Consider the following 72,089-nt stretch of genomic DNA (forward strand, 5'->3'; position numbering starts at 1 on the left):
TTTTACGAGGAGCTTGTTGGGGTATCTGTGAGTGATCTGATTGTTGCATTCAATAACTTAAATTGTCATTAAAGGGGTAGTTCACCCAAAAATTAAAATGCTGTCCTTATGTTGTTCCAAACCTGTACGACCTTTGTTCATCTTCGGAACACATAAAAAGGTTTTTTGGTGAAAAATAACAACAGACAATAATGACTTTATTCAACAATTTCTTCTCTTCTGTGTCAGTTTTCGAGGCACGTTCATGACAGTACCACTACGTATGCATGTGCATTCCTCTGCTTGCAAATGAGGCGTGCTTTGTGGTACTGTTGTGAACGTGGCTTGAAGTCTAAAGAGAAGAAATTATTGAATAAATTTGATTATTTTTGTTTTCTTTCCACACAAAATGTATTCTCATAGCTTCATAACATAATGGTTGAACCTGTCACATCGACTATTTTAACGATGTCTTTACTACCTTTCTGGGCCTTGAACATGACAGTTGCATTTCTGTCTATGGAGGATCAGAAAGCTCTTGGATTTCATCAAAAATACCTTAATTTGTGTTCCAAAGTTGAACAAAGGTCTTATGGGTTTGGAATGACATGAGGATGAGTAACTAATTAATGACATAATTTTCATTTTTGGGTGATCTATCCCTTTAAGAAAACATTTGCAACTCCAGAATTAGCAATGAATGGATGTATATACAAACTTGAAAAAGCGCTGACATGTTCAATTTTGAATAAAAAATGTTCTGTGTAAAGTTATGCTGTTTAATGTAAAATGTATCATTCTGTTTAGTTTGCTGGGTAAACGTTAACATGAATGGTTCTGGCTGGTAGTTTATCACACAAGATTTCATCATGGCTGTGGGATTGCAGCTTGTTGCAATCTTTTAAAATGTCATTAACATTGTCACCAAAGTGTCTGGCTTAAGGCTTTTCTTGACTGGTCAGCTGATGTTTATTTTAGTAATTTACGTATTTTGAGCTATAAATGAAAATGCAAGTTGCAACTTCCCTAATGTTAGTCATAATTTAAAGTTTGTGAAAATGGAAGATTATATGAATTTGATTATAATTCTTCCTTACCACTTGGGGTAGCTGTTTGCCATTTTTGTTTGCGATTAACAATGTGGCCAAATGTTAGCATGCTCTAGGCCAGGAGTCACCAAACTAGCTCCAACTTGCCTCAACACACCTGCCTGGAAGTTTCAAGTATACCAAGTAAGACCTTAATTAGCTGGTTCAGGTGTGTTTGATTAGGGCTGGAGCTAAACTCTGCAGGACACCGGCCCTCCAGGACCGAGTTTGGTGACCCCTGCTCTACACTCTTAAAAATAAAGGTGCTTCACAATGCCATAGATTAGAAGAACCTTTTTGTCTAAATGGTTCCATAAAGAACCTATAACATCTGAAGAACCTTTCTGTTTCACAAAAGGTTCTTTGGGGCGAAAGAAGGTTCTTCAGATTATAAAAAGGTAAGAAAGAGATGGCTCTTTAAAGAACCTTTGACTGAATGGTTCTTTGTGGAACCAAAAATGGTTCTTCTATGGCATCGCTTGAAGAACCTTTTGAAGCACCTTTATTTTTAAGAGTGTAGGCCTATTATAAGTTGCAGCACAATACAAACTTTTTTTTTATTCTATTGTATTAATAGAATACAAATAATAATTAATATTTGCTTATGGTCACTGGAATTGCAACTGATGCTTAAACCAAAGTCATTGGTATTGAACCATAAACACTGGTGCTCAACTCCATGACTGGAAAATGAACACATCCATTTGCTGTACAGCTCCGCATTAAAATGTTACAGTACAAACAAAGATAAATGAGAGTGGGTAGCTGTTCAAAAATAAATTTTATATATGTAGATGAGGATTGGTAGTATTTTATTTATTGCAAAACTTGGTCAAAAATGTCATGGAAACCTTTACAGAGTTAAAATTCTTGTGTGTAGGTTTTGTTGTAGACCATGTACGTTTAAAGCACATGACATTGATGTTACACAATATTCTTTTACAAGCCAAACAGAACATACACTGCCATATGTCTTGTGAAATTTAGTGTCTTATAGGCACTAATGAACTTTTTGTCCATATTTGGACAGGCATTGAGTGACTGTTTAGTATAGTGTCAGTTTGTCCACCAACATAGTTAAGTACTTTATACATTGTGTTAAACAAGAAGAATTAATCTTAGCTCAGGTTTCCTTTCATTCTTTCTGCCTGTTACATAACTGACTTGAACAATAACCCGTTTAGTTCACTTCTCCCCTGGAATGCTCTTAATGGTGGGAGTGTATCGTGATCTTCAGTCCTTACAAAGCTGGACATTTAATCTTAGGTATCATGTTGACATCTAGTGTGTGTAGTACAAAATCAAAGAATCTCCCTGTTTAATTAAAAGTAAAATATAAGACATTTCTGTAATTCCCTTAGAATGTTTGCCTGGTTATAGAAAATCATAGTTTCAAAACAGGGTCCAAAGATCTTTGACCGCTATTATCGTGGCATTATTTAACTACCCTGCCTAAATAAACCTGATAGGCTTTTGCTGTGCTCATTCATTTAAAGGAACCTTTCACCTAAATGCACTTAAAAAGCTCGTAATCATTGCATGATAAATGCGCTAAAGGTTTTGGACTCTACACTGTCCCGAGGTGAATTTCGAGGTTGTCAGGTAAGGTTTGAAATATTATCAATATATAATTCTCTCAAAATAGGATTTGATCTGGCAATGTATAAGTTCTTTTATCGTCAGTCCATAGACCAGATTTCAGATTTACATTCTGTTCTTAGTTCATTGTGTAATATCTTGACCTTTTACTGCTTCTATATTATTATAGAAGCAACTTTCCAGAAGTTCTCCAGACTGTACAATTTGTATTAACCTAAGTATCCAGGTATTAGGGTTTCATTTTTTGTCATTTTTGTTTTTGCTCATGAAAATGTGGTTCAAAACCAAATTGCATGTTGTTTATTTCAGAAAATGGCAAACGAAGGTGATGTTTTACTTTGAGAGGTGAATGTACACATTGAAATGGTATTGTTTTAGCATGCACTGTGAGCTTTTTTTTTTTACAGATGTCGCAGCATGTGTAGTGAGGTATTGCTTAACTTTGACATATTTAGGAAGCTCTCAGCACATAACACTACTAAAAAAATAGAAAGCCGATTCAGATACTACTCATGTGCAAGGTGAGAACTTTTTACTTTTTCCTGAAAACATTGTGTACATTGTGCCACCATTTCAGAAAATGGCAAACGAAGGTGATGTTTTACTTTGAGAGGTGAATGTACACATTGAAATGGTATTGTTTTAGCATGCACTGTGAGCTTCTTTTTTTTTACAGATGTCGCAGCATGTGTAGTGAGGTATTGCTTAACTTTGACATATTTAGGAAGCTCTCAGCACATAACACTACTAAAAAAATAGAAAGCCGATTCAGATACTACTCATGTGCAAGGTGAGAACTTTTTACTTTTTCCTGAAAACATTGTGTACATTGTGCCACACATATGTACATTAGCCTGCTTTGTAAATGAAGTGTTGCTGTAAATCAAGTTGTTTTTGGGTAGGTACAGGGTTGATACCATGACTGCTTAATAAGGAACAATTAAATCAAGTCATTGTAAAATATGCAAAATTTAGTTTAAGGCACTTGGTATAGCAAATAAACCAGATACAATCAGAACTGTATATTTAACTGTTTTCTAAGTGAAATATTCAGTACCTACTAGACAAATATATGGACCAGACATTATGCTGCATGTCAAAAGTCTTTCTACACAAGACCATGACAGCTCCATAAAAGCAAATAAGCATAAGCAAGTATCGTAATCATTGCTGTCAGTGGTATCCAATTATAATGTAAAAAAGCTGCCTTTTGTTTTTTATTGACTTTTCTCTTTTGTTTTCCTCAAAGGGGTCATGAACTGCCTTTGTTTTGACCCCCCTCATCAGATTGCTCAGTTTGAATAGGTGTGGCGGATTATAAGTAAACGCCCACTGCTATGATTGGCTAACATCTGTGTATGTTTGACAGCCTACATCATTCACAGATAGACGCTGCTGTGATTTATGTTAAAAACACATTAATACTCAGTACATATCAAATGAGCTATAATAACACACAAAGCAATGGTGACCACATAATAAAAACAGTTACTCACACTTGTGTTGCGATTACTGGCATTACTGTTGAATCCAATACAGTCAGCACAGCATCGTCTTTTAGTTTCAGTCTTTCTGAAGGTCCTGCATCATTAATCCAGCAAGGGACGTGCACAGACATTTTGAGAGGCAGGGGCTCAAGTGGAAAAAAGGGCACTTCTCATATTTATTTATTTATTTAAAAAAAATAATCTAATCAAACCGTTAAATATATTAGGGGTGTGCGATATTGACAAAAATATATCTCAATATTTTCTGGGATTTTATTGATAACGATAATTAGATGATATTTTGCTGAGTGTGTTATTGTGCTGATATCTTAAGGACTGCAGTGGACAGCTGACTCCTAAAATTTTTGATATTCTTCATATTCTGTGTGGTGATCAGTTCACAGCAGTGATGGAAATTAATCTTTTCCAATAAGTTTAAACAGATTTTTACCTTTTAAATGAAATCAGTATTGACAAAATCCATCTTTGCAATGCAGAGAAAACAGAAGCTGCATTAGAAGGGGCATTTAGATGCATTTACACACGGTTTAATGCAGGACATGAATGTATTTAACCTGCAGTTACAAATGCATTCATACTGTTTTGATATTTTAAACATGAAACGTTGAATACTGATATTTGAAATTATTTTTTTTTAAATGAAAAGATACTTTAAATGTGAAATTAAAACTGCCAGTAGGTGGCAGCAAGTCACGGTTAATAAGTGAGTCATTGCGACTGAACCGAATCATTTAAACTGTTGATTCATTCAGGAACGAAACACCATCATGTTGCTCAGAGATGCAAATTGGAGTTATATTGGTTGGCAAAATAGAGCAAAAACAGTCAATATTAAATTCTTGTTTATTGAACTGCTGTATAAAATCAATATCACATTTGTAATCATGCTGCTTTTTGGTGGAAAAAACGTCAGTCTTCGCGTGATACTGATTAACTATATGAAATGATATAAATATATACATTTCTGCCCCCATATCTTGAATTTTGTGATCATTCTAAATGCATTTTAATAAACCAAATCATGCAGTGAACGGAATCATGTAGCTCTCATGAGTCGTGGATGTTAGCAAGACAAATTAATTGCCTTTTGTCTTTTGGGTAATTAGCTGTAAATTCGAGGCACAGGTAGCTTTTAGTCTAAGCTTTAGTCTTTTGTTCATCACCACTCACCTCCACACCAAGACAAACACAACTGGAAAGGGAGGGAGGGCTTCACTTCTGCGGCTCTCTGCCTGATGCGCATGTGCCGATCAATGTGTGCTACATTGCTGTGGCGCGGAGGGGCGTCGGAACTCGACAGTCTCAACATTTCCCGACCCGACCTGATATTTAGATTTTTTTATTAGTTTGACAGGGAAAGCTGTTTTGTTGTTATTGTGAGTGCACACAAATAAATGTAGAGTCCTATGTATTACTCTTATCTGTATGAACAAAAATGACAGAGTAGCCTATTTTAAGAGCAAGTGAGCACTCCGGTGCCTCCATCTGTCGTGCAGTGAGCATGCTTATACACTCAACACAGACACCTGAACAGCACACATTTTTCTAGGTTAACATTAGATTGAGCGGCCATATAAAGTTGTTAATTCTTACACATTTCAGATGATAAGCCATATTTGAGGTTGATGAATGATAGGCGAGCGTTTGGATGTCTGCCCGATGTACTGTATTACCAAAGACAAGCCGTTAACGATCTGTCCATCGTTTTCGGCGCATCTTTATTGTTTGGTTTCTGCGTAGATCTGTGCGTTTGCCTCTCGTTATTTACACTACATGTGCGAGTCGGTGGGCGGGGCTAAACAGGCAGCGATGTAGAAGCGGGCGTTGATTTTCTGCAGAGGCTGTGTTTAGCCATATTATTGCCTCATAGAAGGGCACATTCCACAACCTATCATTTTGGCAGATTGGCTTCAATATAAGCTGTTTTTAGACTAACGAGAAAGTTTGTGTTCTGAAATTTACCAGATGTTATTATAGTACAATGACCTCTTATAAGTCAAAGGATCAAGGGAAAGTTGACTTCTCAGTTCATGACCCCTTTACTTCTTCTATAACCATTCACTGACATATTTTGTTTTGTGTTTAAAGGTTGTGTACGAAGATGCTCCGTTCAGCACCTCTCAGTTTGTTGTCGCTGTTATGCATATTATCTGGAATAGACGGCGGTAAAGTGCTGGTGTTTCCACTAGACGGAAGTCACTGGGTCAACATGAAGGTCCTGATCGAGGAACTGCATAGCAGAGGTCACAATGTGACTGTATGACTGTTTGGAACTGCATTTATGGTTGGTAGCCTCAGTAGAGGTAAATATTGGTGAACTTCTCCGACTTCATGATCGAGTCACTAACTGTGTTTACATGTAGTTTAAAAGTCTGTCCTTAGTCTTTTTAAATTGTCTTTAAACAGAAATTGTACCCGTCTGATTTCTGCAAAGTTGCAGTAAGAAACCTAAATAATGCCATTATTAATTGTAATGTAATGTTAAATTGGCTTCATCTAATATTAATCATATTACAAATGGCATTGGTGTTGAGCACATCCAAAAGACAGAGGCGATCCAATTGTACAACGTTTTAAGAACTGTACAGAACTAACTGAAATATTACAGACTGAATGTGTAATTCCATCATATTTTTAGAAACAAATGGAAATGTTGTGAAATATAATTTACTCTATGCCATATTAATTCAGATTATATTCTTTCTTATTGAAGGTTGTGAATGAAAATGCATTACTCCACCCTTCTTGGTTTGTTCATCCTGTTATCTGCTCTGTCAGGATGTAACGCTGGTAAAGATCTGGTCGTCCCTGCGGATGGAAGCCACTGGATCAATATGAAGGTCCTTATTGTGGCGTTACATTCAAAAGGTCACAATATCACAGTGGTCCGAGGTTCTAGAAGCTGGTACATTGAGGAACAGTCTCCTCTCTACACTTCTATTACTGTAGACACTGGAAAGCATGACGATGACTTTATAGTGAACTTTCTACCCCGTTTACTCCAGATCCAGAGACAAGGAAGATCATTTTGGAATGAAATGGCACTTGCTGAAGAGTTTTATAGCAGATTTAGAGAAATTCAACAGCAAATATGCAATATGACAGCTACAATGTTTGAAAATGAGATCTTAATGAATTCATTAAAAGATGCTACACATGATATTGTACTTATGGATCCTGCTTTTGGAGCTGGAGTGTTACTGGCGCACCGCCTTGGCCTCCCTCTTGTGTTTAATGTGCGCTGGACCATGTACGGTGAAGGTCACTTTGTTGTAGCTCCATCTCCTCTCTCATATATTCCTGTTACAGGGTTACAGCTAACTGACAAGATGACATTCAGTAAGAGAGTAAGAAACGTGTTGACATATTTGGTGTTTTTTTATAAGCATTCCAAGTACTTTGGTTCCCATGACCCACAAAGCCAAATGTTGTCTACATGGGCGGCTTCCAGTGCAAACCAGCTAAGCCACTTCCAGATGAACTTGAGAAGTTTGTGCAGAGCTCAGGAGAGCATGGGGTCATCATCATGTCTTTAGGAACTGTTTTTGGTCAGCTTCTGAGTGAAATCAATGATGAGATTGCTGCAGCTTTTGCCCAACTGCCTCAAAAGGTTATTTGGAGACACACAGGACCGAAACCTGCCAATCTTGGTAACAATACTCTGATTGTGGACTGGCTCCCCCAGAATGACCTGCTCGGACATCCTCAAACTAAACTGTTTGTAGCACATGGAGGCACCAATGGAGTTCAGGAAGCCATCTACCATGGAGTGCCTATTGTGGGCCTTCCTTTAGCTTTTGACCAACCTGACAATCTCTCCAGGATGCAAGCAAAAGGAACAGCAAAAATTTTAGATTTTGCAACTTTAGACAGTACTGTGTTTCTAGAGGCATTATAAAAAAAAGGTTAAACGTGCATGATAGAAATTACTATTGTGGGAATTCATTGTTAAAAAATATTCTTGTTGGATTTGTAAAACAACTTTTCAGTGAAATTAAAATGATAATTCACAGCAAATTAATTATCAGGAATTTACTGAATTTCATAATGACTGTTTGGAACTGCATTTATGGTTGGTAGCCTCAGTAGAGGTAAATATTGGTGAACTTCTCCGACTTCATGATCGAGTCACTAACTGTGTTTACATGTAGTTTAAAAGTCTGTCCTTAGTCTTTTTAAATTGTCTTTAGACATCCTCAAACTAAACTGTTTGTAGCACATGGAGGCACCAATGGAGTTCAGGAAGCCATCTACCATGGAGTGCCTATTGTGGGCCTTCCTTTAGCTTTTGACCAACCTGACAATCTCTCCAGGATGCAAGCAAAAGGAACAGCAAAAATTTTAGATTTTGCAACTTTAGACAGTACTGTGTTTCTAGAGGCATTAAAGGAGGTTTTGCATAACCCATCTTACAAGGAGAACACGCAGAGACTATCCAAGCTGCACCATGACCAGCCAATGAAACCTCTTGATCGTGCTGTCTTCTGGATTGAGTTTGTCATGAGGAATAGAGGAGCTCCTCATTTACGAACACAGTCTTTCAGAATGTCCTGGATTGAGTACCACTCTATAGATGTTATTTTGACTTTAATGGCGACACTTTTCACTTTTGCCTTTGTCATTGTGTATGTAATTAGATATCTTTATAGAGTTTGTATCAAAATAAAATAAAACATGAGTGATGCACAGGCAGGAAATGGCATCTATGTCTTCTGATTGTGATAGCATGTGTTTTTCTGGAAATCTGAAGTTTTTTTTTTATTATTAGTGTCTCTTGATTCTAAATGTAAACATAATAATCATAATAATCCAAAGCATGAGACAGAAAGTGCAATCCAAAGCCAATTCAGTATTCCCTTTGATTTGTTGGTAATTTTGTATCAACTGTTTGAAGCTGCATTTTTGGCTGTTAGTGTTCAATAAATAATTGTATTGTGACCTGATACAATAGAGGCTTCTCTTTATCAGTTTTGGTTAAGCTTTTGTCTGCCCAAGTATGGGTAGATCATTTTGGAATGACATGGCACTTGCTGATGAAGTTTATAGGAAATGTATGGAGTTTCATCAGCAAATATGCAATATGACAGCTGCCATGTTTGAAAATGAAACCTTGATGAATTTTCTGAAAGATACTGCATATGATCTTGTTCTTACGGATCCTGCTTTTGGAGGTGGAGTGTTACTGGCACACCGTCTTGGCCTTCCTCTTGTGTTTAATGTCCGGTGGACTATGTACGGCGAAGCCCATTTTGATATTGCTCCATCTCCTGTCTCATATATACCTGTTACAGGGTTACAGCTTACCGACAAGATGACATTGAGTCAGAGAGTCATGAATGTGTTGACATATATATTGACTCTTTATAAGCATTCCAAGTACTATGGTTCTCCTTACCAAGAGTTCTCCCAGAAGTATTTTGGCCCCAATGTTGATTTCTTCTCCCTCCTCCAGAATGCAGATATCTGGCTCATGAGAAATGATTTTACTTTTGAGTTTCCACGACCCACAATGCCAAATGTTGTCTATATGGGCGGCTTCCAGTGCAAACCAGCTAAGCCACTTCCAGATGAACTTGAGAATTTTGTGCAGAGCTCAGGAGAGCATGGGGTCATCATCATGTCTTTAGGAACTGTTTTTGGTCAGCTTCTGAGTGAAATCAATGATGAGATTGCTGCAGTTTTTGCCCAACTGCCTCAAAAGGTTATTTGGAGACACACAGGACCGAAACCTGCCAATCTTGGTAACAATACTCTGATTGTGGACTGGCTCCCCCAGAATGACCTGCTCGGACATCCTCAAACTAAACTGTTTGTAGCACATGGAGGCACCAATGGAGTTCAGGAAGCCATCTACCATGGAGTGCCTATTGTGGGCCTTCCTTTAGCTTTTGACCAACCTGACAATCTCTCCAGGATGCAAGCAAAAGGAACAGCAAAAATTGTAGATATTACAACTTTAGACAGTACTGTGTTTCTAGAGGCATTAATGGAGGTGTTGCATAACCCATCTTACAAGGAGAACATGCAGAGACTATCCAAGCTGCACCATGACCAGCCAATGAAACCTCTTGATCGTGCTGTCTTCTGGATTGAGTTTGTCATGAGGAACAGAGGAGCTCCTCATTTACGAGCACAGTCTTTCAGAATGTCCTGGATTGAGTACCACTCTATAGATGTTATTATGACTTTATTGGCGACCCTTTTGATATTTGCATTTGTGACTGCTTATATAATGAGATATTTTTGTATGGTTTTATTCAGAAAGAAAGTAAAATGTGAGTGAAGTACTGGCTGGAAATATCAGTTATTTTGTGATGTTTACTTTAGTTTGATTATTTCCTGACAGCATGTGCTTTCGTGAATCTTTAAGTATTTTAAATTCTTTGCTTTTGGTGTAGAACAATCCATAGTATTAGGACTTGCTATAGCCAAATATTAGTCACAGATAGTACAAGGGCTAAAATCCATCTCCTACATTATAATTAATTTCATCTATGTGTTATGATTGAGTCAGCAGAACTGTGAATGACCTCTCTGTATTAGCTATCGCTGAAGCCTTATCTGACAAAGTAATATAAGCACAATACAATAAAGAGACATCTGATCATGTGTACGTTATCACACCTTGACTTTTGTACATAGTGTGACTGTGTAAAATCTGTCAGTGATGCAAACTACAGTGATTTGCAGATATAACAACTAACCTTATTATTGAAGCTGCATTTCTTGATGCCAAGGAATGAGTTAATATTATTTAATATTCCTGAATAACTGTCCAATTTTGCACTGTTTGGCCATAGAGTAGTAGAAAATCGAGGTGAAACATTATATTTAACACTCAATTCCATTATATTTCTAGACAGTAATGCAGATTGTCTTTATCATTGTAATTTCTGAAATACCATTTATTCTACAATACATTAATATAGATATTATTATTTTTCATTTAAGGTAATCAATGAAGATGCATCACTCCACCCTTTTCGGTTTGTGTGTTTGTTCTGTTATCTGCTCTATCAGGATCCTATTGTGGTAAAGTTCTGGTTGTCCCTGCAGATGGAAGCCACTGGATCAATATGAAAGTCCTTATTGTGGAGTTACATTCAAAAGGTCACAATATCACTGTGGTCCGAGGCTTAAATAGCTGGTATATTGAAGAGGAGTCTCCTTACTACATCTCCATTACTGTAGACATTGGCAAATTTGACAATGACTTTTGGATGACGTTGCTTCCCTGGTTATTGCAAATAAAGAGACACGGAAAATCATTTTGGTCTGAAATAGAAGTGAAATACCATTTATTCTACAATACATTAATATAGATATTATTATTTTTCATTTAAGGTAATCAATGAAGATGCATCACTCCACCCTTTTCGGTTTGTGTGTGTGTTCTGTTATCTGCTCTATCAGGATCCTATTGTGGTAAAGTTCTGGTTGTCCCTGCAGATGGAAGCCACTGGATCAATATGAAAGTCCTTATTGTGGAGTTACATTCAAAAGGTCACAATATCACTGTGGTCCGAGGCTTAAATAGCTGGTATATTGAAGAGGAGTCTCCTTACTACATCTCCATTACTGTAGACATTGGCAAATTTGACAATGACTTTTGGATGACGTTGCTTCCCTGGTTATTGCAAATAAAGAGACACGGAAAATCATTTTGGTCTGAAATAGAAATCGGACAAGAGATTTTTAGCAGTTTTTCAGAAGTTCATCAGCAAGTATGCAATATGACAGCCATGTTATTTGAAAATGAGACCTTGATGAATTCACTGGAGGATGGTAAATTTGACCTTGCTCTCACGGATCCTGCTTTTGGAGCTGGAGTGTTACTGGCACACTGTCTTGGCCTCCCTCTTGTGCTAAATGTTCGTTTGGACCATGTATGGAGAAGGTCACTCTTGTGGCTCCATCTCCTCTCTCATATATACCTATACCAGCATTACAACTAACCGACAAAATTACATTCAGTCAAAGAGTCAAGAATGTGATGGTTTAAATTATTTTTATCTATCAAAATCCAAAATTCTTTGGTTATCATTATCACAAGTTCTCCCAGAAATATTTAGGCCCCAATGATGATGTCTTCTCCCTCCTCCAGAATGCAGATATATGGCTCATGAGAAATTATTTCACTTTTGAGTTTCCACGACCCACAATGCCAAATATTGTCTACATGTTGCTTCCAGTGCAAACCAGCTAAACCAGACCAGAGAATCTTATTTCTCACCATCTTGGAGTCCTTCAGGTGTTTTTTAGCAAACTCCATGCGGGCTTTCATGTGTCTTGCACTGAGGAGAGGCTTCCGTCGGGCCACTCTGCCATAAAGCCCCGACTGGTGGAGGGCTGCAGTGATGGTTGACTTTCTACAACTTTCTCCCATCTCCCGACTGCATCTCTGGAGCTCAGCCACAGTGATCTTTGGGTTCTTCTATGCAGCCCTCCACCAGTCAGGGCTTTATGGCAGAGTGGCCCGACGGAAGCCTCTCCTCAGTGCAAGACACATGAAAGCCCGCATGGAGTTTGCTAAAAAACACCTGAAGGACTCCAAGATGGTGAGAAATAAGATTCTCTGGTCTGATGAGACCAAGATAGAACTTTTTGGCCTTAATTCTAAGCGGTATGTGTGGAGAAAACCAGGCACTGCTCATCACCTGTCCAATACAGTCCCAACAGTGAAGTATGGTGGTGGCAGCATCATGCTGTGGGGGGGTTTTTCAGCTGCAGGGACAGGACGACTGGTTGCAATCGAGGGAAAGATGAATGTGGCCAAGTACAGGGATATCCTGGACGAAAACCTTCTCCAGAGTCCATTCTTGAGCATATTATCTCAAGTGTTTGGAGGTAAAGTGTTGGTGTATCCATCGGATGGAAGTCACTGGGTGAACATGAAGGTACTGATTGAGGAATTACATACAAGAGGTCACAACGTGACCTTGCTTAGAGCCTCTAACAGCTGGTATATCAAGGAGGAGTCTCCTTTCTATACCTCCATCACTGTTTATAATAGTGGTGGCATTGAAAAGGAGCTGCTTGATGCATTTACAAAACATATCCTGGTCATCAGAAGAGAGAAACTGTCCTTTTGGACCACCTCTCACTGGCCTCAGAGGTTGGAACGGTATCTGAAGTGATTCATCATTCACAATCAACTTGTATTAATGGGGAAAATCTTTGAAAAAGACAGGACAGCTCTGCTTCACTCCATACAGCAAAATATGACCTGGTTCTGACAGATCCGGCTTTTGGAGGTGGAGTTTTCCTAGCGCGCCATCTTGGTCTCCCTCTTGTGCTAAATGTCCGTTGGACGATGCATGGAGAGGCACATTATGAAATAGCTCTTTCACCACTATCGTTTGTTCCTGTACCATGAGTAGAGCTGACAGATAAGATGACGTTTGCTCAACATGTACAGAACGTAATGGGATACATATTTTCAGTTTATCACAAAACCAGGTTTATCTCCTCATACTACCAGTCCTTCTGCAATAAATACTTTGGATCAGAAATTAATTCTGAATCCCTCCTTCACCTCTCACTGGCCTCAGAGGTTGGAACAGTATTTGAAGAGATTCATCATTCACAATCAACTTGTATTAATGGGGAAAATCTTTGAAAAAGACAGGACAGCTCTGCTTCACTCCATACAGCAAAATATGACCTGGTTCTGACAGATCCGGCTTTTGGAGGTGGAGTTTTCCTAGCGCGCCATCTTGGTCTCCCTCTTGTGCTAAATGTCCGTTGGACGATGCATGGAGAGGCACATTATGAAATAGCTCTTTCACCACTATCGTTTGTTCCTGTACCATGAGTAGAGCTGACAGATAAGATGACGTTTGCTCAACATGTACAGAACGTAATGGGATACATATTTTCAGTTTATCACAAAACCAGGTTTATCTCCTCATACTACCAGTCCTTCTGCAATAAATACTTTGGATCAGAAATTAATTCTGAATCCCTCCTTCGGGATGCAGACATCTGGCTCACGTGGAAATGAGTTTCCAATGACCCACAATGCCCAATATCGTCTATATGGGGGGCTTCCAATGTAAACCCGCCAAGTCGCTTCCAGCTGATCTTGAGGAGTTTGTGCAGAGCTCAGGAGATCATGGACTCATTGTCATGTCCCTAGGGACTCTTTTTAGTCATCTTCCACAAGATATCACAGAAAGAATTGCTGCCGCTTTTGACAGATTGGCCCAAAAAATCATTTGGAGGCACACCGGATCTCGACCTGTCAAAACCTGGCAATAAATTACTCGTTGACTGGTTACCTCAGAATGACCTGCTTGGACATCCTCAGACTAAAGTGTTTATAACACACAGAGGCACTAATGGCATCCAAGAGGCCATCTATCATGGGGTGCCCATTTTGGGTCTACCTATAGTATTTGATCAACCTGACAATCTGTCTAGAATGAAAGTTAGCGGCACAGCTAAACTTGTGGATATTGCAGAATTGAACAGGACGATGTTTCTAGAGGCACTGGAGGAAGTGCTGTATAACCCATCTTACAAGGAGAACATGCAGAGACTGTCCAAGCTGCACCACGACCAGCCAATGAAACCTCTTGATCTGTCTTCTGGATTGAGTTTGTCATGAGGAACAGAGGAGCTCCTCATTTACGGACACAATCTTTCAGAATGTCCTGGATTGAGTACCACTCTATAGATGTTATTTTGACTCTGCTGATGATAGTTGTTTTGTTTTGTTTTGTTTTGTTTCATGATTCATACGATCATAGCATGTGTTTTAAAGTAGTATTTAAGAAGAAAATTAAAGTCAGTGACTGAATATTTGGCCAGAATCCCAGGAATGTATTCCATAACCAATGTTTCTATTTTCATTTTGGGCTGAGAAAATAATGTTCTCCTGGAAAGTTTAAAAATAACACATGAAACATATATAAACCTGAATGAATCCTTTTATTTGTGCTCTCTCTTGTTTTCGAGGAGAATTTACCTAATCACAAATTATATTTTTTCAACAACAAAAAAATGTGCACAACAATATGAGTGGAAAAAGAGTGAAATAAACTTATTGTTGCACTTGATTTACATCTTCTGGTGTAAAGTACACTGCTTGTAGCACATTCAAACTTAATTCTTCTAAGCATCATTTTTATAAGGACAAAAAATATATATTAAAGGCTATTTTTAATTTACTTATCTACACGCCTAAGGGCGGCTGAATTTATCTAAAAAAGTTTAAATCTTTATGTCTGTACAGACTGTATTACGCATACAGAAAATTAAGAAGAATGCTTAATGAAAATACACTGCTACTGTCACTGTACTGCCTACTGTGTAGGAACGAGGAGCGAAGGAGCGAGGAGACGTGGGAGAATTCACAAAATACAGACTTTATTAACTCCTTCTCTGGTTTTGAGTTAAGGAGCGGGCTGCTGAGGGCTTGGGAGGGAATTGGCCAGCCGGCTTGACAATGGAACGGCCAACGGGCTTGAGAGTACAGTGGCCGGCGGCCTTGACTTCTGGATCGGCGGGCTGGACAACCTTAGGACGATTTATTGCACAAACCGGGGAACCACACACATACCTATGCCATGGAGTAGGCATATAACACAGGATGCTAGACACAGGAAACACTGGGCTTATAAACACAGGGAACGTAATCAGGGAGAACTTAAACAGGTGGAGTAATTAATCAAAAACCATGGAAACTAATGAGGGAACACCTGAAATCAAAAGACAAGGGAGAAACTGGATAATGGGGAGCACATAGGGAGCAAAACCATAGGAAAAGACATAGGAACACAGGGGAAGTCCAAGGGCGTGACAGCTACCTTTTAAGCACTGTATTTAAATAAATAAATAAAAAATATTTAACTATTACTATTATATATTAACTATTATTTTGTCAAATTATGTTTTGGGTGGTTATGAGTCATTGAAAAAAATGAAGCGTCATGCATGTGCAAATGATATGCAAATGACACACTGCTGTTTTAATTAGCAACGGGAATAATATGCTGAAAGAACACCAGAGGCAACATCAGACATGACAATCTCCATCAGCCTCACTGAACTTCTATTTTGTTATTTTTATTGTTCATTGACCAATATCCTCTAGATATTATATTATTATCACACACCTGCAGTAGTACAGGTGTGTGATATTATATTATTATCACACACCTGTACTACTGCAGTTAAAGAGTTTAAATACATTTATTTTGCCAGTCCCTAAAATACACAGTTCTATATAGACTGCATTAAAGCATATACTCGAAACATTATTTGCAACATTGCAGTTTCCTTAGTGTGCATTTCTCTGGAACACAACTTGCCTTTCTACTTACATGCAAATTTCATCTGGTGTGGGACAGATGAGAAATGAGAAAGAGAAGAATGTACCAGACAGATTCAGCCCTAGGCTACAGAATGCCGAAGTTGAAACTTCCTTGGTATGTATTGGCATTTCTAACAGAAGATGTTTCCAACATTTGTTTACCATCACCTGAATGAACTGTGTCAGTTTTAGGAAACAGTTTTCATGCATCCATATATAAACTGGCAAAATGTGATATTTATGTATATAGAGATATCACAGTTAGCATCTATTCTGGTCAAAGCCAGTGTGAACAGCTTGCGCATGACATGAAGTGCAATGTTTGCCCGCTCAGTAGGGTACAATTGCAAACAATTGCAAAGTAGAGTGCAATGAGAGAGATTTATTTATATTTTTTCCATGCCATAGTTTAGACCAGGGGTAGGCAAGTTCGGTCCTAGAGAGCCGCAGTCCTGCAGAGTTCAGCTCCAACCCTAATCAAACACACCTGAACAAGCTAATCAATGTCTTCAGGATTACTAAGGCTATAGGCAGGTGAGCTTTTTTTTCAGGGTTGGAGCTGAACTCTGCAGGACTGCGGGGCTCTATAAGACCGAACTTGCCTACCCCTGGTTTAGACCAAGTTTTGTTAACAAAATGCTTTCTCCAAAATCGGTTAATAGAAATAAAATACATTTTAATGTAATAATTGCTCCAAAAACGCAATATTAACATTAAACATGTATGATTAAATATAATTTTTCACCTTTACAAGGTCTTACCGTTAACAAATACACTTTTTTCTATAACATTACTGTCCAGTAGATGGCCGTAGACTGTCATCCTGAGAACTACAGATAAAAGTGTTTGTTTTGGCAGGGAATGGCAATGTTGGCACATTATGGCAGTGATTAATGTGTTGGTTGAATGAATGAATGAATTAACTTACTGTTATAAGAAATAGTTTGTGCTAGGTTCCCTAGAGATAAAGTAGCCTATACAGAAATAATTAAATTCATGTTTTCCTAAAAGATGGTTTAGTGCAGCAAGGCTGTTATGAAACTCAGTTTAGAGCAATATCCCATCAGTATGTTTTGAACATTTTAAAACTTCATCTAGCATGCAAAAATGTCATCTCATGCATCAGATGCGCCACCCAATTCATGGTGTCAACACTGTTGTCTGTAAAATACAGTTCATGTCAATTCATGTCATTAGACTATGACATTCATCTCACATTCACAAACGACTTTATAATGTATAGTGAATTCAGTTTTACTGCATTCAAACGTAAAATACAACTACTACAGTTAAAACTTGTTAACTGTTTAAATGTAGCCTAAGTAACCAAACATAAAATATACTACTTTTTTTTTTTAAAAACGTAAATTCTCAGCAAAATATTGTTGAAATTACATTTTTAATGCGTAATATGGACAAGATGTCATTCCCAGTCTCCTGTTTTCTGATACATTTTGAATGTTTTTTTTTTTTTTTTTTTTTACATTTAAATGATTCAAATAATATTTAGGCTACTGCATTAAGTGGCATGTTTTCTGGGTAGGCCATTACTGAACTTGTTTACAATGAAAGATATTAAAAACTCAGATAGGTTGGTATAGCTATTTAGGCTACTTTATGTGATTTAATGACATACAGGCCTACAGTTAGAAACTAATATATGCAGTCACACTGTGTTTTTACGCAGTTGGTAGCATAAATTCAACACATTTCTTACTAATTGAACAAATTGAGCTTTAAAATTAAAATAGCCTAATGAACAATAAACTAAAGTCCACTTTCTCCACGAAGCCCCTAAATACCTCCAAATAAAGGAATATGATAATCACCTGAGGACTGTGTCCATCTTTCTGGGATGTAAGCAGGACAGGTCTGTTATCGCGGGAATTTAAGAGGACAGCGCCACCGTCTTCACGAGCCTCGTTTTAAACCGGATGTAAGTGTAGCGGCTCGCTATTGCTAGGCGACGGGCTTTTAGCGTGACCCTATTCTAGCTCCAGCAGGGTCGCTTTGTCATTGTAGCAGCTCCCTCTCACTCACATCTTCCTCGACAGCCCTCTTCTCCTCCCGCTCCTCCGCATCCCTCCACACATATCCAGGTAGCCCGACGACCTAGAAAATGTCTTACGCGGGGAATGCGCTGGTGATATTATTCGGAGTCCTGAGGCTGCATTCGGGCTTCGCTCAGAACGGTAAGGACTTTAAAAATGTGTTGCGTTTAAAGAACCGTTTCATCGCAGATTATGAAGGCTTTCTTGATAAGGGAACGGTTGCGGCATGTGCAGGTAGTCTGCCTCGACTGCACGGGATAAACTCTCACCAATCCTCGGCATTGCTTTCGGAAATACTCGGAACTAAATGGACGTCAGGGCTGTGAAGGCTGACACTTATGTGTAGCTTATTCAATATTTAGGTAAATGTGTCCTTGTAGGTTTAAACGTCAAAACGCATTGCAATTCCACTTTAAAAGAGCAGTTTATTTCTTAAAAGCGGCTCGCCATTTATGCTCGCAAATAGGTTACATTTGAACATTTAGTGACTTGTCCCACAGGGAGCGTCTATTTGTGGCTCTTTTATAGAAGATTCCCTTTTTAGAGAATCATTTGGATGTGTTTAGGTGGATCATCTGCTGCCTGTCACAAACCCAAACCTGCTTGATCCAACGCGGACCGTTCTGAATGCAGAATTCTGCTTGATTTGCATGCGGCTAGTGAGTCAGGAATTGTCCCGTTTGTTCCTCCGACGCAAAGCGATCCGTTTGCGCACATCTTCAGATAGAGGCAGGTGCCCGCTTTGAGCACCGGTCCTCTGCAGCGCCGTAAATAGCAGCAGTTCTGCTGCATGTTTCTATTTATAGAGCCGATGCAGCAGCGGAATGCATGGCGTTAATGTCCTCCCCGTGCGCGCGGACCCGTTAAAGTCTTAACGGAGGAGCACCGCGGCGCATTATGATGTAATGAACGCGTCTCAGTTAATGAGCGGTAACACATGAGCCTGGCCGTGATGAATTACTGCCGTTTGACTAATGCGTTCGTTATTATTACCTCTAACATCGTAAATCCGATGGATTATTACAGGACCTGTAGGAAAAAGTAGTTGATATAGATTGTAGTTTGTGTTAAACACCTGATTCAAGGTGACCCATTGATTGGATTTTGGATGGATCATGTTTTTGCGATCCATCACATTATGAAAAAGTATATTTCTGTAATCAAAAAGGTTTAACAATATGCACGTGCATCTGTATTTAAAGAAGTAGTTCACCAAAAAAAGGCCATTCAAGGTCTAGATGAGTTCGTTTTTTTTTTTATCTGAATAGATTTGGTGAAATTTAGCATTACATCAATTGATCACCTATGGATCCTTCCTGCAGTGAATGGGTGCCGTCAGCATTAGAGTTTTAAAGGGTTAGTTCACCCAAAAGTGAAAATGCTGGCATTAATTACTCACCCTCATGTCGTTCCAAACCTGTTAGACCTCCCGTTCATCTTCGGAACACAAATTAAGATATTTTTGATGCAATCTGAAAGCTTTCTGACCCTGCATAGACAGCAAGGGTACCACAATCAAGGCACTGAAATTGTTGAATAAAGTAATTCTTTTTGTTTTCTTTGAGCACAAAAAGTATTCTTGTAGTTTCATAAAATTATGGTTGAACCACTGATGTCACATTGACTATTTTATCGATGTACTTACTACGTTTCTGTACCTTGATTGTGGTACCCTTGCTGTCTATGGGAGGGTCAGAGAGCTCTCTGACTTCATCAAAAATATCTTAATTTGTGTTCTGAAGATGAATGAAGGTATTGCAGGTTTGGAACGACATGAGGGTGAGTAATGAATGACAGAATTTTCATTTTTGGGTGAACTATTCTTTTAAAAGCAATGAAAGCAAATTGTTTAAATTAAAAACATCTTAATGATAGATTTGTTTATTACAAACACCCAGCTTTTTGCTTCACAAGACATTAATTGATGAACTACTAGAGTCTTGAGGATTACTTGTGGATTATAGAGTGCTGCAGCCATGACGGCAAACCCCGGAAGACTACTTCGCCATGGTTCCCTTGAGATTTTCCTATGGGTTTTTATAATGTGGTTTGAGTGAAATAAGGTGTGTCGTAAACAAAACTTAATGATGCGTGAATGTTTTGCGTCCCATAAATTGAAAAACCCGCTTTGACATCATGACTGCAGCACTCTATTGTGATGTTTTTATCTGCTTTTTGGACTCTCATTTTGACGGCACCCATTCACTGAAGAGGATCAATTAGTGAGCAAGTGATGTAGTGCAAAATTTCTTTAAATCTTTTCAGATGAAAAAAACAATTTAACTACTTCTTAGATGGCCAAAGTGTGAGTCAATTTTCAGCTATTTTTCATTTTTATGTGAATTATTCCTTTAATGTAGTCTGGATCATATTTTCTTTCACCTTGTGTAATTTTTGCCTGATTTGACTAGCTTCTAACAAGGGACATATATATGTGTGCCTGCATTGCTTGGATGCATGACCTTGGATGTCAACAACAAAAGATATGGGAAGTGTTTTTTTTTTTTTTCGAATTATATAAGCCTATTTGATTTTACTATCCTATGCATGAGTATATTGTTAGTTGCAATTTATGATTTGCATTTAGCATTGTTGCTGTCAGCGACCTTCTCAGAATAGATCTGGGGTCCATTTTTGGTCACAACCTCGCTGTTTTGCCTATTACCTGTTTGTGAGGGGCCATAAGCTCATATGAAGATCAAACCCAACACTTTTCCTTTCATCTCACTCACACGCTTTTTATCTCTTGCGTACAAATGCATGAGCACACAGGCAGACACATTTGATCAAATGGATCATTTTGGCACAGCTGTGTTTGGTTAGAAGCATAAGAGCACAACAGCGCTTGCTGCCTTTAGGCTAACCAGGTTTTTGCTTCTATCTTTAGCAAGCGACTATGCAATAGCATACAAGCCCTGTCCACATATAAAGTGCATGTCCATTAGTTCCACAAGCTTGTGCTAAGATGCACTTAGATTGAAAGAGACGCCTTTCAAGAAGGGACACACTGTATATTGGTATCATAAAGTTTATCAATGTTTTAGGTTTTTTTAATTTATCAGTATCAGTCCGTCAATATCTTTGCTGTTATCTGATGCTCACTTAAAGTAAAAGTAAAAACATTTTATACTAATGATTAAAATAGTACTTAAGTAAAATATATAACAAATTATAATGCATAATTTTACATTAACATATGCGTAATATAGTAAAATAATATTGAAAAATAATAACACTGTTAAATGGAATTTTTAGCCAATCTTAAAATGAAAAGACATTTTCATATTGTATAAAGTTGTTATGCCTAATTTCACTTGCAGCATTATAAAATGCTGGATTTTAGTTTTTACAAAATATTATAGAACTTGTAGAATATAAATATCTGTGCAATTCTACTTTTAAGTAATAATTTAATTGTACCTTTAATGTCAACGTTTACCCTTTTAACATTTTTTTTTATCATTCCTTAAACGTTTTTTTCTGTTTCACCTGAATGCATCAGATTGTAAATGAAATGGATTGTGATATGCATTAACTTTAATGAATCTGCTGGAAGCTTGTTAGTTTTGAAGGTCAGGCACTATGTTAGTTTCCTTTCATGCACACAGGGATGTGGAACAGGAGCTCCTCATTTAGTTACACCTCCTAATTACTGCGAGCCTCTTTTGCAATCATCGGGTCAAAAGAAAACATATTTCAATTATTGTTTTGATGAATGCAGCATTTGATAAGTTGTATCACCCATTGAGTAGAAAGTCGGTTTAGATGTAAAAATCATATCTGGTCCTGCTTTATTATCATTATGCCCTTATATGATTGTTTTATCATCACATTCATTGTCAGAATAACCAGCAGTAGGCTACTGTGTGTGATTAACATGATAAAACAGTGCAGCCATTACAAATCCTCTCTGCATATTTATGTAACATAACCTCAGAGGAAACATTTTGTATTACATTTTTTTTATTTGTGCTATTGATCTTTTATCTGTTCTTCCTAGCACAAACCCCCCTTTCAAATCTGACTGACTGATCCCATAATACATCCTTTAAACTAAAGAAACGATTAGCGTAGTAGTCACATTTGTTTTGTATTTTTCTCTTCTGTTCGATTTTTTACTTTTAAAGGTTATATGTGATATACAAAATATATGGTGCAAGTGTCAACATTAAAACAAGTATAGATATAAATAGAAATGCAAATAGAACATAAAAAAATCATAAAATAGTTATTTATATATATGCATATTTATAAATTACGTCACACTGCAGTAAATTAAAGTTTTATATGTATACACATTATTATCATTAGTATGACGCTCTGAATGCATAAAATTACATTATTCTGTTGAACAAAACACCTGTCAGTGGCTGTTGTTCAAATATCATGGCTTTCCTTTCAGAAATTATTCTTTATAAAATAAATATTCCTTATGCTTTCTTTTTTTTGTGCTTTTGACATCTTTTAAATGTGCCCTAATGCATTGCCATTGTGTCTCTTTTGTTCTTTTGTTCTTGTTTTATTAGAAAGCACTGTTGATTGATCACTCCTTCAGGTTCTGCTCAAGTTTTGTTCCTATGTTGCTATATGGTGAAATGCACACAACAAACACTTATCGCACTATATGACTGTTGACACTTAGCGGGGCTTCATATCTGTGAATGCAATCAGCTTGCACAGCGGTTAATGAGGGGGCGGCAGACATGCATGCAGATGCAGTGTGGTGGGCAGCCCTCCCTCTTCTTAAAGGCCTACCTGCTCAACTGCTGTAGTATGCTTCTATGGAAACTGTCTGTCTATTAGCACACCCACACATGAATAGTGAGATTGTACTGAGGTGCTCAGATTCAGAGTGCTATATTGACAGCATCGTTCAAGGCTGTGCACTTTGTGTCTTTTCTGTAGAATCAATTGCATTATCTTCAAACCAGTAATGGTCGGAATAGCAGACTGACATACTAGTCTGCATACTGCATAAATATGTAGTATGTATACTGTGCACAGAATTCAAATTTTGCGTGTGCATTGAATATCCAGATGAAGTATTAAACTTGATAAAATGTGCAGTCCAAAATAATTTCCCACAATGCAATGTATTTGAACTGATCTTCCATTTCCAGTGTGACTGATCATTTATAGTTTTTATTTGATATTTAAATGTATATGCTCAATTTATGATTCATTATTTATTTTAGTATTTTCTATTTACATATAGACAAATTTAGCAAGGATATATTTAATTATTCAAAACTGATGTTTCAAATAAATGCAGTTCTTTTGAACTTTCTGGTCATCAAAGAATCCTGAACAAAAAATCAATTAAAAAATTTTAAGCAGCACAACTCTTGTCAACATTAATAATAATCATAATAATGTTATTAGAATGATTTCTGAAGGATCATGTGACACTGAAGGCTGGAGCAATGATGCTGAATATTCAGCTTTGCATCACTGGAATAAATTACATTTAAAAAAAATATTAAAGTAGAAAACATGTATTTAAAATAGATCGTTTTTACCATAGTTTTTTGATGTTTCAAACATTTTTAAACAGTACTGTGCATATTTATATTTAGACAAAATAATATACAATTTTTAAGCCATGTTTTAATTCTTAGCCATAAATTAAAATTATTTATTGGCTTTTCAGTGTTGGACAGAATTTTAAAATCAGTCCTTCAAGATGGAAAAATCATTTATAAAAATATAGGTAATATCAGAGTTTTTACATTACTGCAGTTAGGATGATGCCCCTGACCTCATTTAATTTCCTCTAAATATGCAAGATCTTCTTTTAGCACATGGTAAAGAACACCTAAATTAAGAGTGATGCATATGCATCTAATATCACTAACAAAATGCAATAATCAGTACGCAATCAAACATAGCTAATATAAACAAAATCAGAAAAAAATGTATCAGTGTACTAAATGTAAATGCATGTAATAGAGGCTAAAATAAAACTTTTTTGTTTTCTCATTCATCAACTGTGCAATTATTCATTTCTTGTTTCATTTTTGGTTTGTGATTTGAGTTTAATCTTTTATATTTTCTTTTTTTCCACCCACTGCCCTCTCACTGTCCTTTTTTCCTCCCATGTCTTTATTTGTCATGTTTCCCTGTCTTCCCGCCTCTGTGCCGCCCCTCAGCGGGGTTTGTGAAGTCGCCCCTCTCTGAGACTAAGCTGACGGGCGACACATTTGAGCTGTACTGTGATGTTGTGGGGAAGCCCACACCTGAGATCCAGTGGTGGTTCGCGGAGGTGAACAGAGCCGACAGCTTCTTCCAATTGTGGGATGGAGCGCGCAGGCAACGCGTGTCCATCAACACGGCGTACGGCGTCAATGGTGTAAGCGTGTTAGCCATCACTCGCGTCACCATCGAGGATTCTGGGATTTATGAGTGCAGGGCCAGTAACGACCCACGGCGTAACGATTTGCGCCAGAATCCATCCACTACCTGGATACGAGCCCAGGCAACAGTTACCGTGTTGCAGAGTGAGTTCAACTGTCCCCGCTAGTGGTGTAGCCAAAATAAACCATTCGCCCCTTGATTTTACCTCCATTTAGTGTTGTGCTGTGGCCAGCGTTTGCTGTAGTGGATCTTCCCTTTTCCTCCTCTGTTTGTTTTAGTCTATAACCGGAGTATAAACTGGTCAGAGCACCATCCTATTAGATTACTCTTGCCCTTGTTGCTGCTACATATACAGGCAGTGACCTATTTTTGTAGTCAAAAAGCCCTTATTGAGTGGAAAATGTCCTTGTTCTCCTTATTGAGATATTTCAGGGTTTGACCATGACAGTATTACAGTTTCTGTTTCGAGGAATCCATGGATCTGGTAAGGTACAGTAGTTAGTGGTCAGCCGACATATGTTTTTCAGTGTCCATTGGAAATTCCTATCCTATGGGCCTGTATTATTTATGATATACAGTGGAGTCCAGAAGTGTGAGATCACTATGCTGCCTTATAGAATTCAGTATAAATTATATAATCATAATATAACAATGTTTTGTGAGAAAAGATGAACTGAAGCAGGGTTACGATCACTAAAATTATTTTTTTTAAAATATATAAAAAAATGTTTTATTTACCTGAAATAAAATATACGTTAATTGAAATAAAATTAATTATTTTAGCTACTGTAGTTTCCAAAGCAACATTTTTTTAAAGTTCAACTTTAAATACTTAAATAAAACTAAATTAACTAAAACTAATAAATAAAAAAAATTATAAAAGCTAGTAAAAAACTAATGTAAATGACAAATATGCACAACAAGATGACTAAAACGTCAACTAAAATTAAAGAGAAAACAAAATAGGAAAATAAAACATTCAAAACATTAACAAATCTATTATAGTGTATCAGTGAGACTATAATTATAATCGACTTTACGTTTCGGGATTTAGTATTTGGTTTGTGTTTGTGTGCAGAATCTTAGATGTTTATTATACATTTTATATTTTAAAATTTCTTTATTTAAAAAATTCTAAATTCTAAAAGACTCCAAAAGACCTTTTGTGGTCTTAAGCTTTTGGACCCCACTGGATATAGCATATGAGATTTTCACACACACACACACACACACGTATTTGTATGTGTGTGTGAGTGTGTTTGTGTTCCCTGTCTCCTTCAGTCAGTGTGATGTAGTATTTCTCTGGCCTTGACCGATGCATATGTGTTTCCAGAACCATCAATTGAGTCAACGGATCACATGATTCTACCCACGGGTTACCACAGCCCACCAATCACTCTTCAGTGCAACCTTACAGCTTCCCAAAGCAAACACCATGAGAGCTTCTGGATGAAGAACGGGGAGGAGATCCCTGACACAAGGGGCAATGACAAAAGCACAGAATACAAGTAGGTGCTGTTATATGTGTGTGTATGTGTATGTGTATGTGTGTGTGTGTGTGTGTGTGTGTGTGTGTGTGTGTGTGTGCACATATTATAATTTTTACTCATTCATTTCAATGTCATAATTTATTTTACTTGTTCATTCATAATCATATTTACTTAACTTATTTATTCAAATGAGATTTAAGTTCAACTGAATGGTGCCACATCATATTTTAATAAATTTATTTTATTTTTTTATATTGTAAACATATTTTTCATATGACCAGACTGCTACATCATGCACTTGATATTTTAAACCATTTTTGTTCATAGTGTATAGTATACTGAAATTAATTGACATTAATCAATTAGCAAAATGTGTTAGTTTCAGCCCTACTAGTAATAGTTGTGTATATTGGCTATAAATATCCTTTAAAATGTATGCTTATATATTTATAATATACATACTTATGTATATGTGCATATATACTGACAGTTTGTAACTCAACAGACAGCATACATTTATTTAACAATAGATTAATTACTAATGACTATTGTAAATTGTATTGCAAAAACATTGACCTTAATATCATTCTATGCTACTATCAGATCAAAATATGCCAATATAGGCTTCTAATCATTTGCATCACCTGAGGCCTTTGTTTTGAAAATGAATTGTCTCAGTGACTCTCAGGCTCTGGCTGAGTGTTTGTTAATGCTGCTCTGCTTCACATTGCTCTAAATCGTGAGCAAGGGCTCTGTTTCTACCAACACGTGTTGTTAATCTCTCTGCCTGACTCCTAATCTCATCAGACTAGGCACACTAGTACTGCTAACATTTAACCTGCATTAGATTTCTCTTTACCTTTAGGTGTGTTATTCTGAACCGTTTTATATTATGCCAAGGTACTTCAAAGAATAGCTATGTTACCTTCACTTCATAAGTTTAATGTGTTTTATCTATTATACAGACTTAATAAACCAAGGCCAGATGATTCGGGCGAGTATATGTGTGTGTACACGTTCGATTCGGCCCCTGCAGCAAATACCACTATTGAGGTAAAAGGTAAGATGCCCTCAAAATTCCCAAGTTTCTCAAAATGTAATCTAAAAAAGTATAGGAATGGAATGTTCACTGGAGTCTGATTTTCAGTTGGTTTGGATGAGTGTTGAAGTTTTGAACCTGTCTATGGGGTCAGCTTGTCTTTCCATCTCTTCCACATAGCACATGCTGAGTCAGAGCGGGGCATGGACGCTCACAATGGCCATGACAGCATGAATGTGAGCTTGGTTAGTTGAGTGGAAAAGACATCCAGGTTTGGTTCACCAGGCAGTACAGGATGAATGTGAATGAAATTGTATATAATTATATAAAAGTATAGTTCAGTCATGAAACTCTAGATGGCGCAGGCTGATGGGTATTAACGTAACTGATGATATTCATAGCGTTAAACGACTTGGCACAAGCTGATTGGTTCATGTTGCATACGCAGCCAATGAGCTTGCTACTTTACATTTAAATGGCTGGTTAGCATCCACTTGAGCATTTTGCAGCGTGCTTTCAGAGTTCCTCTGAAACCCTCCACCTTCCCCAGCTCCAACTGTATAGATCTGCTACGAGTTATTTTATATGCTATTTGTGCTGCAGCAGTATGTTTTAAATACTCACAGCACTGTATCGCAGTATGCATTGGCAGTAGCAAGTTCCCGTACTTGCTTGCATCAGCAGCAATAATCTATAACTACAGCAATAACCAACAGCAGCAGCAGCGTATCAGATCTGATCCGCCAAGACCAAATACATTATATATAGTGTGTATATATATATATATATTCAAAAAAAATATCTTCAAGGAACATGATCTTTACTTACTATCCAAATGATTTTTGGCATAAAAGAAAAATCGATAATTTTGACCCATACAATGTATTGTTGGCTATTGGCACATTTGATTCTAACATTGTAACATTGCAATCTAAAAACAAAAACAAGGCTTTTAAAGTGAAAGTTAAATTCACTAAACTAAAAATGAAAATAAATGAGAACAAAAGCACAGAGTTGTGTTAGGCTATTTTGATTAACCCATTACAGTCACTTTACAGTCAGTGCTATCATAAAAATAGACTTACTTGGGTTTAAAATTCTACATGTCACATTTATTGTCCAACTACAAATATTTCAGCGAAATGTATATTTTAGTCAGAATTATTGCTCTCATATTTAATTGAGCTCTGTCTGTTTGGCACACACACGCGTGGCGGCGCTCCTTCACTGAAGTCTGACAGCAAAATGGAAATATTTCCATGGCTTTCGAACATTTACAGATGGAGAATATACCTGTGAAATGAAAGTTATGCATTCAGGAAGACAGCACATCTCAAACACATTAAACAGCGCGAGTAGCCTAGTGTCTCTGTCAGTGGCACATGCAGCCTTTCTGTCCAAGCATCTGACGGGCAGAGCCGCTTAAACTAATATGCGAAACGAAACCATAAACTATGTCTTACCAGTTTTTAAAGGCCTTAATATAAAGCTTGTCACATGTTTAGAACAAACTGGATTATGCACTTTCTCCGCAGCAGCTCAGTCTGTGTCCTCCGCTATATTTTCAGATGCGCTCATATCAAACTACTGTATATCAATATAAACGTTATTGTCTCATATCGTATTGTATCGTATCGCCTATAAAGAAAATCGATATATCGTACAAACTCAATATACCACTCAGCCCTAGTATACATATAGTTAATATATATATATATATATATATAGTAAATGTAAATCATGAATATATACATTTAAAACAGAGTATATATGTGACCCTGGACCACAAAACCAGTCATAAGTAGCACAGATGTATTTGTAGCAATATAGCCAAAATTACATTGTACGGGTCAAAATTATCGATTTTTCTTTATGCCAAAAATCATTTGGATATTAAGTAAAAATCATGTTCCATGAAGATATTTTGTGTGTATATATATATATATATATATGTGTGTGTGTGTGTGTTCCTACTGAAAATATATCAAAACTTAATTTTTGATTAATAATATAGGAACTTCATTTGGACAACTTTAAAGGTGATTTTCTCATTATTTTGAATTTTTTGCACCCTCAGATTCTTGATTTTCAAATATTATTGCCAAATATTGTCCTATCCTAACAAACCATACATAAATGGAAAGCTTATTTATTCAGCTCTTGACCATTATGACTGGTTTTGTGGTCCAGGGTCACATGTGTGTGTGTGTGTAATATATTCCATTTAAAATGTATATATCCGTGATCATGAAACAACAGTACATTTAGTAGTAGTACCTTTTTTAAAGAATATTTGTATTTTACATTTTTAATAAAATGTTTTTATCAAACCTTTGACTTAAATATATATTTCTGAATCCTGAATTATACGTTTCAATATATTATGCATATACATTTTTGTTTTGTTTGTACTGACAATCAATGGGCGTATATTAAAATGTCAGGCAGCCCTGTGATCATGTGTTTAATAATGGCCTTTAAAGCTCCCAGGCTGTTTGGTTTGTGTGTTAGAGATCATCAGCTGGTAAAGTGCCATGCGGTTTAAGCGTGTCCTGGTCACCTCTTTCTAGTTATCCTGCGGTCGGCTCACAAGCACCAGATGGTGGCCTGCATGTCTGAGGGGGTGGGGATGTAAATCTGTCTCTTTTTCTCTCGCTTTTCCAATCTCTTAACTGAGGTATTTGGTGTCGTTTAGACTGAATTAACCTTTAAAAAGTCTCCTGTCATGATTCATTATTTCTTGAATGAATCATGAATCACAAAAAGTGGAGATGATCTACATGTGGATGTTTTGCGTATTTGTGGGGGTATTTGACATATCATGAATAATATGCCTTCTTTTGATGCTAATGCTTCAGTATACTCTGTTGGTTTCACTGACTAAGCCTTAGAGATTTAACTGTGAATCATCTCATTATGGCCCTATATATTCAGTGTATATATTTTACATAGTATATACATATAGTCCTTTAAGATATTACCATATTAGATTTAATATGTCAGGGACAACAGCAAGTATATAGTTATATTATCAAGGTTTAGGGTCAGTAAAATTTGTTAATGTTTTTGACTTTGAAGAAGTACCTTATGCTCACCAAGGCTACATTTATTTGTTTAAAAACAGTATTATTGTGAAATAAATAATATTACAATTTCAAATAACCATTTCTGTTTTAATTTTCAGTTTAAAGAAATTATACCAATATGATGATTTGTTATTATTATTATCAATGTTGAAAACAGCTGAGCTGCTTTATATTTTTCTAAAACGTGATCTTTTCTAAGGATTATTTGATGAATAGACAAGCATTTATTTAAAATAGAAACCATTTTAAACATTATAAATGTCTTTACTGTCACTTTTTATCCAATTAGTGTGTCCTTGCTAAATAAGTATTAAACAAAAATCTTAATGACCCCATGCTTTTAAAATATTGTCTCAATATCAAATAACATTTTATTTTATTATAAAAGTCTTATTTAGGGATTCACAATATATCAATACTTAATCAGTAATCAATAATTTGTCAGATAATTCTGAATAGATAGTGGTCAATATTGGATATTTAAGTGTTACTTCTGTTCTCCGTATTTACATTTAGATCAATTTTGCTGTTGTCTAACACTCACAGAAAGTTCATCTTTAAAAACACTCATTTAAATTAATATCAATTTGGCATACTGTTATAATGTGAGATATTAAAAATGACAGATTTTTATTTGTGCACTTTATTTACAAAAATAGTGTATAGATATACCATTTATTGGTTATCAGCCATAGTAATAATACTAATATAACAATAATATTGGTGCATCCCTAGGCTTATTAGTATGCTTTTTTGGTCTGTTTAAATAACATTAAATTAAATGAGATCTTGAACCAGCACTTCACACTCATTTCACCAATTTCAGAAAAGCCACAGCTTTGAATCCTGAGTAATTCATGGGATAAATTTGAACTTGAATGCACTGTAAATCTCTTTGGGGGAAAAAGGTCAACCAAATAAATAAATGTGAAGGAGAAAACGTCATTGTTTTCACTGCTCTTAGCATTTTCATCCAAATCGGCTTGTTTGACAGCACATCAAATCACTGTGGACTTAAGTTCTTGGTTTATTCCCATGCGTTGGGGCAATCATGGTATATTTTCTTAATATTTCCTGATCTGCCACTAGTTTTAAGCTATGTTTACCACACGAACATGACATTGCAAATGACACATGAAAAAACGTCCATGTAGTGATTGAAGATCAGGCTGCTTAATAAGGTTTATGCAATGAAATCTGTTCTGATAGTGAAGGTCTCACTGTCCTTCTGCTCTCCTCTCATAGCTGCACCAGACATCACGGGGCACAAGCGCAGCGAGAATAAGAATGAGGGTGAAAAAGCTGTCGTCTACTGCAAATCCGTGGGTTATCCTTATCCCATGTGGAGCTGGCGCAAACTTGATAACGGCGTCAGTATGGTATGGTCATTTTGACACATGAGTGAATCTTCAATCTTCTGTTTGGTGAAAATATAGAATATAGCATATCATAAAGCATATGAAGTAAAAGTTCTAAAATCCATTTTTTAATGAAGTTTATTGAACCTTTAGATAAAAATGTTTTTAAAAAGTTTTAAAAGCTTTTTTTTGAGTATCATATTCGATACATCAGGCTTTTATGGCTCATATAGTACGATATAGTGAGTGCTCATACTTGAAAATGAAAAAACCACCTCAGATTTCCCAAAGGAAGCAAAAAATATGCAATTTTGGTGCTGCTATTTATATGGCCAAAAGGTAAGATGTAATTCTGATGGCTTGTAATGTAATTAATGAGATTTTAACACTATTAACAGACTAAAATATCATATATATATATATATATCAGTTGTTAATTTGTATCTCTCAATAATACCTTACATTTTAACATGATTTTCCTAAAAATGTACAGTATGTATGGATAATCAAGTAAACCTAAGTTACTTAAGTCCAGTAAGTGTTCATCTTGAAATATTAATAACAATATCAAATTTATTCTTACATTTACTTTCTAAAACAACAAATTATTTACAGTTACGCAAAAAGGTCTTTAATTATCCATTGTCGTTTCTGTTACTTGAGCTACCTTCAAGCATTTATCATTTAATAAAAAGTTCATATTTTTTAATGAGAAATACTATTTATGCGTATAATCAGTGGCTTTTCTTCCCCTGTCTTTCACCTCGTCTGTCACCGGTTTTCCTCCCACTCCATCAATCACCCAGGATATTGACAACTCCTCTGGCCGCTTCTTCATCAGCAGCAAGGATGGCTACACAGAGCTGTCCATCATCAACCTAGACATGACCTCCGACCCCGGGGAGTACGAGTGCAACGCCACCAACATCATCGGCTCCAACTCCATGCCATCAGTTCTGCGTGTCAGGAGCCGCCTGGCCCCCCTGTGGCCCCTGCTGGGGGTCCTTGCCGAGATCATCATCCTGGTGCTGATCATCGTCATCTACGAGAAGCGCAAGAAGCCTGATGATGTTCCTGACGGTGAGTTTAAAAGGGTGGGTTACAGTTTCAATATAGACTATTGATGTTAGGCTGATATTTATTTTACAAACGTAGAGAAGAGATTGATATTGGAAGAGATTTAAGAGAATTGTTTTTGTTTTTTTTATGTGAAAAGCATTATGGAGACTCCTTGCCAATTCCAAGAAACATGACTGTCCTAAGCACAGTTTGCCTAATGTCAATTAATACACCCACAGTGGGCCCAAAAATTATTAAAATATATTTTTATTAAAAATTTTATTACATAAAGTGTAGGTCTTAACTGTCCAAATAATTTGGGCAGTTCAGATACACTCTTAAGGCAACAAAATGTCAAATCACGTTTTTTTTATTTTATTATTATTTTTTTTTATTAAGACAAAGTATTTGAAAATGTTCTATCCACAAAAATGGCTCAGAAAGTTAGTTCTGAGGATTGTTTTTATTTTTTATATCTAATCTAGAATAGATATTGGGGCCGCTGTACAGTATATATACAATACAATTTAATGTTAGCTAATGTTTATTTAAAAATATATATAATAATAATAATAAATAACATGATGGAACAATACATAATATTCAAAAAATTTCAAATGAGTGTTATTTATTTAGAGGGCCATCAAAAGTGTCTACAACTCATTTTCTTACTATAGGAATCTCACTTTAAATTGATATTGACTGAGAAACATTCCATTTCTGTATTATTTGTATTTTAAAAAAGGACGCCACTGAAGATATACATAGACTACTGTTCAAAAGTCAGTAAGATTTATTTTCTCGAAAGAAATACTTGAATTATTGAGCAAAGATGCATTAACTTGATGAAAAGTGACAGACATAATGTGACAAAAGAATTCTCTTTGAAATAAGTAGTATACCATTGAACCTTCTATTCATCAAATAATCCTGAATATTGGAAAAAATATAAATCAGCACAATTGTTTTCCACATTGATAATAATAATAATAATAATAAATGTTTCTTAAGCACCAAAACATAGAGTAATGGCTGCTGAAAATGTAGCTTTGTTACAGGAATAAATTACATTTTTAAGTATATTCACAATAAAAATTTCACAATATTGCCGTTTTTATTGTAATTTTTTGATTAAACACTGTCTTGGTGAGCATAAGTGACTCTATAAAAACATTTCAAACATCCTAACAATCCCCAACTTTTGAACAGTAGTGCATGTAATATTATATTAGGCCTAAGATAATTGTCCTATACATCTTACACAGCACCTACTTAGTTTTCTCCCACTGCGTCACGAGACCTTTGACTCGTTTATTGGAAAACTGTACACTCTTGTTATCTGATCCTGACCTGGTCTCTTACTTAATAATTCAGTCTGAGGCCATCTAGACCAAACACACACACACACACACACACACACACACACAATGCTCTTTTCCTGTAGGACACCTGCGTTAGGTCATCTGGACTGTAATCTGATATTCGAGAGAAATGTGACTCTGCGGTGAATGGGTAGGTAGCGGTCAGTGAATTATTGATGCGTGTGGAGGTGTAGTCCCACACTACTTACAGCTCACCCACAATGCATTGCGAGGGGAAACGAGACCCTGTCAGTCTTGTACAATGTATTCCTGCATGCCAGTAAATTCACTTCAGCCCCCCTCACTATATATAAAACGAACTCTTTATGTTTAAAGACTATTTAAAGCAATAAGGTTCGCTTTGGGATTCAATTGTGAGTGCTATTTCGTACATTTAATCATTGCCAATCGATATTTTCACAAGAACTGGTTTAACAAACGGTTAACGTCTTGAGCTATAGTGACGTTAAATGGGATGTTGTCTGCCACCCTAGTGCTTTTCCTCGGAATTGATTTCATCATCATAAATAGAAAACAACGAATTTATGGCTTTTTGTTTGATTAAAATGTGTTCAGTATTGTACATTGTTCGTAGATGTGTGCTGAAGTGTAAAAATACAATGTTGGGTGTATAAATTCAGGTTCAGCTTCGTTTGGTTAATCTACACATTTAGTGCAGGCGATTATCGTTAGACTACTTGAGAACTGCACCATTATTTTACCGTTAAATTACACTCTTAGTGGTTAATATCAGTAAGCCATTTATAATTATCAACGTTAACACGTTTCTTTCTCTCTGAATGGCACAACCTAAAACACTGTGGTAAGTGAAAGACCTGCATGCAGCTTGATTGAACCTAACAGTATTGCCAATATTCACTGGTCTCCTGTTAGGCTACTTTAGTGCGTATATAAGTCTTGTGTGATTTAGGCTGAAATGGGATTTTATTTTGCCTTAATTACTGGAATGCTGTCTGTTTTGTTGCTGTTTAACCTTCAAATGACCTTCATTTCTGTACATCTTCTTCCCCTGGAGTCTGTTCAGATGCAATCATGTTGGCATGAGCATGAGATTTTACCTTTTATTTCTTTTCCCCTTTCAGTTTGTATTTTTTTTAAAAAGGCTGAAAATGTGTGTACATGTATTTGTATAGCTATACATAATGTATTTGCAATATTATATATAAAAGTCATGTGATATTTAACATAGGACGCATAGCTATGTAGTTTTTCTGGGCTGCATGTTTGTATTTCTTCTCTGTTCTTGTTCTGTTATAAACTGCAAGCCTTTTAATTACTCACACCAAAGCTGATGGAGCGAAGTCTTTGTTCTGTGTTATTCTACTGCACAACAATATCTTAAATATTGAAAGACAATATGGCATTGAGTTGTTTTTAGCTACTTAATGCAATCAGTTTACGGCATTCATTCAATAATGTGAATATTGTGCCAGCTGGAACCATTACAGCCCCTAACTAAAATTGTCGTTGTTTTGCTTCCCATTCTTCTTAAGATGACGAACCAGCTGGGCCAATGTAAGTATCAGATTTACATTTTAAATGAGACTTAATATGATGCAACTGTCTTAGATAACTGAAGCCAGCGGATGTGTGATTTATACAGAATGTATGGAGAATAAAGAAACAGTGAATGAAGGGAATGTAATTATATATATATATATATATATATAGACGAGTGTAAAATGCTGGATTTGTGTTTTGGATTGTGACACTCACACTGACTCATTTTTATGATCTCACCTTCAAGGAAAACTAATTCCACCAACAACCACAAAGATAAAAACCTACGTCAGAGAAATACAAATTGATTTCATCATTACAAGGTGAGTATTCCGTTAGACTGAGAATATTCATATCAGTTGAACATACAACAAGAAATAGTGCTTACAGAAATTTAGACACTAAGCCACACTTAAAAAATGTATAAATTACCAGAAAGTGTGTAAATGTTTTGGAACAGAATATCATCTTTTGTTTTATATTTTCATTTTTGACTTATGCATTTTAACTGTTAAACACGTATGTATATGATAATGAGAGTACATTATCTTGTTTATTACATGGCTGCTCACCAAATAAATAAATATGTGATTTTATAATCTTAATATTATCTTAAAGCTTCCACTTGGGGAAAAAAAAAGTCCATTACAATGTACAAAACATGCGCAGCACAACAACACAAACACTTCAACAACATTACAATAATAAAAAAAGAAAAGGTTAACTACAGGTGATAACTGAGAGGCAAGATGGCCGTTTACGATGATTGGAGACACATGAAAGTAGTGGCAGGTTACACAAGTTTTAAACGGAGCACTCCGATCAAGATCAAATAAGTTTCACTTTTAAAAAGGGATCTCGAGGCTGCCCTGCATCTCACATTTTTTAAAGGCAAAAACAAGTTCTTTGTGAACCTGGCCGATAAGCTGACTGATACAAAAAGTTGCCATGGACAATATTGGATGAATATTAGGAAATATCTGTTCGCAGAATGCTGCAGTTGACCCAGTCAGAATCAAGTATTCCAGAAATCTAATGAATTTCAAAGAACTAGATACAGGAAGCGATGCGAATTTGTATAAACTAGCACATTTCTCAATCAGTTACTCCTGTGAAACGGCAAAAGCCACATTGTTAACCCACTTTTGTCACTGCTGTTTGCTGTTTACAGATTAAGACATTCACATCATGACCACATGAACGGTACTCATGAACGGTTCAGCGCATTGGTAATCAAATCAAAGGTGGAGGAGTTAAATGGAAGACCGGAAGAAATAAGCACCCGAGGCATGCCTTATAAATCTGGTGTGAGGAGGACGAGTGCACAGAACGGAACCTGATTCTGAACATTTTCCTGCATGATTGTGTTGCTTTTTCTTTAGAATCTCTTTTATTCAAGTCAACTTTTTCCATGTCAGGCAAAAGTGCAAAAATAATAATTGCATGCAAGATAATTACTGTTTGATACAGGCTTTGTGTGTGTGTGTGTGTGTGTGTGTATTTATGATTGACTTCTGTTCAAGCAAGCCTTTAACTTATCGCAAATATGCCACCATGATTCTGGTATGACAGTTTTTGTACAGATTATCATATTACTTTATACCATTTGGTAAGGTGGCATATGATTCTATCAATCAATTAAGGGCTTTGCGAAATGTCCTGCCATGTTTAATTTGTACATGTATTGTACATTGATGTATGAAATCACTTGAAATATCTATAGTTATCTGAATGTTCTTCATACTGATGCACTTATCTCTTCAAATATTCTTGCAAACCAGTGACTTCATTTTATACTTATGTACCTTATCTGTCTCTAAGTCTACATGGCTGATTGCTTTTTATGTATGCATAATATACAGCATGGCTTTTATTCTATGCAATATCTATACATACAGTAGAACAAACCTTTTTTAAATGTAATCTTTTGGTTGTGTATAATTAAGCTTTAATATTATACGTTAGCAAAGTGCACTGTTCAAACCATGAAAAACAATCCACATGGTTTAAAACATCACTGCATGAGCTCCTTACTCAAGGGTCTACTAAGTCAGAATGTGAAGAGAAATTAATATTATCTCAATTGACTAAGGCATATACATGTCATTTTTAACAATTAAAATATCCAAAGTCAAATGCGTTGTCCTTTTTTATGACATGAGGCATTATTTATTTTTTAAGAAAATCGCTAAATATTTACTTCCCTTCAGGGCGCCCAAGATGTAGATGCATTTTTTTCTAGTCATAAATTTAGAGAAATTTAGCATTGCGTCACTTGCTCACCAATGGATCCTCTGCAGTGAATGGGTGCCGTCAGAATGAGAGTCCAAACAGCTGATAAAAACATCACAATAATCCACAATACTCCAATCCATCCATTAATATCTTGTGAAGTGAAAAGCTATTTGTTTGAAACAAATTCATCGAGATGTTTTTAACTTCAAACTCAAAAAGAGTCCTCTATCCATAATATTGCTTTTTCCAGTGAAAAAGATGTTTCGTCTGAATCAGGAGAGAAAAATAAACAGATTAAGCAGTTTGCAAGCGACAACAGTCTAAACAGTTCTAAACAAATAATGTCAGTGGATAACGGATGAATTTTTTCACTGGAGGAAGTGTTATTATGATGGTTTAATGTTAAAATGCCTTATTAAAGGATTTGTTTCTTACAAACATGCAGCGTTTAATTTCACAAGATGTTAACTGATGGACTGGAGTTTTATGGATTACTTGTGGATTATTGTGATGTTTTTATCAGCTGTTTGGACTCATTCTGACGGCACCCATTCACTGCAGAGGATCCATTGGTGAGCAAGTGATGTAATGCTAAATTTCTCCAAATCTGTTCCAATGAAGAAACAAACTCATCTATCTTGGATGACCTGAGGGTGAGTAAAAATTGCAGCAAATTTTAATTTTTTGGCGTACTATTCCTTTAATATGAGTTTACATAATGTATTATCGGTAATTAATCAATGTGCATATGGAAACAATCATATACTAACAAACATGGACACTTACAAAACATTAAAAGCTAAAAATATCCAAGCCTTGTGCAATTTACACAATGTTGCATTTTTTTCGAAAAAAGTACATACCATCTGCTTCAGTATCAACTTCTTTGTGTGGGTGTTTTAAAGGTTAAAAATCCTCCTATTATAGGGTTGGCACTGTCATGCCTGCAGTCCTAAAAGAAATATGTCTGTGCACCAGAGGGGGGCGTTGCTGACCAAGGCTGAAACTTCAGACTCTCCAAACGTTTTATGTCTCTGGACGTTTGTTTCTACTCCCCCACCCTCTCAGGTTTCAGTTATAGACATTGCACCAAAAAGATCTGTGCAACAGTATTTGGATGAGCCATTTACATAAGTATTATCATCTACACTCATTATTAGCTGTTTAATTTAAACCATGGTGTAAATATGTATTTTATTGCATATATGTGGTTTATATAGCGCATTACTATAAAAAAAAGAACATTAATGTTCTGCCAGAAAGATGCAAGAGGAATTTTTAAGACCGAGTTCATTTGACCTGCACACTATAAATCCATACAAATATTACAAGGTGAAATTGGCTGACTAAGTTACAACGGTATTCAGAGAGCAGGTTACCGTACAACAGAAGGAAAGATTATATGTTCATACATACACACTCACAAAAATCACATCCACACAGAATAATCTCACAGTCGTTTCTCCTCCATAGCCATAGGGATGGATGATTCCTAGAAAGGCAGTGTTTGTCACAATGCATTTTCTGCTCAAAAGGCAGAAAGCTGTCTTTGCCCAGGCGCTTACAGATTATAGTGCCATTATTCTCTCAGTATCTAGTTTCATCAGATCACTTGGTGCCCTGACTTCACCATCTGACATGTTATGTTGTATCCGGACCGCACAGTAAAAACCATGACATTAGAAGCACAGTTGTTTTAAAACAAGGCTGTGTGGTTTTTTGAAAATCAAACATGCCATAACATGGGTATATTCGAACTGAGTGGCTTGAACATCATTTTATTACTCTGAAAAATTGTCACATTTTGTGATTACACAAGATAAAAAGTCTCTACTGAAAAGACCATCATAGCTGTTGTCCCCACTAGACCTCTTTATAACTAGCAACGCTAGCAACACTATCTTGGTCAACCAGCTTCACTAACTACCGGTTCACCAGCTAGACCAATGCATATTACTAATCAAAAATTAAGTTTTGATATATTTACGGTAGGAAATTTACAAAATATCTTCATGGAACATGATCTTTACTTAATATCCAAATGATTTTTGGGAAAAAAGAAAAATTAATCATTTTGACCCATACAATGTATTGTTGGCTATTGCTACAAATATACCCGTGCTACTTATGACTGGTTTTGTGGTCCAGGGTCACATATAGTAAGTGCATGTAATTAATTAATATTACTCAGTAGCCTACTTAAATGTATAATTATATTGTAACAAGGACACCTTAAAGCTGCAGTCCGTAACTTTTTTTGGTTAAAAATGATCTGAAATCAATATTTGAGCAAGTACATAACCAGCCAGTGTTCAAAACTATTGCCTTACTTTAGCCCGATTCACAACGGTTAGCTTATAATAATGTTTTCTAATTTGAGTGGTACAGGTAGCATGGCACTGCGTCATTACGTCACGTCTGTAAACATAAAGAAGTTGTCCCGGCTACTAGGCTATCGCATGTGAGGATCCTGCAGGTGGAGGATCGTTTATAGCCTTTTCTCACAGCAGCTGGAGTAATTAAATGTATCATTTTTAATGGCGGATTGTAATCCAGAAAGGATTATGTGAAACACATGTGAATGAAATTAAATTATATTCCAGTTATAAATGTGCTTCTGATTACAGATAGCCTGGGATTACAAAGATTTGTATTTGAAAGAAAACCCGTTCGAAGGGAGCATAATTAGCTTTTGGGTTAAAAGAATGTCTTAATATGAAATTCAAAGAGTATGACAATTAGATTAGACTGTGTAGAAATTGAAATCTACTTGCTAATACACACTACTCATAGTCACCAATGCTGATGTTGTTCACATGAATCATTTGAGAATAAAATATAACAATAATAATAATTTGAACGGTTTGATGTGATATGAGCTAACCGATCTTTAGATTTATTCACCATTGATAGCGAGATTTATTGTAATGCTTTTTTCCTCAGTTGGTCAGAACAAACGTGGCAGACTTGTTACTTGTTCAGATGGCAATATACAGTGAAAATTCTTATTTGGGTCATATTCCAAGATGTAGGCTAGAATCTGTGATTGCGAAGTACAGTAAATATCCACACCAGTGCGGTGACTGACTGCCACACACAGCTCAAAACATTAGATTCATCAGCGCTGGAGCCCTGCCGACTCACAACCCACGCAAGCTAGATAATTCCGCACACAGCTGCAATTCCAGGTGTTCAAACAGAGATGGCGACAAAGAGGCAAAATTTACGGACTGCAGCTTTAAAATAAAGTGTAACCGAATAATAAATGTGTCTACTAAGAAGAAGCAGTGTGCGAATTATTCATTGACCTTCAGAAAGGCTCAAATTAATTGTAATAATTTTTCGGGTATTTCGTTTCAGATCTCACGCGACCCCAAATTCTGGAGTTCCAGATAGCCGTCAACTACCTTAAAAGCATTTTAATTAACATTAAAAGTGAATTTAATTTTTTGTGTGTGTTTTGTGAATAATCCACAGTAAAGTCATGCGTTCTGCCGCTTTGCTGACCCTAAACCGCGTTCCAGCGAACACGATTTCAACTTTACCGTTTACAGAAACATTTGAGAACGCTGTTGAATTGTGTGAATCCTTATGTAGAACGAATAGCCTTCATAGTTTTATTTCTTTTGACTTCCTCGCACCCTGCTAGTCTGATCCATGTCCAGCCAACTGATAGACAATACCCAGCTGTTAGCATGGAGTAATACCAATTCTTTTCCATAAGGCATCATGACGTAATAGAATGAATGACGTAAAAACGCTACTTTTACCGTTCAGGAATGTTTATGTTATTATTGGGCGACATGTTATTATTAGACAAATCATTTGGTGAATACAGGTAATGTAATGTCACGGATTTTTTTTTTTGCTACACCCCTAACAGTCGGTTTAGGTGGTGCGTGCTTATTTGCTGTCTGCGCTTCTATGGCAGCGTAATATATTATCCATCCCCACGCGTGTTACCACAACTGATCTGGACATTTTTTGCACATTGGATTACTAATGTGTCAATGGCCGGGAGCTTCGTAAGTGCTGTTTAAAGAGTAGTTTGGAAATGATTTGTCATTGAGACGCGCGTCAAATTGTTATTTTCCATAAGGCATCATGACGTAATAGAATGAATGACGTAAAAACGCTACTTTTACCGTTCAGGAATGTTTATGTTATTATTGGGCGACATGTTATTATTAGACAAATCATTTGGTGAATACAGGTAATGTCATGTCACGGATTTTTTTTTTTTGCTACACCCCTAACAGTCGGTTTAGGTGGTGCGTGCTTATTTGCTGTCTGCGCTTCTATGGCAGCGTAATATATTATCCATCCCCACGCGTGTTACCACAACTGATCTGGACATTTTTTGCACATTGGATTACTAATGTGTCAATGGCCGGGAGCTTCGTAAGTGCTGTTTAAAGAGTAGTTTGGAAATGATTTGTCATTGAGACGCGCGTCAAATTGTTTCCCATTCAGACACGTCCCTCCGTCTTCCCGCATCCAGTGTGCGCGCTCGGTGTCTAGTATTACAGATGCAGCTGGATGCATTTTTGTGCGTTCATATTTTTGACGACCTATTTTCCTGCCTGCGTCTCCTCTCAGATGATACCGACTGTCATTTGTTCCGTTAAGGTGGTCGATCACAATGGATAGGGTGCATTCTTCCATGCGCAAACGGCTCTATAGCTTGCCACATCAGTTTGGACACAAGGGTGCTATGACTCGAGACGGCGAAGACAGCGACAAGGACACGCGGAGGAAAAGTGTCAAGATGAAGCATCTTCCCTCACCCTCCTCCACGGGGAGCTCTAAAGGTGTCAGCGAGGCCAAGAGCGGAGACGCGGAGACCGATGTAGGGAGACCCTTCAGAACCAACGTGAACGGCGACTGCCGGAGATTCAGAGGCAGCCTCTCTTCCATCACCAGTCGGCATGCTCCAGACGCGGATCTGGCCGAGCAGAGGTGCCTCATCGGGGATGCAAGCCCCGAGGACGACGGTCCCTTGGAGCAACCCGGACCTGGAGAGAGCCAGGGCGCGCAGGGCGGCCGCGGCGACGGGGCACAACAGGCGCCCTCTGAAGAACAGTCGACTTTCGTAAAGTTGGAAGGTATCGATCAAATCATGCCTGACGATGAGCAGCTGTACCAGGCGGGCTTTATGCACAGGCAGTTTGGCGCGATGCTTCAACCGGGGGTCAACAAGTTCTCGCTTCGAATGTTCGGGAGCGAGAAGGCGGTGGAGCGCGAGCAGGAACGGGTCAAATCTGCAGGCTTTTGGATCATTCACCCATACAGTGACTTCAGGTAATCCCATGTCTAATTGTCGGCTATGCAAATGTTCCCACTGCCATCAGGCCTCCAGCAAGGAGCTCTCCGAAATTAAACGATTCTATGCTTTGCTCACATGTCTGAGCAGATTAAATACAGCCCATTTGTCTTTTCATGGTTTTGTTTTTAAAAACGTCTTTCTGTGTCCTTGAGCTTGCTGAGGATAATTAAAAGCAGGCCCATGCTGTTGCATTCCCTAACCTCACCTGGTCATATTCACCTCTTTCCTGTTTGAATGACATTGATACCATCCACATATTGCAAGGGCAAACAGTGTCACCAACGCCAGCTGTCTAGGAGTTTCTGTGATTGTTTTGCATTCATTGCGTGAAAACTTTCACTGCACCAACCACAGAAGTCAAGTGTAATCTCTCACTTTACTGCATAGAAATAAGTCACACAGTCATATTTAGCCGTTGTTCTCATGTTTTCACTCAAACAGAGCTGGCCGGGAAATAGGGTGATCAAAATGGGTTAACATGACGACGGGCATTATTGGGAGCAAACATCAGAGAGGATTACAACAACACAATTTATTTAATGGCACTCTGGTCCGAGTTGGAGGGGGCAGTACTAACAGTCATGTAGCTGAAATGGACCACATGGCCTTCGCACAGTCAGGACGGCGTGTAAGCCGAGCAGTTATGTGCTTCTAATGAGCGATTGGCACATTGTTTTGGATATCAGTCGAAATAAATGATGTGAGATCAGGGTCATACAGTGCAAAGGAGGACAATGTTGAATCAACACCAGAAATGAAAATGCTGTCATCATTTACTCACCCTCAGGTCACCTGTATGACTTTTTTTCTTCACAGAAGAAGATATTTTAAGTAACTGCTTTTGTCCATTCAGTGAAAGACAATGGGGTCCAAATGAAACCATTTTTGTGTTTTGTTTGGACCCCATTGGCTTCCATTGTATTTGGAAAAAAAACAACAAGATCTTTTTTTATGTTCCACATATAAAATAAAGTCATACAGGTTTGAAATGGCATAAGGATGAGTAAATGATGACAGAATGTTCTTTTTGGATTTTTGTTTGAACTACTTTTTTTCCCTATAACACTGTAAAAAAATTTTTTTTGAAATAGTAAATAAAACAAAGATTACTGCAGATTGTTTTACACAAAAAAACATACAATTTCAGTCTTTCTACTTAAAAATTTGAACATTTAATTCAGTGTCACTTGCCAATTGTGTTTAATTATTTGTCAAATTTACTAGCTATTTCTTAGCGATTTATTTTACAGTGCACTTGAAAAAAATAGTGTAGAAAAATTTTTCACTCAGAAATTGCTAGTAAATCACAATTAATTACAAATTAAAGGCAAGTAACACGGAATAAAACATGAACATTTTCTAATAGAAAGAGTAAAATAGTAATTTTTACTCCAATAATATTTGTTTCAAAAATCACTTTTACAGTGTAGAAAAATGGAAAGGTTACTGGTAATTCTACCAGCACATTATATGTTATATTTAATTTACTCCTAATACACAGGACAATGCAATATGTAATTCAAAATACGAGTAAAAGATCATTTAAAAAAAAAAAAAAAGATCATTGGACCCTTTTTTTTTAAATAAATGAATATTTCCCTTTAATTTGTACTGGCAAAACCACCCAAAATGCATCTGTCAACTTAAACTTAAGTTTTGTGACTATATAAGATGAATGTTATTTCAGGCAGCATCTAAACCTGTTGAGTACCAAATGACCACAGCAGCAGGTGATTTGTAAAGTTTCACCTGTCACAAGAGGTACCGTCCTTACTCGTCTGGCATTTTCAAGTGTCATTTTCACATTTGCCCTTGTCTCCTTCCTCTTGCACTTGCTTCATCCCTCTGTCCCCGTGCTCTCTGACCTTCCTCCCCTCAGCACTGTTAGGGAAGGGGATGGGCGATGCGGGGACTTCCATTTGCTGATTGCATCACCTGGTTGATGCAGAAAACGAGAAGAGAGTGTCAGAATGTGGATGGAGGCTGTTGAGATGGGGGTGGAAGGTTAGCATCAGTGTTCAAGGGGTTCTGGAATAAGGGAAGCAAAGAGACGTGCTTTTTTAATGAATCACCACAGAGTAGCTCTGTTCTGCAGCGCATTTGGAAGAGTAGGAAACATCATTTTCTGCTAAACAATGTGGTGCATCACATCATTTCGCCATTAGCTTCAGCTGAAAATGAAAGCAGTGCTCTCTCACAGACCTAAACATTTCCGTCTATCATTTAGAGCAGTGGAGTCGCATAAGCAAACATTTCAGCCTGTTTATTCAATTATAGACTAAACGTATTACTTCAATGGATGTGAATTCCTGTGATTTGCTCAAACAATACATAGGTGTTTCTTCAGTGTTATGCACTGGTTAGGTTTTAGTCAAACTAACATATTTTGTGTTTTAATTTATTTGTAAGGCTTTTTATAGCCATTTTATAACAACTTTTGAAGGATCATGAAACTTAATAGCAGATGTTCTCAGATGTAAATTATTGAAAATAATGATGTAACATATTATTCTGAATATTAGGAGAAAAGTGTTTATAGTTAAATTTTTTGATCCATTTTGTTGTTACAGTTTAAAAGTGTATCAATGTAAAATCTGACTTTTTTAATAATAAAAAACAGCAGTTTTCATAACAGTTACATTAAAGATATCTGAAACTATCATTTAGTTTCAGATAGTTATACTAAAATAAACATAACTTTAACAGACTACTAAGATGTCAGCCAACACACGCAAAAATGTATTCATAGACTAACATATAGACACAAATACACTAGAAAATCGTCTATTTACTGGGATTTGTTTTTAAATATTTCTTCATAATATTATAAATAAATTGTTTTTGTTCTTCATCAAAATCTGAATTGTGACTGGTCGAGTCGCGGAGAAACGTATTACGTCAATAGATTCTCCACACTAGGAACGTGATACGCGAAAAATACTAAAACGCACAGAGTTCAGTATAGCGCTTTCTGTGCACAACACTTCATTTTGTTTGTTTTTTCTGAACATATTTCATCTACTCTAATGCTAAAACATAAACTGACAGCATTTAGGCGCACATGTTCCATCACATATATTTATACCCCTGTTCACACAGTAATACCAGTAAATTGCTGTAAATCACTGGACCGATTTGTGCTTTTGTTGATGTTTTCATTTTTGTGTCAAATGTTCACATTCCTGTAGCACTTTTGGCCCAGACACATTGTATTACACATAGGGGCGGCGTAAGGGGGGGTTAGGACAATTCCAAGAGCCCGGCATGGGAGGGGGCCCCCCGAGGGGGGAGCGCGATTTCTAACGAGGGGGAAAGACCGTAATTTTTTTGTACTGTGGGGAACGTGGAACGCTATTTCTACCGAGGGGGACCCAACCCCCACCCCCGGAACGTGATTTTTACAGAGGGGGCCCGAGTAAATATGCTGTCCAGGCGGCCCCTGATTACACGACTTCAAAGTGACCTACACAGTGCAGAGTTAATGCATCAAATGCATCAGAATGTTATGATTGGCCCAGAGTAGACATCCAACGTTGGCGCATTCTGAACTTGCACGTGCTCATACCGGTAATCGTCATTCCACATTCACGCACAGCATCATTCCGTTAGTTTACAGGTAATGTTACAACTTTGCTTACTGGTAAATTGCCAGAACAAATTTACCGGTATTTTTGAAAAGGTCCTGTTCACACATGATCTCTTAATGGTAATTTACCAGTAATTTACCAATAAAGACTGTATGTGCGAAAGGGGCTTATGTAAATAACTGCACTGATGCAGCGGAACATCAGATAATGAACTCGATGACGCAGTGTTTTGTAAACGGAAAACAGTGATGAAACCCAGAAATTGAAGAATAATGGACTGTAAAGTAACGACACGCTTTTATTCCCCATCCTTTAAACTGAGTGTTAGTCGTTCTAGTAAAAGGGATGAAGATGTTTTAAATGTTCTTCCTCAGTTTTATAATCAGGCTGTAATATTAACATTTTTAAATTAAAAAACTCATTTGATTTGTCCATAATAGTGTTGTGTCTCATGATAAAGCGGATGTTTGAGAGTTTGTGGTCATACGGTGATATTTTTGAAATGCAGCAGAGGGCCCTGTTTCTTTCATCTCTATAGTTGTAGATCTTGGTTGAGTTCACTTTCTAAAGGCCAAAAAGGCCAAAAGTGACAATAGTTAAAGAAACAGCCTTAAGGCTATCTGAATTCAGTTGATTCTTTTGCATGACGGCGGCATGACAGCCACCCAAGTGAATCATGGCAGTAGTCTTGCATAAACCTATTATTATGTACCCAACACATTAGCTTTCTGCAGGGGACTCCAGCGGCCAGAGCGACTGGTTGAGCTGTGGTGCAGAGCTTTCGGATGATGGCTAGATCTGGTGAGTAGAGTTGACACAGATTCCACAGAGAGATCATCACAATTGGAGCGATGGGGATTGAGAAAGACAATTAGCACTCATAATATGCTAAGCAGCAACAGATAGAGAAGGAGAACAGAGAGTGTATTTTTGGCAGATTGTAAGAGAAAGCTGATTATTGCAAAGGCTTTTGTTTGGATGAAATGTGTTCCCTCCGCTGTCATTTAACAGTGGCTCTCGTCTGTTAGTTGATTTTTAGCCTAAATAGGGTTGTTAAAGATCCACACAACTTCAAAATGAAGGTGGAATCAAAACTTACACACAAACCAAATACCTTTTTGCAGAAATGGAAGCGCCAGCGCAAGTTCTACTAGGAAGACTTAATGCCATGTCACATATTACAATTAGATCTAGCCAATCGGCACTCAACACGAGGAATATAAAAGCCCTCTACTCACCCTTCATTGTGTTTGCAGATACTGCCGCTATCATTTCCCTCCATCCTCCCCACCACCACCAGGTTGGCCCCGTCCATGCGGGGGTAGGCTCCACCCTGCCTTCGTCTTCGGCAGGAATAGCTAAATAAATACTTTTGAGTTTTATCTTCACCTCCTGAGTCTTTCTGGTTGAACTATCTTCACTTTTCCAAGCTTTCTCAAGTTCATACCCACTGGTGTCCATTTTATATTGCAAATGATATTGAATAATGCCTCTTGTGGTTTCTAGTGTATGTTCTCATGATATATCAGTTGTTTACACATGTGAATTGAGAAGAGAATAATGTGTATAATGTGGTTACAGTGATACTATGGTCGATGTGATAGATATTGGATATTCCCAATACAATTACTGCTCTAGCAACAGCATGGGTTGACAGTTTCATATCCATATTGCATTTAGAGTATAGACAGGAATATAGATATGATGGAAGCTTACAGGCTATAATATAATCCGGAGATTAAGTGGACCAAGAAAATGCTGTGATGTGATGTGATATGATTAGATTAAATAATTGGTAGGCCCAGACAGAATCAGTTTTTTTTGTTGTTGTTGTTTTTATCCATTGCACTGATTTTAAGGGAAAAGTCTGGTATAAACATGGGGAAATTTTTTTTTTAACAATACTAAATAAAAAAAACCCCACAAAGTTAGTGAATTCTATAAACGACAGCAGTCCCAAATTTGTATTTGCCTGCTACATGGTCTTAAATATAGCACAGTTATATATATATATACTGTATATATGCCACTTTTAGTCCTTGCATATGTGTCCGGTACAAACAGTTCAGCACATGTTGCTATAAAACTTATTCTTTTGCCTGCTTTGACCACTGGAGCATCTGTCCAAGGGTAAATGTCAATGGCAAATCCTTTATAATCTGAAAACTGTCTGGAAATAATCTGTCAGATTTAGTGACACTTCCTATAGATGGTTTGTTCTTGTTTAATCTCCTCCAAAGCTCATTTCAAGCAATGTAAAATAGAGCCCTGCAATGTGGAAGTAGTATTTTTCCATTTGGTTAAACCCAGATTTCATATTACATTTAAAAGTAGGTATTTAACATATATGTGATTAGAGTATTCACTTGCCAGAAAAGAAGCAGACATAATATAATATTAGCATTATTTGGATTCTATTCCTGATGTATTACAGTAAGTTTGAGTGGGACATATCATAAGCCTCATCTTTTATTTATTTAATTTATTTTAAATTAGCTGGTACGTTAAGCTAATATGATGCTAGTTTCTGGTCGTTTGAAGGTGGCTTTGGAGAGGGACATTATCATTTTGAGAATCTAATTAGACAAAGTTAATATTCAGTCATTAATAGTTTGCCCAATTTTTAGTTTTAACAAACACATAGTTGCCTGTAAAACAAAATGTAGCTGGGTCATTCTGTCAAATTAACCAAATTTCAGAAACTTCCCTGACTCAAATTTTTACAACGCAAACATTAATAGTGATGAAAACCAACATTTTAAAATGCCACTGAGGAATATTTACTATTTTGTATTAATTAATAATAATCCAGTAATTGTAATTTTGAAAAAATAGTCAAATGGCAATTTTCACCTGAGATTTGGAGCCAAATTACAGAGGGTAAAAATGACTTTTGAAAGACCATGGCTGCATCATTATTGTATTTTTACACAGAGATTGGCAGGGCTGTTAGTAAAATCAGTTGATGTAATACTGCTTACTTTATTAGCCAGTGGTGGCAGTTCAAAAACGGGAAAAAGCACATGGTTTTTCCAGAGTTTGTGTGCTTTAACTCAAAAAGTATTAGCAGTATGTCAATATTCTTTTAGAGACTGGTTCTTAACAAATGTATCATTTGGTCTCTTCATTTTTAAGGGCCTATATGGTTTAACAGAGATGTGGGAATTTCAATCTGGCTCCATGAGTAAATTAAGTTGTTCACAATTTTAGTGCTCAAAAACCAAATGTGGGTCACTTTGCTTACAGTGAAGTCTTTAATTTTAAAGAGGAATGTCTGATGAACAAATATTGTTTAAACTAGGAATGTATCTTGTTTCTCTCTATCAAAACAACTGCAAAGAACAGATGTTTGAGTGCTATAAATTGTTTCTTCCCAAAGTTTGCGTGTCTGTAATTTAAGAAGTATTAAAGATACTGTATCTCAATATCCTATGAGATTTTACTTCTTAAATTAGATTCTTGGATTCTGGTTCAAAGCCATTTCATATTTTGGCTTTATTGTTCATTTATTTATTTCTTTGACCAGAATTTTTTTTTTTACTTTTTAGCCTCTGAGGACCTCTGGTTGATTTGACATGGAATGGCCCAGTTCTTTTTATATGTTAATGATTTCTTATGCTAATATGATTGCAGATAACAGTAACCTTCAGTCATGATCCAATACTGTGTGAAATCATGGTTAATCTTCTTTTTTTATTTCTGCAGTCATTTCAGAAGCAATTTGTTAGTGAAGAAAACACAGTGACCTATTTATACACAAACATAAGGGCCTAAAATCGAACTGAGGGTTTTTTCTTTCTTGTCCGTGGTGTCAAACAACACTTAATCCCACTGGACAACTCTGAAATGCTGAGAGCCTCGTTCTCTCTTTGCAATCCATCTCGAGCTGGACGGTTTATCAACCCTCTGTGTGATCGATTTCTGCTTAATTACAACTCAGCAGCAAAGGACTGGAATCTAGTAACCAACCAGCTCTCTACCATAGAGAGGTATAAATGAAGAAGGCTAATCCACAACTTCAGTTTTTGGTGTTCAAAAAGAATATTAGCACATGGCAAATACTGTAAAGCAGCATGAAATATTAGTAGCATTATTGAATGTTTCACACAACCAAAAAAGGCTCATTTTGGCATGTCAGGGCCAACGGGGTAATTAATGCTGCATTCAGCAATTATGGCGGCTTGTTTTTGTGTAAACGTTTCACCCAGCAGATCTTTTATTGATGAAATGGCGGTCTTGCCAGAGGTCTCCTGGATGTCTTCCAGCTCCTTTCATTTACATACATACGACACATCCAATTACCAAATAGGGAACTCATCCATAAACGAGAGTAATAGCCCAACCAGACAGCCAGCCATTTCCATCGTCAGTCAGGGGCTGAGCTCATAAAGCGTTCTCAAAAAATCCTGAGTGCGCTTTTTAGATGAGTGTTTCTGATTACGAATATCATAATACTTATTTTGAGGAAATGATGGCAGACGATTACATTCATGCATTTGGCAGATGCATTTATCCAAAGAATTGAACCCATGACCTTGGTGTTGCTAGCGCATCAGTTTAGCTACAGAACTGGTTGGTCTTAAATATGGTCACAAACTAGATTTAAAAGGTTAGTTTTTCAGGAAGTATAATAATGTGAATTTTAATTGTATATTTCTGTCATTTAAGTATTTTTTATTTATTAAGTATATTTTAGTAGTATTTATATTCTATAATACCATTTTGTAATATTTTAAAATAGATTATATATCTTCCGTTTTCATTTTAATTTTAGTTTAAGTTTTTGTAATTATATATATATAGAGAGAGAGAGAGAGAGAGAGAGAGAGAGTATTAAATTATTGTTAACTTTAAATTGTAGTAATTTTAGTACTTGAACTTATTTTAGTTAGTTAAAATCAACATTTCATTTATGTTTTTAATTGTTATATTTTAAGTTTCAAATTTTTAAAATTTGTTTTATTTCAGCTTTATCTCAATTACTGAAATATTTGATTTCAAATAGTCTTTGTTTGTTAAAAACAACAAGACATAATATGGTAAATAATCAATTTTAACGGTAAAAATATATTTAGTGATCATGTTAATTATTTACTATTGTTTTTATAAAATAAAAATGTGTAATGTTAATTATGTATTTAATTATGTTAATTAATAATAATTATATTGATATTCAAATTGTTATATTTATAGTATTTATTACTATTATTAGTTAGTCATTAAGAATTATTATTGATATTCATTATTTACTATTATTATATCTATAAATAAATGTATTATCCAGTTTTCTAACTTGTAGGATCCATAAAATGTTTCTTATACATGTGTCTCTGTAAAACAGAATTTGAAGAAGAAGCACTTCATTGTCATTTATAATCTTTAATTGCCTTTATTGGTTAATGCTTTCAAAGGTCATGCAGACTCTTCTGTTCCAAAGGCATTAAATAAACTCTTTGTCCATTGTATGTCGTCTAGGTTCTACTGGGACCTGATCATGCTCCTGTTGATGGTGGGCAACCTGATCATCATCCCCGTCGGCATCACCTTCTTTAAAGATGAACACACCCCCGCCTGGATAGTCTTTAACGTGGTCTCTGACACATTCTTCCTGGTTGACCTGGTGCTGAACTTCCGCACGGGGATCGTCAAAGAAGACAGCACAGAAATCATCCTGGACCCTCAGCAGATCAAGGTGAAGTATCTTCGGAGCTGGTTCGCTGTAGATTTCATCTCCTCCATCCCTGTGGATTACATCTTCCTCATTGTGGAGACACGCATCGACTCGGACTTCTACAAGACGGCACGAGCTTTGAGGATTGTGCGTTTCACTAAAATACTCAGTCTGCTTCGGCTGTTGAGATTGTCCAGACTCATTAGATACATCCACCAATGGGAGGAGGTAAGATGCACCTCTTAGATTGTAATATATCTATCACAAATAACACCGTTTTTTGTTGGCTTGTGAATGTTGAAAAGAAAATGAACTGTGATATGAACCTTGTTTGATATTCCTGTACCAATAATGGAGCTGCCCATGGTTTCTTTTGGTGGTCCTGAAGCAATATTTCTGTCAAACAAATATACTCATTCCTCATAACCACAATTCTAACCGTAATATAAACCATTCAATTAATATTTCTGACTTAAAATGAAAATTCTGCCATCATTTACTCACCCTTGTGTTGTTTCAGAAATTGCTGAGGAATGGGGATTTGGGCTGTTGTAGTCTAAAATGAAAAAAAAAAAATGTATATATATATATATATATAAAAGTACTATAGAAGTAAGAAATTGCTTATTTAATGATATACACTAATGTTAAAAAAGTTTGGGTTAGTAGAATTTTAATGCTTTTATTCAGCAAGGATGCACTCAATTGACCAAAAGTGACATTAAAGACATTTATAATGCTACAAAAGATTTCTATTTCAAATAAATGCTGTTCTTTTGAACGTTCTGTTAATCAAAGAATCCGCAGCAAAACAGCAACAGCAAAAATCATTTTCAAAATTGATAATATTAATGTTTCTTTAAGCAAATCTGCTTATTAGAGTGATTTCTGAAGGATCATGTGACACTGAAGACTAGAGTAATGATGCTTTGTAATCACAAGAATAAATTACATTTTAAAATGTATTAAAATAGAAACAGTTATTTAAAAATTTAACAATATTTCACAATATTGCCATTTTTACTGGTGAACATAAAAGACAATGTGGCACCTTTATGTTTGAAACAACCTCAAATAAATGTACAAGTTGGCAGAAATTTCATTTTGGATGGACTGTTCTTTTAATTACCTCTAAAATCATAGGGAAATGATTGGTAACAGATAACAGTGAGGATGTTCTAGGACCAACAATGGAGCTGATCCAAGAACACATCCTACTTGTTAAAATCGCGGTCAGCAATAATAGACAGCAGGCCACATTAACTTCACAGTCGTATCTGAAACTCGGCGAATGCTTTGCCATCATGTGGATTTCATTTTAGCTCTGCCAAAGAATAGCAGCTTCTAAATCAAGCAGCAATTAGCCACAATTACAGGCAGCAATGTGTTACTCAACCTAACCATTGTTTGTCCATGGCAAAGTTAAAAGCGTGCACCATGACCCTTTAATTGCTTCGATCCCTCAACCTTGCCAGTTAATGGAAATCTATTGGAATCCGCACTTTAATTACTGCTATTTGGGAACGCTGCCTTTTTGTCCACTGCAGGGGGGGGGGGGGGGGGCGGTAACATCAGCCTCTCGTTTGGCCTCCCACTGATCTCCTAGGAACTATTAGTTACATTAGCAGAAAAGATACAGTACCTTATGTAATACTCCACAAGCCCAGCGTTGTGCTTCTAAAAACCAGCTTAAGGACAATGTGGCCTAGAACTGAGTGAGGATTAAATCTTAATTGTGACCCAATGCGGCATATTCCAGTTCACATCTCTGACCGCTTTTCCTTTTAGATTTTTCACATGACCTATGACCTGGCTAGTGCCATGGTGCGCATTGTGAATCTCATTGGAATGATGTTGTTGCTGTGCCACTGGGACGGATGCTTGCAGTTCCTGGTGCCCATGCTGCAGGATTTCCCTTCAGACTGCTGGGTGGCCAAAAACAAAATGGTGGTAAGTTTGAGGGGCCAACCCGTGTCTGTTTTCTCTTTATTTTCCATTGGCACAGCTCCCAATGATTTATTAATCCCAACATCCACATTTTCAGGTTATTCTGAAAAAATAAATACATTTTAAAAAAATTAAAAAAATTTGTTTAAAAAAATAAATAAATTATTATTATTTTTATATATATATATATATATATATATATATATGTATATATGTATATATATATAAATGCAGCAAGATAGAATAGCTGTTTATACTGCTGCAAAACAGTGTGTGACCCAGATGGAACATTTTGAATTATAGAAAGCTGTTTCCACCTCAGAGTTATATAAAGTTAATAAAAGTTCAAAGAAATAGTCACAATTGTAAAATATAAAGTCCAATTGCAAGATATGAATTGCAATTATGACACCATTAAGTGACAATCAGGGTTTAAATTGGGCCGGGGCCGTCCGGGGCCCCTGGCACATAGACTCCGGGGCTCAACATTAACGTTTCATTAACGCCAGACAAGTAAGCATGCTGAGGTAAAAATTTAAAATTAAAAGTTTTATATTTAAAATACAGTTAGTTAGGCAACATCACACAACGTTTTCACCATTACGACTGTTTAATAGTTCAATAAACAGTAATACAATAATATTAGGTTACTTACATATTAGGCGGAACCACAGCGTATCTCACTCACAGCAACCAGCCGATTCATTGCTGAATGATTTCGTGTTCTGAACGAATCGGTTGATTCAAAGTTTCATTAGCCCATGAATATAATCAGCCATTTGAACGAATCGCTTGAATGAACAACTCAGTGACTCACTCATTAAACGCTCACTACTGGCATCTAGTTGCAGTTTTGAGATGTTAAGTCAAATGGCAAGATATAAAGTCACATTGCAAGATAAAAAGCCAGATTATGACATATACAATCAGATTTTGCGATATAAAACCACACTGAAATATAAAGTTGCAAATACAAGAAACAAAAGTCACAATTACAAGTAGCAAAGTTACAATCGCAAGTCACATTGTAAAGTATAGAATCACATTGTAAAGTATAGAATCACAATTGGGAGATATAAAGTCAGAGTTAAAAGAAATATATATATATACTGTAATTTTGAGATATAAAGTCAATTTCCGAGGTATAAAGTCAAATTGTGAGATATAAAGTCACAATTATAAGTACCAAAGACAGAAGACACAATTGAGAAATATAAAGTCAAATTGCAAGATAAAAAGCCACATTATGAAATATGAAGTCAGAAATTTGAGAAATGAAGTGGCAATTATCAGATTAAAAAGTCAGATTATGCAATATAGGGTTACATTGTGAAATATAAAGTCACAAGTATGAAAAAACAATGTTGCATTTACAGAAACAAAAGTTATGAGAAACACGAGTTACGACTGCAAGATAAAAAGTCATATTATGAAATATAAAGTCACAACTGGGCAATACAAAGTCGTAAATTAAAAGAAAAGTTGCAGTTTTGAGATATAAAGTGAATTGTCACAATATAAAGCTGCTTTGTAAAATATAAAGTTGAAATGACAAGAAACGAAGTCGAAATTATGAGAAACAAATTTGTGATGATAAGAAATAGCGTTGTAATTATGAAAAATAGTCAAATTGTAAGATAGAAAGCCACTTTGTAAAATATAAAGTCAGAATTATGATAAACAAGGATATAATTACAGTCAGTTACTATAAACAACGGCACAATTGTGACATATCAAGTCGTAATTACTTTTCTTTTTTTTTACTCTGAGACTGAAACTGGCAACCATATTGAACTGATATTGTTAAAAGTAATATTTTTGACTGAAATTAGGCCAGCTGCATCATATCCTGGACCAGCATGATAAGTATTTGGCCCAAAAGTGCCAGACCGAGTGACTCATTTTGCTAAAAGACGAACACTGTCCATGACTATGCTTCATTAGAATTTGTAAAACAATACCTACTGCTTTCCTCCATCTTCTCATATCAGGAAAGCACATGCAGCGTTCGTAATGACCCTCCTGTTAAAGGACGTGATATTTCCCTTTCTCTCTCTCTCTGGCCTTTACTCCGGCTCCTGTCAGAAATATATTGAAACACTGTCACTTTTTTTCCAGTCTAGCACTCTCTCGCGCTCTTTCTCTCACATTCTGTCATTCGCGATGCTATTTTCTCTCCTCTCGCTCTCTTTGGTCCGTACCTTTGTCCCTTCACAACACATTTTGTCCCTCTTTCACCATCTCTCCTATTTCTTTTGCTCTCTATCACAATTGCCGTCTTTCATGCTCATAATTACATTCATGCTTTAATTTGGATTCTGCTTTCTCTTTATCTCTTCTGCGCTCTCTCTTTCCGTGCATCCCTGTCTTTCTCTCTGTCCTCACAGAATGACACATGGGGTCAGCAGTACTCTTACGCCCTGTTTAAGGCCATGAGCCACATGCTGTGTATCGGGTATGGCATGTACCCTCCTGTGGGCATGACGGATGTGTGGCTGACCATCCTCAGCATGATCGTGGGTGCAACCTGCTATGCCATGTTTGTGGGCCACGCCACCGCCCTCATTCAATCACTGGACTCCTCACGCAGGCAGTACCAGGAGAAGGTTAGTGAAAAAAAAAGGAGGTGAGGAAATCAGTTGGGTCTGAGAGGCTAAAGTGTGGATATTCGCATGCATTGTGATGTAAAAACAATTGTTTTGTGTTTTATTACAGAATAATCTAATGTAAGGGAACTTGGGGCAATTTGTTCACTCATAATTAAGCTAATGATGATACATACTCTGCTCAGTCAAATTTGTGCTTTATTATTTTGGGATGTCTGAAATGTTAATGCCTTTGGAACCCACTTCATATCGATCTTATTTGTTGGTTAAAAGTTGCTAATACTGTTGCTGGAAGCTACCATTTTATCATGGCTCTGAAGTCAGGGACCATTGTGACAGTATTTATAATTACTAGTTCATAGTTATGAAGTAAAAATAAAATAAAGAAATAATTATGACAAAGAAAAAAAAATACACGTAATATTGATAATCTTAAAGTATAATATTTAGTAATATTATATGTTGTTAAATAATTTATTACTAATTAATATTCAACTGCATAAATTATACATGAATATTAATTATATAATTTTTCATTTGTATATGTGCACATATTTGCATATAAAAGTAGCATAATTTAATATATAAAGTATAATTGGGGCTGATAATATTTTTTTGTATTTTTTTAAATATTTCTAATCAAAAATACAATAAAAAGAGTAATACTGTAAAATATTATAACAATTTAAAGTAACTGATTTCCAATTTAATATGTTTTAAAATGTAATTGATTCCTGTGATTGAAAATTTTAAATTTACGGAACCCATTAATCCAGTCTTCAATGTCTCATGATCCTTCAGAAATCATTATAATTTGAAATATTTCTTATTATTATCAATGTAAAAAAAAATTTGTTTTGCCTAATATTTTTGTGGAAACCATAATAAAAAATGTTTTCAGGATTTTTTGATGAATAGAAAGTTATGTTGATATAAATATTTTAATTTAATTAATTTTTAAAATATTATAATATAATGAACCCTGCTTAATAAAAGTATTAATTTATATTAAAAATATCTTACTAACCCCAAACTTTCAAAAGGTAGTGTGTATTATATTATATTATATTATATTATATTATATTATATTATATTATATTATATTATATTATATTGATGGTGCATTTCAATTTCAAACATTTAACTGTTTATTAAACTAAATGATGACAGGTAGGTTAATAGTAGTTAAAATGTTACAACTGTCTTCTATATTCCCTTTATAGCTAATAGAAAATATATACTAATGGAAAACCCCCAAAAATAGAATCTTCATTGGCAAGCCAGCAATTAAGGCAAAGATCATTTTAATGAGGGTGGGCAGCTGCCGTTTCCCACTTTGTTGAGCATTGTAAAGAATTCCCAGCAGACGGGATTTCTTCACTCCGAGATCCGAGAACGCCTTTGAAGTCCCGTTTAAAAATAGAAAAACCAGGGACAGACGAGCAGACGAGTGGAGAGAAAAATGGAAAACTACGAGGGTTCGCGAGTTGAGCGAGTCGTGGAGTTTTCTGACCTCTGCGGTGATCGATGCGCGGTTTTATCGTGTCTGTAAGTGTGCTGGAGTGGTAATTGAACTGTTGTCATTTTCTATGAGAAGAAAATACAAGTGCTTTGACCTCTGCTGTGTTAAAAGATTCAAGTCAATTCAGCTCGACTGCGGTTGTCGTGGCAACTTTCATTGTTGATACAGAAGCGCGTATTGATGTGAGGTTTCCTCCTTTTTCCTCTAAAAACGATGCGGTGTTTGGAGCAAGTGTTTTGTTTTCTCGAAAGCTGAATGCATGAAGGCCAACGCTTTTGATTATGGTTTCACAGTACATAATTTACAGTTCCTCTCCACATCTGTTCGAGAGGGTTTTGAAGACACAAACACAAGGAGAGAGAGAGAGAGAGAGAGGAAGATTTGTTTAGGGAGAGTTCAACAGGGATAAAAATGTCTGAAGTTGTCAATTTGTCCTGTTAACTTAGCTGCCGATTTCATCACCTGCTGTATTTGGGCTTCCACACCACTCTCCCCAGTGTCAATGCGATTACCAGCATCCATTTCCAGAAAAAGGACGAATTCCAATGACACACTTTTTTCACGACACCATGAGTCATGCTTGCCTTACACTGGCATTTCAGCGAGCGACTTCACACCCTCGCCGGGCTCCGCAGTTGTAACCTAACTGTATAGCGTGACATTATTTCCTGTTGTTTGAACTCTTCCTGCTGGCTTTGTCCCCTGCCCTTGAATATGATAATAGAAGAGCCACTCGGAGAGACCGAGGAGATGTTCACAGCTGACATGGCAGGAACATTAGCATGTGGTGAAGGGCACATTGGAACCAGCTACCGTCGGCATCCGAGACAAGAGTTCATGGAAGCGGGAGAGAGAAAGCAAAATGGCTAGTGACAGAACAAAGTTTATTAGAATGGACAGCAAAGGTGTAACGTCGCCGAGCCGCAGTGCCACAGACGCTCTCTGTCGGTTTCGAAGACACGAATGAAATAACAAAGAGACAGTACAAGGGGATCGTGGGTAAAATAAACCCTATCAATACTGTACGTCCTTCCTTGAAGTGAAAGAGACAGGCTTGGAGAGTGGGACAAACAGAAAGATAATGATAAATGAGGAGATGGCCACTGATGTGAAAATACTGCCGAGCTTTGCAAATGGAGCCTGGGAAGGCTGCCGTTAATATGGAGCCGGACAGTTACACTGACCGAGCTATTGTTTTGCAGGACATTTAGTCAATATTTATTTATCTGTAGCTGTGTAGTTAGAAACAACACCTCAGGGTCTACAGACGGTTTAAAGCCTATTCACACCTAATCATAAAATCATACAAATCATGACAAGACTTTAAAAAAGACAATAGATTACTAAGAGTTTTTTGTTCCAAGTACAAAAATATTGGACTGTGATCCTTTAAAAAAAGAAGTGACGGTACCATTGTAAGGTGATGGTATCATATGGTAATATCACAGTACTTTGTTATATACTACGGTAATGAATAATTACCATATTTGTACAATTGTGCATATGCAAATGATTATATGATGTTAGAAACGTGCCATTGTTATTTGGTTTCATATTTGATCCCACTAGGGTCTTTAAAAAATGGTTTCAAATGATTATAGAAATTATAGATCATTAGCATTTCTGTCCACATTCCTCTAGAATTAGTTTGACTATTGTTGCTGAACGTGTAGATAAATGTGACCCTGGACCACAAAACCAGTCTTAAGTCGCTTGGGTATATTTTTATCAATAGCCAAAAAAAACATTGTATGGGTCAAAATTATCGATTTTTATTTTATGCCAAAAATCATTAGGATATTAAAGGGATAGTTTAATGAAAATTCTGTCATTAATTACTCACCCTCATGTTGTTCCAAACCCGTAAGACCTACGTTTATCTTCAGAACACAAATTAAGATATATTTGATGGAATATGACAGCTCTCTGACCCTCCCATAGACAGCAAGGATCCTAACACGATCAAGGCCCAGAAACGTAGCAAGGAGATCGGTAAAATAATCCATGTGACATCAGGGGTTCAACCGTAATTTTACGAAGCTACGAGAATACTTTTTGAGCACAAAAGAAGAAAAAAAGTCTTTATTCATCTATTTGTCTTCTCCGCATCACCCTAGCGCCATTTTGGAGAGTATCCACTGAACGTAAATTGCGTATGCTGTTTTGTGTCAGCTGTGCCACGTGGATACACTTTGATTAGAACGAAAACAACATATCCGCGTGGTGCAGCTGACACAAAACAGCATACACGATTTACATTCAGTGGATATATACAAAATGGCGCTACAGGGTGACGCGGAGGAGACGAATTGTTGAATAAAGTCTTTTTTCTTTTTTCTTTTGCACACAAAAAGTATTCTCGTAGCTTCATAAAATGACAGTTGAGCCCCTGATGTCACATGGATTATTTTACCGATCTCCTTGCTATGTTTCTGGGCCTTGATCGTGTTAGGACCCTTGCGGTCTATGGGAGGGTCAGAGAGCTCTCGGATTTCATCAAAAATATCTTCATTTGTGTTCCGAAGATGAACGAAGGTCTTACAGGTTTGGAACAACATGAGGCTGAGTAATTAATGACAGAATTTTTATTTTTGGGTGAACTATCCCTTTAAGTAAAGATCATGTTCCATTAAGATATTTTGTAAATTTCCTACCGTAAATATATCAAAACTTAATTTTTGATTAATAATATGCATTGCTAAGAACTTCATTTGGACAACTTTAAAGGTGATTTTTTTTTGCACCCTCAGATTCCAGATTTTCAAATAGATGTATCTCAGCCAAATATTGTATTTATTCAGCTTTCAGATGATGTATAAATCTCAATTTTAAAAAATTGATCCTTATGACTGGTTTTGTGGTCCAGGGTCACAAATATGTAATATACAGGTTGATAATATAGTGTATATGTCATTTGTACAGTACAAGCAGGTGGAGCAGTACATGTCGTTCCACAAACTTCCTGCAGACATGCGGCAGAGGATTCATGATTACTATGAGCATCGCTATCAGGGGAAGATGTTCGATGAGGAGAGCATTCTGGGAGAACTGAACGAACCACTCAGAGAGGTTAGTAGTAATGTAACGCTCTGTAAATCCACTTTCTGACAGCAGGTGGTGCTTATGGAACATTAGAATTAGTGTTGTTTCAGTCATCTCCGTGGACAAAGCAGCATTGCTACTTTATTAGGTATTACATAGAGCGAAGATGAAAACAAAATGCCATCAAATCTTTTCTGAAGATAATCAGAACCTTCCGATGTACATTTATATAATCAATTCATTCATATATTCCTTTGTATAATTCCCTTAGCACTCTATTAAAGGGGTCATATGATGTTGCTAAAAAGATCATTATTTTGTGTATTTGGTGTAATGAAATGTGTTTATGCGGTTTAAGGTTCAAAAAACACATTATTTTCCACATACTGTACATTATTGTTTCTCCTCTATGCCCCGCCTTTCTGAAACGCGTCGATTTTTACAAAGCTCATCGTTCTGAAAAGCGAGGTGTGCTCTGATTGGCCAGCTATCCTGTGTGTTGTGATTGGCCGAATACCTCAAGCATGTGACAGAAATGTTACACCCCTTACCATACTGTGATGCCGTGTCCCGGATGATGACTTATACGGTCTTTTTACACATTGCGTTGCATCGAGCCGCGTAAACATAAAACCATGTCTGCATTTGTGATCTGAGAAATGACGAACAACAAGCGCTAATCTACACTGCTCAAAACTCGCGTTTGAATCGTCAGTGGCAAATTCTTTAAATATAAAAAATGTACTTACAGTCCGTGAGTCAGAACAGCCGGCATTGTAGTCTACTCTCCCAGGATCAGGAAACAGTCCTCCATAAAATGTGCTGCACACATCTGAATTTTTGGGTTGAACTGTTCTGGAACAGTGTTGTAAATACAACTTAACCACTGATTATTAGTCGTGTTCTCCTTTGGAAAGCAAAACAAAGTAATTTTCACTTTCACTAAACAAAACACACAGCGTCTTCACAACATGGCGGCGGCGGCAGCAACAATAAAGTTACGCCTTCTTTCTTTGCGTGAACATTTGGGTGGCGTTATGCAAATCTTCCCACACAGTGACGTAGACATGTGGGGGCGTGTTTAATTGAGGAGTTTTTGGAGGGCGTGGACCAGTCTTAACTTTTATAAAGAATATCTCTTTGGGTTTGAGACTTTAGTCTTGGCAACTTTAGGGATCTTACCTATTCACGAACAGCTTGTAACACTCCAAAGAGAAAGGAAAACTTGAAATCGCATCATATGACCCCTTTAAAATCTCTCAGCTTTTCAGTCATGTTTTCACACAAAACAAAATTACTCTGGGTGCTGTGCACACGTGAAACTGTTACTTAAAACTGTGCTTTATGCTGGATAGTAGTTATTTATCCTCAACTGTTCAAATCCCAGTAATCAAATACAGTTTTAATGATAGTTAAAATATGAATTGGTAATACTAACCGTGGGGAATTTTATCATGATTTATCGTCAAACCGGTAATCGTTCCATCCCTAGTAGTAACATATAAGCCAGTTAGTGTATACTTTCATTGCATAGCTTGTATTCTAGTATTGAACAGTTCTATACACTTATGTTGACGTTCTTTGTTTACAGGAAATCATCAGTTTTAACTGCCGAAAGCTTGTGGCTTCCATGCCGTTGTTCGCCAACGCAGATCCCAACTTTGTGACCTCCATGCTCACCAAGTTACGTTTCGAGGTGTTCCAGCCAAGAGATTACATTATCAAAGAGGGGACCGTTGGCAAGAAGATGTATTTCATCCAACACGGTGTACTAACTGTTCTGACAAAGGGCAGCAAAGAGACAAAGATCTCGGATGGGTCTTACTTTGGAGGTAAGAAAACACTGATATTGTTGGATTGGATAGTTTGATGCAAGTTTCATTTGATTCTTTTTTTTATTCTGTAAGGCAGATTCTTTTAGAAGCTAATGCGGATGAATTGGCATTTAAGTTGCAGCAAATAAGTTTGTGTTTTTATTAGAGAGGTTTTATGTGCTTAATGTTCAGACTGGTACCACCATGTTCTTCAGTGTTATCGGCTGGTTCTCCCAGGGAACCAAATCAGTGAATGGCCACGCTTTAGGAGCCTGGGGAAATTCCTCACCCAGCATAAGTTAACCATTCATGAAATTAATTTCCCTCACAAGATTGAGGAAGGAGGGGAACATAACAGTTTGAGCTGAGCCTTGTCATCAGAGGCTTTCACTGCAGTTTTTCTCATTACCATTGTTCGAATCCACATAGATTTATTCTTTTTTTTTGTCTTGTACATTTTCTGTTTTTAATTTTGGCATTTATGATGACATCATTTATATGTTGTCCATTATTAAATGCCTTTTAAATTGCAAAAATACAATTTCTTCACATTACAGTTTACCTTGTATGCAAATAGGGAGTCTACCAAACAGATCAACACGCTCTATTTCCTGAAGAAAATGAGGGTGATGCAAATATTTTGAAATAAATTATACACCACCTGGTCTCCGAATGCAAGCTAGCCTCTTTCCTGGCGTTCTGTGCCATTATAAACTCTATTACTGTCTCCTGTGCGGTTCTGGGATCACAACTAAGTAGTTTGTGCTATCAGTGAGCTGCAGATTTAGTCAAGAAAAAAAATGTCATCATATTTTCCAAAAAACCCCTTTCCTTCTGCCCAGGCTTGTTTGAGGTCATTACATGTTCAACAAGCCGCTCATAATCTCTTTTCCCATAAACCCTGTGTGAAAGTGCAGAAAAGAGGAGAAGGCTGGATTCTGGCCTAGTACTGAGCTCACCCAGTCCCCATATGTCATCTGTTCTTTCTCTTGTCTTTCTGTTTAAGTTGAGAATACAATACTAGTACTACACACTGCAAAGTATACAGTATGCTGTATACTGTCCACTATTTTCCTATTTTTAAAAAAATAGAATGCGCACAAAATTTTATATAATGCCTTTCAAAATCTGAGGTCAGTAGGATTTATTTTTAAAGAAGCAAGGATGCATTAAATTGATCAAAAGTTACAACAAAGACAGTCATTTATGTTTCAAATAAATTTTCTTGCTCTTCTTCTGAACTGTGTATTCATCAGAGAATCTTGAAAAAATGTTTTACAGTTTCCACAAAAATATTAAGCAGCAAAATTGTTTTCAGCATTGATAAACTACTACACATTGATAAACTGCTAATCATCATATCAGACTGATTTCCGAAGGATTATGTGACACTGAAGACTAGAGTAATGATGCTGAAAATTCAGCTTTGCCATCACAGGAATAAAAATACATTTTAAATTATACTTAAATGTTTTTATATTAATAATATTTCACGATATTACAGTTTTTGCTGTATTGTTGATCAAGTAAATGCAGTCTTGGTGAGCATAAGAGACTTCTTTCAAAAACATTTAAAAATCTTACCATACCAAAACTTTTGAACAGTAGTGTGTATAATTTATTTATTTGCATTTTTAATTCAGTTATTCCAATTACTACAGGTGCATCTCAATAAATTAGAATGTCGTGGAAAAGTTAATTTCTTTCAGTAATTCAACTCAAATTGTGAAACTCGTGTATTAAATAAATTCAATGCACACAGCCTGAAGTAGTTTAAGTCTTTGGTCCTTTTAATTGTGATGATTTTGGCTCACATTTAACAAAAACCCACCAATTCACTATCTCAACAAATTAGAATATGATGACATGCCAATCAGCTAATCAACTCAAAACACCTGCAAAGGTTTCCTGAGCCTTCAAAATGGTCTCTCAGTTTGGTTCACTAGGCTACACAATCATGGGGAAGACTGCTGATCTGACAGTTGTCCAGAAGACAATCATTGACACCCTTCACAAGGAGGGTAAGCCACAAACATTCATTGCCAAAGAAGCGGGCTGTTCACAGAGTGCTGTATCCAAGCATGTTAACACAAAGTTGAGTGGAAGGAAAAAGTGTGAAAGAAAAAGATGCACAACCAACCGAGAGAACAGCAGCCTTATGAGGATTGTCAAGCAAAATCAATTCAAGAATTTGAGTGAACTTCACAAGGAATGGACTGAGGCTGGGGCCAAGGCATCAAGAGCCACAACACACAGACGTGTCAAGGAATTTTCTTACCTGGGAAGAAGAACTGGACTGTTGCCCAGTGGTCCAAAGTCCTCTTTTCAGATGAGAGCAAGTTTTGTATTTCAGTATTTCATCAAGGTCCTAGAGTCTGGAGGAAGGGTGGAGAAGCTCATAGAGAATCTATGGGGTATTGTCAAGAGGAAAATGAGAAACAAGAGACCAAAAAATGCAGATGAGCCGAAGGCCACTGTCAAAGAAACCTGGCCATCCATACCACCTCAGCAGTGCCACAAACTGATCACCTCCATGCCACGCCGAATTGAGGCAGTAATTAAAGCAAAAGGAGCCCTTACCAAGTATTGAGTACATGTACAGTAAATGAACATACTTTCCAGAAGGCCAACAATTCACTAAAAATGTTTTTTTATTGGTATTATGAAGTATTCTAATTTGTTGAGATAGTGAATTGGTGGGTTTTTGTTAAATGTGAGCCAAAATCATCACAATTAAAAGAACCAAAGACTTAAACTACTTCAGTCTGTGTGCATTGAATTTATTTAATACACAAGTTTCACAATTTTAGTTGAATTACTGAAACAAATGAACTTTTCCAAGACATTCTAATTTATTGAGATGCACCTGTATGTATATAATTAATTTTAAAGAAATTTGTATGTGTAATCAAATAATCAATTGAGAAGGAAACCACAGCAGATATCTCATGGCACTATATGATTGCTATACTTTTATACACCATGAAATATGAATATGAGATTCATATGTAATGGTATATGAAAGAATAGCAATGGAAAGCCTCAAAAACATTGGTATCACTGTGGTAATGTGTTCAAAACCATGTTGTCTTTGCATTTTTATGCACCATGTCATTGATTCTTTATTTGTATTTCTCCATTTTCCCCGACCCTCACACCACCCTTCTCCCCCCTTTCCACCTCAGGATGTGTGCTAGTGAGTGTGTGTGCTCTGATGGAGTGGCTCTTGGCAGCATGTTCTTTATGACTCTGGCCATGACGACTAGACAGAGAGAAAAAAGAGAATGAGAATAATCTCTACAGCTTCCTCTACCCCTCTGTCTTACCCAAACAACACCACTTTATCTTTCAGGTTCTTGAAGGTCCAAAAGCACCTTGTTTATCCCCATAGTATTCTTGTTTTTCAGTACCCATCATTAATATCAGCTGCACACATGCAAGCATGAAAAAATATCTTAGTAATTTCAAAAGCGTTATAAGCTGTTATTATTAGAATACAACATTTAAAGACTATCACACTACCAACGTTCTACTGTTTAAGATGGCTATTTCATTGATCGGTTAGGTAGTAAGAACATTTATTTAAAGGGATAGTTCACCCAAAAATTAATTAATTGCTCACCCTCTTGTCGTTCCAAACCTTCGTTTATCTTCGAAACACAAATTAAGTTATTTTTGAAGAAATCTGAGAGCCTTCTGATCCTTCATAGCAACGCAACTGACACGTTCAAGTCCCAGAAAGGTAGTAAGAACATCGTTAAAATATTTCACGTGACATCAGTGGTTCAATTGTAATTCCACTACGAGGATCATTTTTGTGCAAATAGAAAACAAAAATTTCTTCTCTTCCATGTCAGTCTTTGATGCTCATTCACGTGAGTATCACGACGCACGCACGCACAAAAATTATTCTTGTAGCGTCATAAAATTATGACTGAACCACTTTTGTCACATGGAATATTTTAACAATGGCCTTACTACCTTTCTGGGCCTTAAACGTGTCAGTTGTGTTGTTGTCTATGCAGGATCAGAAAGCTCCTAAATTTCATCAAAAAATATTTTAAGTTGTGTTCTGAAGATGAACGAAGGGCTTACGGGTTTGGAACAACATGAGGGTGAGTAATTAATGACAGAATTTTCATTTTTGGGTGAACTATCCCTTTAAATAAATGTCTGACTACCTAACCGATCAATGAAATAGTTGTCTTGAGCAGTAAAACTTTGTTTCTGTGACAGTCTGACAGCCTAAATGAACCTGAGCACATGTGTTATCCAATCAGAATCAGTTTCGATCAGAATATATTTTGAATTAGGTTTATTAATAAGTAATTGTCATTGCTTGTTGTAAGACATTACGAGATTTATGTTTAAAACAAGGAAAAAACTGTGATCTAGTTTATGCAATTCAGTGGTGAAGCTTTGTGGGAGTTGTCAAACAATGCGTAGCAGCTTTAACTGTACAATTTCCATAAAGTTGTACAGAGAATCACGCAAATTCACTTCTTTAGCTTTTAAAAATGGTATGAACTAGTCAGTGAACTTTTGGGGGAAACAGTAAAACTGTATTTCTTAGGTGCGAAGGCGAGATACTGACTGAGAACACCCAATTACCACATTAGTGTTGACAGTCCCTTGTGTCCTCTCCTCAAACCTCCTGCTTGTCTGTCGCTTATAAATTTCCTCTGTATTTGAGATAGAGCTTTTACTCTGTGATCTGACTGGACAGATGATGGCTGAGTACAACTCGAAGCTGTCAAAATGGTATTTTAAAGACCATTCAAAAAAGCAGCCTCAAAGTATATAAAGTCTGAGTCACTGCATTTACAGCAAGTATATTTAATTCATGGTTCCCACTATTGTGAATTTATGCACATATTAATAGTGCTGGAGTGCTCTAAATTTAGGCTGAAGAAACATTTATGTTTAATGCTCAGTTAGGGGCTGGATACTAGGGTATACCCATTCATACATTCATTTATTTACTCTTCATTCTATTATTTATATACATAAAAGTACATATATATATATATAGTTCAGTCATGAAACTCTAGATGGCGCATTCTGACAGGGTGTTAATGTAACTGATGATATTCAGAGAGTTAAATGACTTGGCACAAGCTGATTGGTTCATGCTGCATATGCAGCCAATGAGCTTACTGCCTTGCATTTATATGGCTGGCTAGCATTCACTTGAGATTCCTGCAGCGCGCTTTCAGAGTTCTCTGAAACCCTCCACCTTCCCCAGCTCCACCTGTATAGATCTGCTACAGAGTTATTTTATATGCTATTTGTGCAGCAGCAGTATGTCTTAAATACTCATGGCACCGTATTGCCATATACAGTACATAGTAGCAAGTTCCTGTACTTGCTTGCCGCAGCAGCAATAATCTACAACTACAGCAATAACCAAAAGCAGCAGCGTAGCAGATCTGTTCCGCCAAGACCAAATACATTAACATTGTCATATCCATCACCATGCTAAAAAGTTCAGAGAGTTGTCATGATTGAAATATATATACTTGTAAAATTGTTCTTTCCGCATGGTTGCTTTTACAAGAAGAGTAGGATACATGTTCTTCCCATGTGGCTTTCAATTTGCTCATGTTGCAAAACGTCCACAGAGATCTGTTTGCTGACTCGAGGCAGAAGAACAGCCAGCGTAAGAGCAGACACATACTGTCGTCTGTACTCCCTCTCTGTGGACCATTTCAATGAGGTGTTGGAGGAGTACCCCATGATGCGACGCGCCTTTGAGACCGTAGCCCTCGATCGGCTTGACCGCATAGGTGAGAGCTGTCAGTTAAATAGGCCTATGTTTTTTATGTCCTTTAAGAGTGGAGAGTTTAATAAGCGGTCGCATCTTGTCCTTTGCTTTTATTGTAATTTTTTCAGTCTGAAATCAACATGAATTGCAGTTTGCAACTTTCATAATTTTTGCTTTCATAATGTGATGTTGATAATTGAAACAGTATATTTTATAAGAAAATTGTGTCTATTGACTAACTTTCATCACACAACTCCTGTGAAAAAATTTAAATTACCCCATGATTTACTCACCCTCTAGCCATCCTAGGTGTATACAGTATGACTTTCTTCTTTCAGACAAAGTCGGAGTTATATTAAAAAATGTCCTGGCTCTTCCAAGCTTTATAATTGCAGTGAATGTGGGTTGAGATTTTGAAGCTCAAAAAAGTGCATCAATCCATCATGAAACGTGCTCCACACAGCTCCGTAGGGTTAATAAAGGCCTTCTGAATTGTTTTATTAACTAAATTATTTTGTGTAAGAAAAATATCCATATTTAACATTTTTGGGTGGGCTATCCCTTTCAGTCAGGGGTGTCCAAACCTGCTCCTGGAGGGCCACTTTCCTGCAGCGTTTAGCTCCAGCACACCCACCTGGAAGTTTCTAACGACCCTAAAGCCACTGATTGGCTCATTCAGGTGTGTTTCATTAGATTTGGGGCTACAATTTGCTGGAAGGTGGCTTTCCTGGAGCAGGAATGAACACCCCCTGCTGAAGTGATGTCCATGGAAAAGGAAAGTAGCAGGATGCGCAGATATATAGTTCACAATAAGACATATAGTTCACAATAAGACAGTAAATTTGGTCAGTTTTGATTTCATGTTGATAATGCATGTAAGGATATTATTTGAATAATTTAAATAATATTTGTTTAATAGCATCATTTAAAATCGAATAAACATGTACATTTTCCCAGCCTTACATGTTGACATGTTTAAAGCTTAAATCAAAATACATTCTTGAGTTTATTATCCATGCATTTCTGTCTTCTTTTTATGTCCTCAGGAAAACAGAACTCTGTACTCCAGCACAAGGTCCAACGGGATCTCAATTCCGGAGTTCTGAACTACCAAGAAAATGAGATCATCCAGCAGATTGTACAGCATGACAGGGACATGGCCCATTGTGCCCACCTCATGCAGACACCTCCTCCAGCTCCTCACCCAGCAGTGACTCCATCTTCCCACACCCCCGTCATCTGGGCACCTCTTATTCAGGCTCCTCTACAAGCTGCCGCAGCCACCACTTCAGTCGCCATTGCCCTAACTCGCCACCCCCATTTGACCCATACCCTCTTCCGACCCCCTGTCCCGCTGCTTGGCTCTCTGAAAGACCAACCAGGGTATGTAAAAAGGTTCCCAACTGCACTTTCGAGTGCTGCTGCATTTGGTGGCTCCTCCTCAACCAGCTCGCAGTTCAGCTCTTGTATGGAGACCCCAATTCTGGACACACTCAGGACCGAGAGATCATCTACCTCCACACCTCCACCACCGTCCTCCAGCTCTCTGCCATCCACCATCACAACAACAGTTACCACCACCACCTCCAACATCACAGAGTCTTCCTTCTACCCCTATAGACCCCTTGCTTCCCACGGGTCCAAAGACTTCAGTATTGCCCAACTTCATTCCCAACCACAACTTCCTCAGGTGTCTTTCCCTGGCATTGCTGCAACACTTCCTGGGTTCTTCCAGCAAGGAGCAATTGGAGGAGAGGCTGTCCAGCTTGCAGTTCCCCCTTCGTCCACCCTTACTCCTTTGATAGCGCATTCAGTAAGTCCAATCCTGACCCAACTGCATTCAGCTCAGCCAACTCCTCAACAAACAAAACCAATTCAAGATTTGAATAAAGTTGTAAGGACAGCCTCTCAGTCTCCTATAACAGAGTCCCCTGTCCGCCCCAGGAGCATTATTGAACAAGTCCTGAGTCCAAAAAGTTTCCCGTCCCAACACGCTCAGATTGGTCTACAGACGGATGTACTTTCCCAGCTTTCCCAAGAACCATCTGCTCTTGCTTCCCTTGCACAATATGGGTCCGGAAATGTGTCCCCATGTAGCACACCTTCAGCCTGGAGCCCAACATGTCAGAGTCCTACAGTGGAAAAGATGAGAATGTCCATACACAGCCACCCTGCTAGCATCTCTGGGTCCCAAAGCTCACTCCTAACCTCCCAGACACTCTTCCCACCGCCCCCTCAACCAAGAGAAAGGGGCGGCTCTCTAGTTGACCTACCTACCCAAGACTTAAGCACCATTTCCATGTCTCTCCCCAGCCCAGGACTACCTGAAATGTCCAAGCCGCTTGGAAGAGGTCCTCAACCACCAGACTTATCCCATCACAGGGGATCTGCTTCAGGTTACTCGCCGCTCCCGTCACCCCCTCCCCTTATGAAACCATTTAGCTCAATACCTGGTCACGTTGTCCTATCAAGACAAACTTCCAAGTTGTCCATAACGCAGACTGGGTCATCAGGTGGGTCACCAGCCCATGGATCTAGTGGCAGGTCCACCCCTGGGACTCCAAACTTGCACCCCAAACTCCCATCAAACTTGTGAGAATGGATTGCACCCTCCTACGATGAGTGAGCAACGTTTTTTAATACGTCAAAGACACTGACATTTCTCACCAGAGAAGGAGGGTGTATGTTCATTGACAAGGATTTCTATCGGTCCAGTGACTTCCCTATTTGTAATGCCAAAAGAAGGAATGTACTAACAAAACTGAC

At 36.9% G+C, this 72,089-nt stretch overlaps 4 protein-coding genes and 1 pseudogene across 9 annotated transcripts in view; all 5 read left to right on the forward strand.

Annotated features, from left to right (window-relative positions):
• The window catches only part of LOC107598865 (ubiquitin-conjugating enzyme E2 Q2-like), a 13,899-nt gene extending 13,888 nt beyond the window's left edge, over positions 1-11 (forward strand). The window contains exon 14 of the mRNA XM_016290309.1: positions 1-11. This exon is cut by the window's left edge and continues 2,557 nt beyond it. The gene's annotated coding sequence lies outside the window, so the exon portion shown is untranslated.
• A 7,520-nt stretch (positions 12-7,531) lies between these two features.
• Positions 7,532-14,856, forward strand: LOC107598822 (UDP-glucuronosyltransferase 2B1-like). 3 transcript variants are annotated; one of them, XM_016290254.1, is made up of 3 exons: positions 7,532-8,063; positions 8,555-8,590; positions 14,700-14,856. In XM_016290254.1, exons 1-3 carry the CDS (start codon positions 7,611-7,613, stop codon positions 14,781-14,783), a joined length of 573 nt encoding a protein of 190 aa, XP_016145740.1. In that variant the 5' UTR covers positions 7,532-7,610; the 3' UTR covers positions 14,784-14,856. The 3 variants fall into 3 exon arrangements, with proteins under 3 accessions (XP_016145740.1, XP_016145738.1, XP_016145739.1); XM_016290252.1 differs by lacking the exon at positions 14,700-14,856 and having other exon boundaries at positions 8,555-9,117; XM_016290253.1 differs by lacking the exon at positions 14,700-14,856 and having other exon boundaries at positions 7,532-7,875; positions 8,367-9,117.
• LOC107598855 (UDP-glucuronosyltransferase 2A3 pseudogene) lies at positions 9,171-10,790 on the forward strand (annotated as a pseudogene).
• Positions 14,857-18,369: 3,513 nt separating the features above from the next.
• Positions 18,370-37,527, forward strand: LOC107598824 (neuroplastin-like). Of its 4 annotated transcripts, none has more exons than XM_016290256.1 (9): positions 18,371-18,682; positions 24,691-25,038; positions 26,229-26,403; positions 27,351-27,445; positions 31,756-31,889; positions 32,675-32,948; positions 35,815-35,824; positions 36,057-36,132; positions 36,981-37,527. In XM_016290256.1, exons 1-8 carry the CDS (start codon positions 18,610-18,612, stop codon positions 36,115-36,117), a joined length of 1,170 nt encoding a protein of 389 aa, XP_016145742.1. In that variant the 5' UTR covers positions 18,371-18,609; the 3' UTR covers positions 36,118-36,132; positions 36,981-37,527. The 4 variants fall into 4 exon arrangements, with proteins under 4 accessions (XP_016145743.1, XP_016145742.1, XP_016145741.1 ...); XM_016290255.1 differs by having other exon boundaries at positions 18,372-18,682; positions 35,803-35,824; XM_016290257.1 differs by lacking the exon at positions 36,981-37,527 and having other exon boundaries at positions 18,370-18,682; positions 32,675-32,962; positions 35,803-35,824.
• A 4,784-nt stretch (positions 37,528-42,311) lies between these two features.
• On the forward strand, positions 42,312-71,919 carry LOC107598825 (potassium/sodium hyperpolarization-activated cyclic nucleotide-gated channel 3-like). The gene is made up of 8 exons (XM_016290260.1): positions 42,312-43,345; positions 52,433-52,856; positions 54,417-54,578; positions 56,963-57,181; positions 61,626-61,772; positions 63,337-63,577; positions 69,181-69,345; positions 70,370-71,919. Exons 1-8 carry the CDS (start codon positions 42,687-42,689, stop codon positions 71,917-71,919), a joined length of 3,567 nt encoding a protein of 1,188 aa, XP_016145746.1. The 5' UTR covers positions 42,312-42,686.
• Positions 71,920-72,089: the final 170 nt, after the last annotated feature.

Source organism: Sinocyclocheilus grahami, unplaced genomic scaffold, assembly GCF_001515645.1.
Source record: "Sinocyclocheilus grahami isolate Dianchi unplaced genomic scaffold, SAMN03320097.WGS_v1.1 scaffold257.1, whole genome shotgun sequence".
Taxonomy (NCBI): domain Eukaryota; kingdom Metazoa; phylum Chordata; class Actinopteri; order Cypriniformes; family Cyprinidae; genus Sinocyclocheilus; species Sinocyclocheilus grahami.

Bases quoted from the DNA above. Each gene is read 5' to 3' on its own strand.
- LOC107598822 (XM_016290252.1), top strand. From the start codon at position 7,611: ATGGGCGGCTTCCAGTGCAAACCAGCTAAGCCACTTCCAGATGAACTT. The intron at 8,064-8,554 runs GCATTATAAAAA...GTGTTTCTAGAG, and splicing joins ACAGTACTGTGTTTCTAGAG to GCATTAAAGGAGGTTTTGCA.
- LOC107598824 (XM_016290255.1), top strand. From the start codon at position 18,610: ATGTCTTACGCGGGGAATGCGCTGGTGATATTATTCGGAGTCCTGAGG. The intron at 27,446-31,755 runs GTAAGATGCCCT...CTCCTCTCATAG, and splicing joins TACCACTATTGAGGTAAAAG to CTGCACCAGACATCACGGGG. The intron at 35,825-36,056 runs GTAAGTATCAGA...CTCACCTTCAAG, and splicing joins GACGAACCAGCTGGGCCAAT to GAAAACTAATTCCACCAACA.
- LOC107598825 (XM_016290260.1), top strand. From the start codon at position 42,687: ATGGATAGGGTGCATTCTTCCATGCGCAAACGGCTCTATAGCTTGCCA. The intron at 54,579-56,962 runs GTAAGTTTGAGG...CTGTCCTCACAG, and splicing joins TGGCCAAAAACAAAATGGTG to AATGACACATGGGGTCAGCA. The intron at 69,346-70,369 runs GTGAGAGCTGTC...TTATGTCCTCAG, and splicing joins CGATCGGCTTGACCGCATAG to GAAAACAGAACTCTGTACTC.